General features: G+C 39.6%; 2 protein-coding genes and 1 long non-coding RNA gene across 6 annotated transcripts; 1 reads left to right on the top strand and 2 right to left on the bottom strand.

Moving 5' to 3' along the window:
* Window positions 1-3385: 3385 nt before the first annotated feature.
* LOC134419867 (uncharacterized) lies at window positions 3386-23709 on the bottom strand. Of its 2 annotated transcripts, XR_010028180.1 has the most exons (4): window positions 23586-23703; window positions 18123-18295; window positions 5939-6021; window positions 3386-4615 (listed from the first exon to the last, which is right to left on the bottom strand). It is a non-coding gene; the product is annotated as an uncharacterized LOC134419867 (long non-coding RNA). The 2 variants fall into 2 exon arrangements; XR_010028181.1 differs by lacking the exon at window positions 18123-18295 and having other exon boundaries at window positions 23586-23709.
* A 4221-nt stretch (window positions 23710-27930) lies between these two features.
* IFTAP (intraflagellar transport associated protein) lies at window positions 27931-67103 on the bottom strand. Of its 3 annotated transcripts, none has more exons than XM_063158806.1 (8): window positions 67012-67103; window positions 62860-63020; window positions 55843-55998; window positions 43994-44151; window positions 42383-42454; window positions 41404-41458; window positions 35078-35208; window positions 27931-28567 (listed from the first exon to the last, which is right to left on the bottom strand). In XM_063158806.1, exons 3-8 carry the CDS (start codon window positions 55949-55951, stop codon window positions 28406-28408), a joined length of 687 nt encoding a protein of 228 aa, XP_063014876.1. In that variant the 5' UTR covers window positions 55952-55998; window positions 62860-63020; window positions 67012-67103; the 3' UTR covers window positions 27931-28405. The 3 variants fall into 3 exon arrangements, with proteins under 3 accessions (XP_063014876.1, XP_063014875.1, XP_063014874.1); XM_063158805.1 differs by having other exon boundaries at window positions 62871-63020; XM_063158804.1 differs by lacking the exons at window positions 62860-63020; window positions 67012-67103 and adding an exon at window positions 65868-66146 and having other exon boundaries at window positions 35078-35205.
* Window positions 67104-67472: 369 nt separating this feature from the next.
* Window positions 67473-69500, top strand: RAG2 (recombination activating 2). Its single transcript, XM_063159477.1, has one exon. It carries the CDS (start codon window positions 67473-67475, stop codon window positions 69078-69080), a length of 1608 nt encoding a protein of 535 aa, XP_063015547.1. The 3' UTR covers window positions 69081-69500.
* The last annotated feature ends 2589 nt before the right edge of the window (window positions 69501-72089 follow it).

Here is a 72089-nt window from a genome sequence, read left to right as displayed (position 1 = left end):
TCAGATTTGCTATACTAGATAGATAGATAGATAGATAGATAGATAGATAGATAGATAGATAGATAGATAGATAGATAGATAGATAGATGATAGAATAAAGCCCACCTCTATTCTCTAATAAGAGTGGTCCAGGAGCTGTTTGATAAATGTGCGGTTTGTCTATGCAGGATGACAAATCTCCCAGGAACAGATGCTGCTCTTCTATGCATTGTATAAAAAGTTGGTTTATCTGCTTAATAATGTATCTAGATTTAACCTTTCCTTTGCAACAGACAAAATTAAACAGAGTAAATCTGTCCTGGGATATGAGCCTATTAGTAATCCCAATCTCCTAACTGCTGGTAAAATACAATTGTGTTCCTTGACACATCCAGCTCCATTTGCACTATGGAAAGCTAATGCATCAACTTGGCAATAAAAATGCATGGCCTTCTGAACTGGATGTATTGGATGAGTGAATTCTGCTGGTTCTATGCAGGGTCTCCATGCACTGCTCACATGCCCCTGCTTTTTGCAAGGGTGGGAAATAAAAATTGCCCCATGTTCAGTAGCTCATTTTGCAGGACTCACAAGGAGTAATTAACTCAAGTGAATGTATCATTTTAGAGACACCTTCCTATGCAAAAATCCATTGTTTGCTGGTTGTTTTTTTGTTGGGTTGTTTTGTTTAGTCTTTTGTAGGGCTTTCTTCCTTTTAAGGTGACATCCAGGATTCAGTCTGTTAAAATAACACTGTGATAGGTATGGGACAAAGTGGTGTTATATCTCATAATATTTCTAACTGCATCTGCATCAGTAGGTTTGTACTGCTTCTGTGGCAGAACTCCCCAGCCAGGCACTCCCCAGAGAGTCACAAGAGCTCAATTTTGAGTACCATGAGTACCAGGAATAGTGTCTTTGCTTCCAGGGAGATGTTCTGTACTTCATTCCTTTTTTAAAGGGCTGCCTTTTACTTTGATTGCTTATTTGAGATTTGCCCTGCCAATTATTTTCTTTTGTTTCCCTGATATTGCTTACCCAGGCAATATTTTTTATCCCTTACCAGAGTTACATCTTTCACTTGCTTTTCCTAATAAGATGTGTTAAATTAAGCTGTATTAATAATCAGATGAAAAACTAAACTTATAATTAAAAATTATTCTCTTCTGCTCCCCAACTCTATTTTTCTCCTATCTGTTAAAGAACTATTTGGTTTCTAGACTTCATAGGTACTTCCAGTCACAGCCAAGATTTGTTGATGGCAAGTGCTGAGCCCAGTTATACCTCTTCTCTCCATTTATTGTCTCACCTTCTTTGCTCATAATATTCAAGCACTTCCTCAGCACATTTACAGATTGCAATTTACAGTATGGGGAGGGAAGTAAAGTTACACCATGACATCCACAATGTCTAGATAGCCTCTACAGGTCAATTCAGGTTGCCCAGCTTCATCTCTCATACTACCACTTTTGGGAAAGGCAACATTTATAGAAAGCCATGAGGGTTTTGTGTTGACATAGCTCCTACCTTTGAATGCTTCATCACCAGGATGTAAACACAGAAGAATGCTTCATTTTCTGCCTTCCCAGGCCATTAATCATTGTCACAACCAGTTGCTCATGTTGAGGGGTCATTCCCAATCCTCCCCTCAGATCATCCACAAACCAGACTTAGCCACCACATTAGGACTGTTCCTTGTGCCATGCAGGGACTTTATTATCTGAAGCAAAGCCTGGGTTTATTATGTGGAAATAAATTATAAACTCAGGCACTAACTGCACAAGGTTATACAAGGGGGGCTTATTTATGAAGAAGAGTCTCTAACATTAGGTTTGAAAGCATGAAACTTACCTGCTCAAAAGGTCTAACAGATCTAATGATTTTCCACTGCAAATTTCCTTCCTTCCTTCCTTCCTTCCTTCCTTCCTTCCTTCCTTCCTTCCTTCCTTCCTTCCTTCCTTCCTTCCTTCCTTCCTTCCTTCCTTCCTTCCTTCCTTCCTTCCTTCCTTCCTTCCTTCCTTCCTTCCTTCCTTCCTTCCTTCCTTCCTTCCTTCCTTCCTTCCTTCCTTCCTTCCTTCCTTCCTTCCTTCCTTCCTTCCTTCCTTCCTTCCTTCCTTCCTTCCTTCCTTCCTTCCTTCCTTCCTTCCTTCCTTCCTTCCTTCCTTCCTTCCTTCCTTCCCTCCTTCCTTCCTTCCCTCCTTCCTTCCTCCCTCCCTCCCTCCCTCCCTCCCTCCCTCCCTCCCTCTCTCTCTCTCTCTCTCCCTTAATATCTTCACCACAGCTGCCCTTTCCCTGAGCATTGCCATTAAGTACAGAATAAGCTGTTTTTCCCAGCAGGAAGAGAGCAGATGCCTTTAGAGAAGTAGGTTGGAGGTTCCCTTTCAGAGCAGGTCTGCAGGCTGGCAGGGCCTTTGCCAGTTTGGCTGTACCTCAGCACACACCCCAGTGCAAAGATGGTGCCAGCACAAAGGCTGCCGTGCTCCTCACACGGTGTCATTCCTGCAGAGCCAGATCACAGAGGAATGGGCAGTGGGATTTCACTGCCCATCTGCTTTTTGGCTTCACTTTGGCTTCCAAGGCAGCACAGGGGTTTACACTCTTCAGCCCACACAAGAGCTTCACTCCCATTTCTCAAGTCTACTTAACAGGTGCTAGGGTGGCACATTCATGGAATCATTTTGATCATAGAATCATTTAAGAGCATCAAGTCCATCATTTAAGAGCATCAAGTCCAACCATTTATGCAGCTTTGCCAAGTCCACCTCTAAACTACGTCCTTAAGTGTCCCATCTACATGTTTTTTCAATATCCTCAGTGATGATGACTGAGCACTTCCTCAGAAGCCTGTTCTGAGGCCCGATCACCCTTTAAGCAAAAGAATTTTTCCTAATAGCTATTCTAAACCTCTCCTCATGCAACTTGAAGTAATTTCCTCTTGCTCTACCACTTACTATTTGAGAAAAGAGACTGGCCCACACACAGCTACCGCCTCCTTTCAGATAGCTGTAAAGCGATAAGGTCATCTCTGAGCCTCCTTTTCTCCAAGCTAAAAAACCTCAGCTCCCTCAGCTGCTCCTCCTATGTTTTTTTCTCATTGGGAGTTGGGGAGCTTAACATTTAGCCATGGAGATTAGATCGGTTGATTAAAGCATGCTGCTAAAAACAAGTGGGTTTTGGGTTTGATCCCCATATGGGCCATTCACCGAAGAGTTGGACTTGATGATCATTTCAGGTCCCTTCAAACTCAGAGTATTCTGTGATAACAGAGAAAAGTCTGTGGAAATGGTTAATCAGTCCCAATCCTGTCAGTGAGCTGAGTGTGAATCAGAGGGACTATACAGAACTTATTTTCATACACTTACTTTGGACCACAATGGCCTTGGCAGGACAGTGACATGGGCAGGAGTGCAAAATATAATTTATCAGCTGGAAACTGGATGACAAAGCCACAAAATCCCACAAGTTTGGTTTTTGTGCACATTTTGTTTCCACTCTAACCCTACCCATCAGTGACATTTCCCAGTGACACTTTTTGCTGAAGCCCTCCATCTGCTCTACCCACCCACCAGCTCTGTCACAGCCTTCACACCCATCTGTCCTCACATCACTGTGCCTTTCATTGGACTATGTCAAATGTAACTATTTTCCAGAAAGGATAAGGATTGAATTTCAGTCATCCCAATTCAGCTTTGTGCCCAGTTACTAAAAGTCCCATTTTTGTGAATGTTCCCTTTTAAGTTAGAGCTTGATCTGAGATAATGACTGAAAAAATAGCTGACAAGTCTCCTTTATCCTGTTTTTTCCTCCCCTTGCTCTGCCCTCTTCTCTTCTCTTCTCTTCTCTTCTCTTCTCTTCTCTTCTCTTCTCTTCTCTTCTCTTCTCTTCTCTTCTCTTCTCTTCTCTTCTCTTCTCTTCTCTTCTCTTCTCTTCTCTTCTCTTCCACAGAGTACAATGACAAACCTGGGTTACACAGCATACCTTTGTAAGTACCTAAATTTTTCCTAGAAGGCTGTTACTATTGCTGAATAATCTGAGAAACAAACCACCTCTGATTAGTAAAAACAATAGCACATCTTTCACTCAACTGTGATTAATGCATAAAACCCAGTGTTTTCTAAAAGGACAGATTGGCACTCAGTTGATGTGTGTCGTACTGTGTGTGCAGCCCATGCACCATGCTCCAGTCCAGGCTTTTCTTTTTGAAATAAGCTTTACTCCAAATAGTCTGTGAGTGAGAAATGGGCTCCTCAACAAAGGCTGCCAGCACTGCATCCAAAGAGTGTCTGATAAACAGTGTTGCTTATGACCCGTGGGCAGAGAGGGACCTTCTGAAATTGAACAAAGGCAGGTGCAGGTCCTGCTCCTGGGGAGGAACAACCCCCTGCAGCAGCACAGGCTGGGGGCTGAGCTCTTGGAAAGCAGCTCTGTGGAGAAGGACCTGGGGGTCCTGGTGGAACACAAGCTGTCCATGAGCAGCAGTGGCCAAGAAGGCCAATGGGATCCTGGGGTGCATTTGGAGCAGCATTGCCAGCAGGCCGAGGGAAGCGATCCTGCTCCTCTGCTCAGCCCTGGTGAGGCACATCTGGAATTCTGTGTCCAGTTCTGGGCTCCTCAGGACAAGAGAGACTTGGACCTCCTGCATGCAGTGGAGGAAAACAAAGATGATTAAAGAACTGGGGCATCTCACCAATAGTTTTCCGAGTACAATTTTACTGGTTTCCATTTCTGTTCATGATTTACACATCCATCTGTTTTACCATATATGCCATTGCACAAGAGACATGATATAAAAATTTCTAAGGTCTTGATTATTTAGCCAGAAGTTTTTTAGTAATTGTGATACACCGTGGAACATCACAGCATTCAAAAGTCATGTCACAAGGAGTTCCTTTGCACCCTTACATGAAAGAACATTGTACCATAAAATATTATAAAACATGTAAGAAGCCAGATGTCCTGACACCCACCTGACCTAAACTCTGTATCCTTATTTATGACTGCCTGATTTCTTTTTGAGGCAGAAAGATTTTTCAATGGTTTCTGTAAGATTTGAAAAGAGAGAGAAATATAAAGATATACATTGGACTGAAATCATAGATCTTCTGCAGGCTGTGAACCCTTTTTGAAAATAGGAGAACCTCCATATTTGTGTTTTAGTGTCCTTGAAAGAGGGCAGATTTTTTAGCTAGTTGCAGAGCTGGCTTCAGTCCAAAAAGAAGAAAGAATCCTGTGGCAAATGAGTGGTGAATTAACACGGTTTACCACCTGCTTGTGGGGGATACACAAAAAATATCTTTCCCAGGGGACCTTCTGAGACTAAGATTTCTCCCCTCTGGCTCTGACTTTCTTTCTCCAATTTGGAGATTGTAGGGAAGGTCACCCCCTTCCTATACACCTTATGCCTCATCCATATGGAAAACCTAGTTCCCCCTATTATCTCTACTGTCTTTCAAAAACATAACTCCCAGCATCCCCTATGTTTTCCTGCATAGTTTTTTGTTTGGAGGGAAGAAGGATGATGAAAGGAAGAGCAGGGACATTTCACATACAGCCCAGTTATTTATGCAGAGCCCTATCCACAGTGGGGTATCTGCTGGCACCTTTTATCATGTCAGCAGAACCATTGGTAGTCTAAGAGAAAGGAAGAAAAAACAAGGGCAGTAAAACTAGGAAATGTCATTCATAAAATTTCCTTTTCACGTGGATGCTGCTTTATAGGATATTTCAATCCTCTCAAAATCAATCTGAGAACTATTCAAAATAATAAAGGAATATGGCTCAATTCCTGGCTATGAGATAAATGACGTGAAAGAAAAGTTCTGAATCTAAGTGGAAGGAACAGAGACAGTATTGGTACCCTGGATATATTTGAACAGAAACAAAAAGGATTGAGGTATACAGTTATCTCTCATAGACTGATTTTATAGAAGTTGAAGGGATCAAGTAATAAAATATTTACCTGAAGCAGTTTTCCTTTTTCTTTGCAGACAAAAGAGAGATAATTGAAATAAAGTTCTCTTCCATTATTTTTCACTATCATTCCTGAAGAAACAGAAGGAATGGGTAGATAACTACATACCAAAATTCACATAAACTACAAACTGTGGAATAAATACTATGCAGGTCTCGAGAGCAAAGATGCAATTGCAGATGATGATCCACTTTATAATTGATATAGTTAAGCATAATAAGATCAAAAACTTAAACATCAGAAAATTAGCAGAACTAGTTTAGTTATATCATTTATTGGTCAGTTAAATTTGGAAAAATCACAATGCATTTACTGAGTAGAGGATAAAAGAAACTAGTATTTTTCCTCATTGTTAGTGTCACCTCTATGAATGACATCTAATTTCACAAATCATGTAAGAAGCAAATGGATATCAAAAGCAAAAAGTATAACTATATAACCAAACCCAGAGGCTGTTCCAAAATTTGCCAAGTAGAAATGCCTAATGGATCTTTAAATTGCACCTGTAGAGCTCTGCCTTGACTCATTAATGCAGATACAGATCTCATACATAGCTGGGTCCATTAGCATGTCCCTGTAGCTCATTATGAAGAGCAGCTATTTGATCCGCATGGCTCTCTTCCCCCTAACTCACCTGTGTGCTGGGGAGAGCTAAGAAAACATCCCCTGAGGATGAATATATAAGGCTTTGGGGTGTTTATAACCCAAACTCCTTTGAGTGTTTATAACTCCTCCCTTTGAGTCCTTCTGCCCATTTGAGCCTCCTTTCTCCTCCTTCTGCCCTGCCTGCAGCCCAGTGTCACCTTCAGTGCTCCACACAAGGCAGCAGGCCCCAGCTGCTCCACCAGCACTGCCTCCCGAGGCAGGAGCACTGCATCCCCAGCCGAGCACAGCCTCTTCTGGGAGAGCCCCGGGGCCAAACCTGAAGGAAAAGCCCAGCAAGTGTAAGGATGCAGCATAATTAAAAATGGCAGGAGTCAGTGTACCATGTTTGTTTGACAAAATTGAACAAACAGAACATCAATAGGCATAAATTAATAAAGGATATGTCATGGATTTTCATCCATAAGTACATATGGCTCAGGTCCCTTTATATATCATGCCCAGATTCCTCAAAGAGCCTTCTGCATCCTAAATATATACAATAACATCTGAAAGGAGTTTAAAGACAGGCTAAGAGTCACTCCAAGGAGAAGGATGCAAACAGAAATAATGAGGTAAACAGGCTCAACTCAAAGTTTAAAAGTAGGTATTTTTGAATGTTCTTCTTTATAGAACTATCTGGCAGCATGGGTATCATGAAGCTACTGTGAGGAAAAGAAATGAACCATCAAATCTCTCCAGACTGCCAGAAGCAAACAACACTTAGCACTATTGTCAGTACAGTTTCTCCCTTGTGGCTTGAACAATGCTTGAAAATTATGATTAGATACAATTGAAACAGTCAGTGTACACAATAATAGGCATGAGAGAAGGCATTGTTAGGAAAAAGCCAATTAATGAATTTTCTAAGTGAGGTAGCCTACAAAAGGTGGCCTTCAGAGTGCATTTAAGAGGAATATGACCTTTTTCTCTAATATGAACAAAAACTTTTGACATATATTTTGAGATATATTAACTTAGTGACAGCTGTGAATGCAGGATATATAGAATTCTTTAATTGGTGAGGAGAGAAAAACAATTCATAAATTACTTTGACTGAAGGGACTTCCTTGAATCTTGAGTCCAAAAAGGGGTTGGTTATAAACTTCAGACACAGTGTTTGCCATTAGCCAAGGTGACTTTGGTCCTTCCACATGCAAGCCAATTTAGCAGCCACTGTTGTTCCTTACTAATGTCCTCTAAGTCCCCAAAGCAAAGACAGAACAGAAGACATGGCTTTGTTTTCATGTGGTTTTCAATGCATGCTAGAGATATGTGCTATGATAAGATAAAAAAGGAACTGGAAAGTCTTCTATTTTTCCTTACCATATTAACCAAGAAATTATCTGGGAAAATTACACATAAGCTAATTTAAAAGTATACCACACATATATTTAGTGACTAAGAAATACATCATTTTAGTTAATGGCTCCAAGGCATGTTTTGCTAAAAATATAGAATTTCCAGTGTATAATACAGTCCTATTCCAGATATAGCACTTACTTTTCTGCTAGTTACATGGAAAATACTTCCTGTTGTCATAAGTTCTAGCTATTGTCAGTTGAAATAAGGAATTAGGATAGAAAACATTTCTATTTCTTGCCATCTTTTTTTTAAATTATGCATACAAAATTTTAAAACTGTATTGTTTCCTGAAACATGAACAAATGCTGTCTAAGTGATTAGGGAGATTTAATACTTTTATTTTTTCATATGCAAGTTAAGAACATCTTAATTTTATCACAGCCATTGTGGTAGTCTTTTCCAAAAGGGGTTTTTGAGAATATTATCTGACAAGACAGCCTGTATTTGAATGGCTAAGTATGAGATTTCACTCTAAATAGAAACTGTGGAGATAAAACTATAAGCAAAGACCCTGTGAGGAATCCTTTCTTGACTTCTCATCACTTCTTCCAGTTACTGTGTGATGATTTCTGTTCCAAATTCAAACGGAGAGAAGTTAAGTCAAACAAGACTGCATTATATTTTTCCTTGCCCCTAAAATCACAGTATGTTTTCAGTGAGTTATTTTAGACTCATATGAACTTTCAACACTTTCAGAACAATGTAGTGAGCATTTCAGTGTAGCAGGCAGCATATGTTCTGTCTCACAGAATGGCAGCTACCTCTGCAGACTGCCAAGTCCCATAAATTTAATGGTGCAGCCTACAGAAGGCAGGATCCTAATGGTTATATATATACATCGACAGAAATTCATGGTGCCAGAAAGGCCCATTCAATCATCTAGTTGGACTTCCTATATATTGAGGGGCTCTTAAATTTCGCAGTGTAGCCCACTGTGTAGGAATAAATACACAGCTAGTCATCTTCATCACCCATGGCAGCTCGGATTGAGCTCCCAGCCTGCAGAGCCTGCAGTGTGCACGGGGCAGGGCTGCCACAGCTCCTAGGACAGAGGGAAGGGGTCAACCACAATGGGTGCTTTCCTCTAAACCCGAGCCTTCCAGCCACTTTCTGTCACACCTTTGCTGCTCCCACATAAAGTCTGCACCTTGTGGGCCTGCAGCCACGAGAATATACAGACAGACTGGCTCCTCTGCAGCCCAACAAGATGTAGCACTTGAAGGCAGAAGACTTGGGGTGAAAACAGTCAGGTGCTATAGGAAGAGAAAGTAAGATGGCAGGTTCACATTTCTGATGGTGGAATTTTTTGGGATTTTGATGGCCTCCACTGAGCCTAAAGTTACCACTGGTGTCTGCACAGGCTGAAATTCGTGTGTGCCAATCACAGCAAACAGTAAGGCAAGTGGTGTCAACACAGAACACTTCACAGAAAACTTGAAGGTCAACACCTTTACAGTGTAAATTCTAGTGTGGGCACAGAAAACCCACCAGGTTTAGAGTGTAATCAAGAAGCCTACAGTCTTTTGAAGATGACTTGGGGATGGACCACAGATAAGTATTGAAAAAATTTGTGCTCATGGTTTTATGTGTGTGTGTGAGGAGAAAAGGATGCCTTTCCCAAAGATCACAACATGCAGCAATTCATTAGGCATGCACAGACTCAAAGACACTGAGTTCCTTTACCTTTTCTACTAATTCATATTGCAGAAATGGGATTTAGCACGATGAGACATGGACACTTGATTTAAAATGTGATAGAAACTCACTTTGTAATACTATACTTTGATGTGTGACACCTCTAACATAGGAACAGACTAAGATTTGCTGAACTCAGCCTCCCATGCTGTTTTTGATTGTAGGCATAACTGGCCTGTTCTGATTTATACAACTGTCCCTACCAAGACAAGTACATGTACACCTGACTCAGAGACGAGCTATGAATGCATAGGGGTTCCTATATTAAATACATTTGCTATATGCTGTTTTCTGTCACTACAATGCCTTTTTCTTCATATTTTGCATTCATTTCCCTCTTTCATTAAGCTTGCTTTCCAGATAGTTGGTTAAGTTAATGTATTTGCACTTGACTCATGCATTAATCTCTGCAAACTACACGACATTTTGCATACTGCACACCTTGTCATAAATTATTGCTTGTAGTATGTATAACTCTATTTCCAGCCACCATATATAAAGGTAAACCAATGCCTCAGCCACTGCTGCCTCACAAAATAACGTTGACAGAAGGAAGCCATTCACAAACAGAGGAATAATGAAGATTTCTTTTCAATCTAATGGGCATTAGGGAAAATATTTTAAAGTTCAGCAAGTAGTTGGAATTTTAATATATAAGTTTACTAACCCAAGTCCTAGAGCTGGCCACGATTTCTAAGAAGGATAAGAAAATGTCACTGTGCTATGAGATAAGGAGTCACTTAATCTTCCCTGTCTTATTCCTTCCTTTGTTCAGTTTTCTTTTATTAACACAAGAACAACAGGTTTCTATAGGTTTTGAATTATTCTTATTTATCTCTCTTTGCTGAAGTTCAGTTCTGTAGTTGAAAAACTAACTAGCTGGGGGTTCACACAGTGTCTGTCACTCCTTGCAAACCGCAGCAGCAATATGAAACAAAATGAGGAGTTTTTAATATATGCAGTGAGGAAAGTTAGATAGAATTTCCCTACCCTTCAAACTGGAGGCACAGCACACCACTCCCTGGATACAGATTACCCCAGCCTCACTGATCCTCCCTCTGGAGTTGTGGGATCTCAGTCTGTCCTCATCAGGAAGACAAATTTTCTAGAATCACACCATGTTCCAGTAGAAAAATTAAATTACTCAAAAAAAGGTATTTTCTGGCTAATATGAAACCCTTCCATCATCAAGCAAACAAGAAAATTTAATTAATCCTGACACTCCTTCATTCAGGCATACAGTGGTTAAAGGCAAGAGTTGCAAGCAAAGCTATAAAGTCTTCCAGACAGCAACAAAAGCCTTTTCTTCTCATCATAGCTGCAATAAGATCTGAAACATTCTTAAGGTTCAAATGGCTCTTCTCCTGTCTGATTTCTTGCGTACTACACTTGCACCACTGTCTGAAGGTTGCTGTTTCTCTTTCCCATTTTTTTTGAACTCACACAAAAATGTAGCATGAATATAGGTCTCGTAGAAATCTGCAGCTGTGAGCCCAGAGATGCCCAGGTGAAAGATGCTCAAAGGAAGTTATAAGAGTTTGCTGGGAGGGGTGCTCAGAGCTTTCACTGCGGATTCAAGTTGTAGTAACAGTAACAAAAACCTGTTCAACACATCAGGCAGTAAAAGGCCGTGGGAGAGCTGCAGTTTGAATGAGAGTTTGTGTGTTCACATCCACTGTATATTTTCGAGCCTTTTTTTTTTAACATGAGGAACATATCTGCAAAGCAGGTGTAGTAAGACTGATGCAGTATAGAGTGACACTGCTAAGCTTGATACTCCAGCAATGAAAATCTAGTCCAAACAATAAGGAGGAGCCAGTCTTTCCTAGGGGCAGAAGACTTCTTGCCAAGTTGGAGAATGCTACCTACCTGCTGTGACCTCCTTGATGTCTGCTCTATATTTTCCTGCATTCTGTGTGATACATTGATCTGCCACGCTGCCAAGGTGTGGGATAAATTTGGCACGCCCTTGCTCCTCACCAGTACTGATGCAGTGGCTGTTCTTACACTCGCTTTCCTGAAGGAATGCCTGTCCTCAGCAAAGATCTACTTCCTCCCTTTCTTGGTTCAGCTTTGGAATACAATCAAAACTTTGTTTGATTCTGTGGATTCTCCCACATAAATTTCTTTTTATTTCAGAAGTCAATTATATCCGTTAATCATAAAGAATCTGGCAATATTATGTGATGTATGTGTGGGGCAATATATAAATGTCAAATCTTGTTGCTGCAGGTTAGAAAGGAAATGCTGTTAATGAAATATGTTTTAGGAACTGAAAAGACCAGAGCATTTCTAGGCTGGAGTTTACCAGCAACTTAAGTACTCCTGTGCCTGAAATTCAGGTGACACATAGGCTTAAATCAGAGTTATGCCATTTGCAATTATTTTCAAGCAAATACATATGCCTTCAGAGATAACATTTAAAGAAAACAAATACTTAGACAATAGACTACTCTTTCTGTTTTTCAAATACTTGGAATGGCAAAAATCTTCTATTGCAAAGACACCAACAAGGCATTAATAAATTAAATTAAGAAATTAAGCGGGTTTATAAATTAAGAGGTTTTATATTATCATGGAAAAAAAATACATTATTTCTTTGTTATTGTTGAAGATGTTTTTTGTTAAGGAAGTCTACATTTTAAAGGGATTGGATAGAAGGCTTGACTTCAAGTTGGGCTGAATTTCTGTTATGTTGATAATGTCAAAGTCCCCATTTTTGACAGAAGTCTGGTGAACACCCAGGAGAGCTGATTACTGGCAAATCCCTCCTCATGTGAATTTCCTTTCCCTCTATATTTCTGAATTTCATCTAACTGATGATTATTCTATTTTCAAGGGAAAACATTGTCCTCTGAGTGGTGTTCTGGCCCTTTTCTACATTTAAAGCATTTCCCGGCATTGCCACCAGTAAATGTCACTATCAGACACCTTCTTTTGTATTAGATATTAATTAAAGAAAAAAATGGGATCATCATGTGGTAGGCAAGGAATCTGGCAGGGAGATCGAAAACACTGGTTTTTTAGCCCACAAAGTAAAACCTAATATTTTTTTCAGTAGCAACAACAATGTTGAACACGAGGGCAAAAGCATGATTGCTCCTGGAACTGAGAATCTCAAAACAACGGCTTCTGGAGAAGAAACAAACCCCCAGTGATTGCAGTAAAGTGAACCAGATACACTTAATCCCAGAACAGCAAGAAACAAAACAGACTGAGTCACAAGCTGAGCAGTAAGGATTTTTAATAAATTTTCAATTTGGAAAATATTATATGACTGCAAACAGAAAGATAATACCTTTATGGAAGGAGTAAAATTACCACATGCTGCAGCTGCTTCACTACTCTGACCTCAATAGCACACTAGAACAGATTTTTGAAGTAAGGAGGGGGAAATGAGGTCTGCATTTTCTTTAATATGAACTTATTTTCAAGATAATAGGTTAATATGACTGGACAAAGCATCTGTCATAGAACAGCATGGAAAATGTGGAAATATACTTTAAGCATCTTGCAGGTCTCCTGTACTGCTGCAGAAGCCCAGACCACCCAAAACAAGTAGCTTCCACTGAGAAGTAATAAAACATGAAAAGGAACTTCCCCAAAGACAATGAGATCTCAAATGGTGTTTGCTACAAAACAGATTGCCCAGTGATTGCAGGGTAGTAGAGAAGAATAAAGTGAGATAATCAGGATAGCAGAGCCATTGTCCCCACTAACCATTTTCTAGCCTGTGTCACTGCCTATGAGGACAAACTGGGTTTAGTTCCTGGGCAGGCTGGACAATTGTATTTCCATGGTCCTGTCTAAACTACTCTGTGTTTTTGCTTCTAGAGGAGCTTATATCACATCTGAAACCCACACAATTAATCCCTTCTAGGGTGCACTTCATGGAAGCAGGACTTATTTCAACATGTAAATACGATGTTCACACTTTTTCCACGTGTTGCTCCCACAGAAGAGAAAATATATGATGTACTATGGACTTCATTGCTTGTTACCATCAAACCTTGACTAAGTAAAATATTGGGGTTTACTCTCCTATCGGGGTAGGAGAATAAAGGTTTACCATCTCTGAACTAGTGATGAGCATTAAATATCACAATCTCTGTAACTTTCTAACCCTCAGTCAGTACCCCACAGCATCTGCCTTTACTATCTATAGCTACTGCATTTCTCTTCAGCATCTTTCCCTTGCTGAAATACTTCTGGCTGCTCAGTGGAAATAAATCTGCACACCAATGAAGCCTTGCTGAGACTCCCAGGGACTTAAGGCCTTGACTGCAAAAATAACACTTGTACTGGCTTTTAAAAAAGATTGGCAGAAGATGATGCAGAAGATCACCATGCCATTAATGCAAAGTGGCAAAAGCACAAATTTTTTAGAGCAACTGGCAAATGCTTGGGCTTTTAGCACTTGTTTGAGACTAGCAGATATTTTACTTATATGTGAGAAAACAAGCAAAAGCCAGCAAGACTTTTTAAAGGATGTTAATATCCTTCTTCCTAAATTACAAATGTTTAGCTTAGCTATTTCTCTGCACTTCGCAGATGACAATTTTTACAGAGGGATTTATCATTTTCCTACTAGTAGTGTTTGAATTTGTTTCTGGCATTTTCAAACTCGATTTAAAACCAAAGCAGAAAGATGAAGGTAAACTAAATCTCTGAGGGAAACAGGGTGGTGCATTTCTTTGCCCTGTAACTGCAGGCAGCTGGGCCAAGGGCTCCTGATGATATTTCACTGCATTGTTAATCTCCAGCAGTGTGGGCTAAAAAGCAAAGAGCACAGAAAATCACACAAAGTAGTACAACCCCGACACACTATTGACCGGTGTTGGCAAGTGGGGACCTGGCAGAGGCTGAATAGGGAGAAATTAAATGAAATAAGATAGGCACAGGCTATGGGAGCTATCATAGCATTTCTGAGTCAGGGAGCATGGCGAGTCACAAGAATCTTCACCAGCAACACAAAGAGGGAGGGTAATAGGATTGAAAGATTAGGAACTGTGTCAGTCTGGCCCAGGGAGTCAGTGGCACAGGCAGCAGGTCTGGTTTGAGTGCACAGTTTGAATTGGGACCTCTACAGTTCCTGCTGAATCATTCAAGGACAACACATTTTGAGAAAATTCATTACCATGGATATTTCTTCTTATTTATTTCTCTTTCTAAGAAACACTGACAGTAGAAATAATAATCAGAACATATGGGCTATGTTACACATTTGAAAAATAGTTGTATGGCACTTTAGTTTCCTCTCTCTATACGTTTCTGAAGGTTTCCAACTCGGTTTTTGGATGCAGGGAGAAGCAAGTCATACCAAAATCCTGATTAGCTGTTGTTGGCCAATTTCCATTCTAATTTTTCCACTACCACTTAAGCTATCCCTCTTGTGAATAAATAAACACACTGAATTGTAAGACTCTTGATCTTCATCCTGGAAATGTACACCTAAAAAAGTTCTTAGACACTGAAAAAATGCACCATTCATTTCTCTGCTATTGCTGCATCAATTACCTCAACATATTTTCAGTGGTTTAGGTGGTTTTTATTTACAATAACATTAACAGCAACATGATACAAATACTTGTTTTACTCTAAATATTTTGGTTTTGCTGGTCTTTGTGAATATGTGTTCCTCACAAAAATCAACCTGTACCAACCAGTTTGAATGCACTTGTCTCCTAAGAATTGAATCTAAGCAGTTGATTGAACGTGGCTTACTTGGAGTGCTTGCTCCCACACTTGGATATTTGCTTTTTTAAATTTTAGTTTATGGTTTTGCCTGATAGAATTAGGAGAAGGGAACAAAGCACAATGTTGCCTGTTAGCTCAAATAACCTGTATTTTCCTTCTTGCTCTATGAGAAGGCATCTTGGCATTCTGCAGCTTTGTTTTTCCTCTTGGCCTCTCCCACTCAGAGAGCAAGAAAGCAGTGTGGAAATGGTCTGGGGATACCTGCTGACTTCATTGCTGCTGCCATCAAGATCTAGAGTTAAATCCAGACCCTTTAAGGAGAATTAGAATAACCAGGCAGTGGCTGATACCATGTCTACATCTAAAAAGCCGAAACAACAGAAGCAGAAAAAAACGGATTCATCTTGTGTTGGTGGGATGGAAATCAGATTAGCCACGACAGACACAGTGAAAGATTTGTCTGCCAGGGCATAGAGATCATTAAAAGCAGAGGAACACCAGGGAAGGCTGTGGCTTGGGAACTGAGTTGCTAGAGCTGCAGCAGCTCACCAAAAGCAGGACAAATGTGAAAGACAACAGCCCCAGGGACTGAAATACTCGGCAGTGTTGCCTTTGTAATGCAAGTACGCTCCTACTCCGTCTGCCTCTGAAGGGCCCTCCTGTCAGGCTGAACAGAGAAGAAAGCCAGAGGTACATGAATCCTTGGCTGCTCTGCTGCAGTGATCACTGAAGAGTTCAGCCAAACCACACAGGCTCTCGGGGGTTTGTGCTAAGAGCCATCCACGGCCACCGAACCCAGGAACTCACATGTGCCTGGGATTTCTCCAGCTAAGGAAAAGTTTCCTTCCTCTTCTTTGAAGACATTTAGGAAATCTTATATTTAGGCTAGAGATGTTTTTGAAAGAGAGAGTTCAAGGCTAGCTTGTTTAAATAGCAAAGCCTTCTTTTGAAAGCGAGAAACCTTCAGTTTCCGATTTCTGTGCGTGCCTGATGGGCAGAGGGTTTTATTATCCTAAGTGCTCCTCTAAGGCAGGTGTACTTGGTTTATGGAACAAAACTAAATTGTCTTATCTTTTTCCAATATCAGCTACATTATTTCTGCAAAACTTAAACTCTGTATCTCTGTGCCTAGGATGCATGCAAATAATACAAAAGCGGTAAAAAAAAAGGAAGAAAAATTATTTTTTCTATACCTTACTCTTTATTTTACCAGAAAACACAATCAGTGCTACCATGTATGAGTATGATATTCCCTGGGTAAAGCAGCACTCTACTGCATCTATCTATTTATTACACAGTAAATGAATATGGGTTGGGTAAGTGCCACATGAGAGCTGCTCAGGAGCAGTGCAACATTGCCACCATGTGCTCTGCACCGAGAACTGGTTTTATGGAGTCAATAGAGTTACCCTCCTTTCTGAGTCAGAGAAAAAGCAAAAAAAAAAAAAAAATTAAGGGTAAGTAATTTCTCCTCAACAAAAATTTTTGTTTTACTGTGGGCTTAGGCACTAGGAAACTATGTCTGGAGCATTGGCCATCAGCCACCAGTCTCTCTACAGAGTCAGCCAGCAGGCAGCACACCTGGGAGTCTCCTTTTGGTCTGTTGTTCTCGTGGGGCACAAGAATTGCATTAGGAATTAATGATCCCAGGCTTAAGTGGAAAATTCAAGGACTGAAATAGATCAGGAGGGAGTGTTTTTTTCTAAAAATAACATAGTTCTTTAACATTTTTGCTGAAACTGCCAAGCAGCATCTTTCCTAGAGTAATCCAATGAAAATCACATTCTAGTTACACTGGGAATGATTAGCCATACATGATTGCCTTTCAGGATCACTGACATTTTCAATCACCTTTGACACAACCTTATTCTTGTTCAAGTTGTTCTTGTCACCTTTGACACAACCTTGTTGAGGGACTAGGTCTTGAGTAAGTGTGATGCTGATCTCAGCACTAATAGAATTCACAAACAATCTATGCCTGAATCTTTGCTAGAATGTCTTTTTATTCCTCTTGATGAAAAAGGCTTAACATTAAACATAGAACCTTATTGCAATCAAGCTACAGTAGAGTGAAGGTATGTTATGTTTTTGGTATTTTTCACTTGGGAGAACTGGAGGAGTACATAAATGTATAATGTCTGTGATGGTGGGAAAGGCAAATTTAAATAACAAAGAAGAAACAAGATGTTTTTGTTTCATAATCTCAGCTGATGGGGAGGTGGAGGGCTACATTGAACCATTCATGCCACAGTTGGAAAAGGTCAATATGTGTTTGTATCAGCAGTGTGGATACATTTACTGACTACACACAGTCAATTAAGCTTGACCACCACGTTCAAGGTCGCTGACGCCACAGTCCTCAGCTGCTCCAGAGGATGGGCAGCAAACCTGCTGGAACCAGGAAGGGACAGGTACTGAGCTGGCCCTTTCACCCTGTGGGAGACTCTGAGGACACCCTCAGTGAGCAACAAGCAAATTTGAAATGTATCCTCCAGGAAGTGAATTTTTACTGAATTAACTGGCACAAATTGCACCTCTCTACCTAATGCCAGGCATGTCAGGCAGCCATAGTGGTTCCTGGCTTTGCCATTCTGGTCAACACTAAATATTTTTATTGGTACACAAGACTAGAAAGTGCATCTGACAGCATTCCTTGCTTAATATTGTTTTCCAGCCCAATTCTGTCATAATTCAAAATGTTAATTATGAAATCTAAGACTTCTAATTAACTTAAATCTCCAAATAATGAAGAACATTCTAAATCAGAACTTACCAGTTCCGTGGTACAGTGCTCACAGCCACAATTTTGCACCTCTGAAATTAATTTCTAGTAGAGATTCTCCTTCACACTGCTGCTGGAAGTCTTCGTATCTTGTCTCAAGTCTTTCCATAACCACAGTTACTAGCTTCCTTTTATAAACAAATCCCTCATCAGCTGGCCCTTCTCTAAGAACACAGAAAGATCAGAGAGCATGCAATGACAGTACTGTTCCTCTTTTGTGCAGCTTTATATTTTTCATTGTTTATGGCCTTGAGACATCAGAAAAATCTGTGATAATATTTTATCTGAGTTTAGACAGTTATGAGTTAATTCATGAGACAGTCTCTGGTGATGGAGTCTTTCGTTTATTACTCAGCTCTTGGATGTTTGATTCTACAGCTCAGCAGAAAAGACCTAGCCCACCTCAGCATGAAAAGCAGGATGCAGGCAAATACATTTCCAGCAGATAAGATCCATCAGGGAAAGTGATGTGACCCTGCTGTACTAGTCCAGCAAGACAAGAACATGTCCAATATCAAACAGACATATTAAAAAGATTCCTAATATTATTTTCTTTCAACAATATAATGTAACATCATTACAAGAACATGCACAATTTGCAAAAAAAACCCATGTTTGTTGTTTCATGTCATATTTAGAACATTTAAATTAAAATTGTCACTTAAAAATCCTATTCTCAGCACATACAACAAATGTAATTTTTTTCAGCTTGAGGCAAAAATTGGTTGCAGAAGCAGCTAGTGCAGCAATCACTCTAGATGCTACTACAAATTTGCTATCAATTGTTCTTAGCTGCACATGATTTTGAGGATTATGTCAGTACATGGCTAACAGACAATCATTTCCACTCCTCATTTCAGAGAAGACAAATAGATAGAAAATAAGACAGAAAATACATCTAAAGCATTCCTAAAGTGGAAGCTGTCTTAGGGCTTGAGGGTTTGGGTTCAGCTTCCAGTGTGGGTACAGGCTCTGAACTTTCCCTGACTCTTCACTGAAATGGATTTTTGTTTACTCCATTCAGCCTCTCTCCTGTATAAAAGGGCCTAATAACTTTTTAGTCACATGCTCTGCGATGAATGGATAATTGCGTCAACCCAGCAAGAGCATGACTCACTAAGTGAGCAATATCCATTTTCAACAGGGAAAAAATATCAGTGTAGATCCACTTAATTGTTCCATGATACAATTTAGCACTGCTATAGCATGTATTAAATTAATTAAAAGACTTTCCTTCCCGTCAAAGGTATAATCAAGGCAATTTTCTTCCAAACATAATCAGAAAACTATGCAAGGAAAGCTTTGCAATATGAGCTATTTTTTCATGTGGAAATTTAATTGATTTTCTATAATTTTTCCCCTTTGGGATTCAAATGAAGCTTTACAGAAGTTGTTGCTCTTTTACATGTAATTGGTCCACTTGAACTTTTAGAGCTTACCTGAAACTAGGCCAGCAAAGTACTTCTTTTCTCCCCTTCTTCTGAGACATTGTATCAACAATCATTAAAAAAAAATGCCTAGAGGTCACAGAAAACTCCAGAGTGCTTAAAACAATTAACATTTATAACAGAGAAATTTTACTGTGAGGTAGCAATCAGTTTCCTCTCCTGTTGAATACATCAGCAAACATCTTTCTGAATCTTAATAATAGAGGGGTGGCTTGAAGAAACACACATTTTTTGTTTCCAAAACACTTGGCACCAGAGGAAAAATTCTATCTGGAAAGGAAAGGTTGGGGAAGGTGAACTGAAAAACAAAATTGAACACTGTTACACCAACAAATAGTAATCAATCCAGATGCTGGTATTCTCCTCTAGTCATTCCTTCAGGGAAGGCAGGGTGAAGCAGGATTACATGGAAGCTTTTTGAAAAAGAAAATAAATGAAAACTCCATGCTCCTCTGGGGAGTGTCTTGGTAAGCTGCAGCTCCCAGAGAATTGGCAGCATTATACAAGAGCCCAACTGAGAAAGACAGGGAGTGTCCATGTGTTTGCTGTGTTGATTCTGATAGAGCTACTGTGGAATGGGAGTACTAAGAGGAATTTGTAACGGCCTAAAGACAATTTTGAAGCTGACGGACCTGAATTTTGCTCTTAATTATTCCAACCAGCAGCACCTCCCTGATTTGGGCAGAACAAATGCTTCACACAAATACCAGCTTAGCCCAATATGCATCTATTCAAATTTACAGATGGTCAGCCAAAGGGTTTCAACAGCTTCTTCAGATCTCAATATGGAGAAGATTCCCTTTTCCTACTGAAAAATATAGCAATGCCATGGCTGGTTCTCTGTACCCTATATTATACTGATTGCTGTATAGTAGCAGCTGAGGCCAATAAAGGCAAGGAGAGAAAACAGTAAAAGAAGAATGCCCTGCAAATATAGATTGGACAGACCTTTTGGATTCTGAAAAAAAAAACCAAACTTCACTTATTCCAAAGTAAGATCAAATGTGATATCATTTACTTCAGCAAAGAGCTCAAGGCTGAGCCATGCAGTCATGAACTAAAGATTACATATAGACACAGGTTTTCACGAAGCCCTGATGGGGTTGTGATCCAGCATTCCATTTCCAAATTCTAATCTAAGTTACCTTTTTAAGAACATAAATAAAAAGGCCATCTCCTATCTTACTGTGCAATTGTAATGCAGTGAGACCGTTCAAAAAAAGCAGAATATTTAAATAATATATCATTGCTCGTTTTTGCAAATGCTGGCAGTGATGCTTCACAAATGGGCTGCCAGCCTGTGTACAAATCAAGAGTTGGTAGAGATGCTCCGGAACTAAAACAATCAGACTGAACCTGCTTCACTAAATTGAACCATCCTTTTTCCATTACAGGAGTTGGAACTCAAGACAAAACAACCTTAACAAGCAAGATTCTTCAAACCTCAACCATTCATTCTCATGTAACTTAATCTTAGAGGAAAAATATTACTGAAATCCAGCTCCTGTCTGATGCACCACTGTGTCCCTATAGCACATTCTCCAATGTTTATTTCCAGATTTCTTTTAATCGACCTTAGCAAAACAGCTCCAGCAACTTCTCTTTGTGGTACTTGCAGAGTCTAGTGAATCTGAATTTCAGCATGATGTTTTTCCTAAATTTAACATTATTTAATTTTATTTCATTCTTAATTTCATCGCTTCAGAACACTCGAAGTCATGATTTTTTAGTATCATCTTTGAAGGATGTCCTTGATCTCTTGACTCTCAAGCAGTGAGTCAAAAGTATCAAAAAAATATACATTTCAAAAATTAAATTTTGGGAAGTATGGGATTACAAGCAAAGCCAGATAAACACTCATTAGCACACTAGTGAGCAGAGCCCAATCCTGTCAGCTGGGAAATGGTATCAGTTGGCAGCACCTTGTAAAACACACCCTGTAATGTATGCAACCCTATTTCTCTTGAATCAGTTGCCAGCTGAATTGGGTTAGCCTGCTTTCCAGCACCTTCATACCAGGGGGCTTGGGGGTGCAGTGGGGAGGGTGTTATTCAGCTGGCTTTTGACGACCAAGCTTCTCACACACACATTGCAAAAGAATCAAAAGCAAAACATCAAGCATCGCATTCGGAGCACAAGCAACGTTTGGCTGCTCAGCCAACCCCTCTTCCCACTGCATCTCTTCTCCCTGCTGTCAGCAGGAGGATATCCACTGGGCCACTGGGGGTTTGTACAGTTCACATCACTAATGTTCATGAATGGGGAATAAATCCGTGGGATTCAGGCAATGTGTCACAACGCGAAGCAAAGAGCCTCAAACGGATCACAATTTTGTTGTGGGAAATGTTGTTCAGCCATTGAAAGCTGTCAGTATTTTTGGCAGTCTGGATTTTGAAATATATTAGTTAACAGAATCCTTGGTGAGCAGAGGAGACAAAGTGTAAGCAGCTGATTTAAACAAAGGCAATTTGGAATTAAACTTTCATCCAATAAGTAGGCTGACCATTATTTGTATTTTCCTGATTGTTTTGACAGCTTTGCAAATTCCAAGCATGAGCATGAAATGCTAACCATGCTTTGATGTTTCCTGGCCCACACACCAGCCTTCCATCTTTTTTACTTTAAAATTTTATCCAGCAGGAAAGTAGCTCATTGGATTAATGTAGTGTCAACTTCTGGAAAGCTAGTAGCAAAACTGACATAGAAAAGACAAAATCAAATATAAGGAAAAGAGGATGAAAAATGCACTCCAGCATTTTTCTCTCAAACACCAAATGTACAGTCTGCAGCAAATCTGAATGGCAGAATCAAGACTTTAGGTAATCAGTAGAATTTTTCCTCTTGCTAAGTTATTCTGAGGAGCATAAGCAAGATCATAAATGACACTTGCTTCTTTCTAAGAAATAGGCACATCATATTGCACCCTTCAAGTTCTTATACACCTGGACATAAAAGCAGATGGATTCAAGAAAACAGAGCTTACTTGCTACAAGTTCACACCTGCTCTTCAGAAACTGCCACAAGAATCCTCAACCACAACAGCCACAGAAGAACAAACTTTGTTGTAAGATATGATAGAATGAGGCTAAAGCCTTAATTTATGGTGCCAGCTCTGCCACAAAATATACTGAAGAATCTCACACAAATTTTAATCTCATTTTAATGGCTCAAGAGATAAGTGTTGTATATCCACATGAATTACAAAATGTTTACACTAATTTTTCAGTTGGGCATTGAAAGGCTTTCAAGAATTGCATGAAGTTAACAGAATATTTTAGTATTGTTCACTCTCCAGAAAAATAACATTTTTCATTTAATTCTACTATCTTTAGAGTCCTTTTATCCACGATCTTCATACAGAGTGCATTATGCCAATTTTCACATTTCGTTGGTTCTTTTTATATAGGCAGGTCTCTCACTGCTTTGGGTTTTTTAGTCCAAATCAGTACTATGTGGTTGCTAGAGAAATGTTTGATTAGTGATTTTTAAAGTTAAGCATCTATTTCCCCAAAGTCTGGGAATATTCAGATCAAAGAGAGCTTTGAATATATAGTTTCTACAATCTGAAATTCAGTGTGAAGTTAGATTCAGGAATGTTGTTCAGATCTATCTTTCCTCATTCTTTTGGAATGTTTATGTGGAGAGATGTACTGAACAAGATACCACAGAGTACATAAAATTTTAGATCATAAATCAGGAGAATTTTATTATCTGTCCTTTTTGGAAGTGCTGTAAATGAGACAAATATTTCTGCATTTTCATAAGGCATTAAAATTGATTTTCATTTTAACTGTGGGGCAACTGCAATTGCAAATAAAGCAGCTTGTCTATAAAAATGACAGTACCTTTTAGCACTTGCTGTTCTTCTTAGAAACTTGTCACAGCCAAGCCCTAAAACCATTTTCAGTCCTATTTGCGGTATTTCACAGCCCATACACCTGCAACGCTGGCTTACAGTGCCTTGCCAGCAAAACACAAGGTGCCACACCAGCAATCACAAACTCACCAAACTCGCCGTTTTTGAGATGATCTACAACTCAGCGCCACGGCAGAGAAAGCTGCGCGCCGTGTTTTCCCCAGGGATGAGCAGGCTCGGAGCACCTGGGGTGGGTGCGTGTGCCGGGACGGGCGGAGGCGGGCGGCTCCCAGCCGGGGCCCGGGACAGCCGCGGCCTGGGCCCAGCTGCGCCAACCGACGGCCGCCACAAGAAAGCGCCGCGCGGTGGGAATGCCATTCGCGGCCGCCGGCAGCGCCGGCCCTGCGGGCAAGGAGCCCCGCACCGAGGCCAGCAGAACCCTGAGCACGGCTCAGCCCCGCTCGGGCGCTCGGAAAGGCAGGGGCTGAGCGGCAGCCCGGCTGCCTGCTCAGCACGGCCCAGAAAGGGAACGGAGCGCAAGGAATCCCTGAGCCAAGCCTCGTCCTCAGGAGCTGCAGCAACACACATCTCACACATCTGAGCAGGGGAGAACAGCCACGCTTGGCTGAAGTGTCCCGGAGTGAGCAGGGAGCCCCAGCACAAGGCTGTGCTTCAGCTGCTTCGGTCGGTGTGACCGACCTGTCTCACAGTCTCCCGTGAACACTCAGACCCTGCTGGGACCGAGATACTGCTGAGACTCCTAAGGCAAGTTCAAGGTAGAGGACAACAGGATATAAATCAGCCTGCTATCCAAGCAGACACTTTTGCACCAAATGTGTGTTTACCCACACTATGATGTAAATGAAGTTGCTGAGCAACCAGGAATTTGGTCCTATTTTTACTTCTGCATTTAGAGTAGCATCACTAACTCAGAGTCTACCTTTATACGAATGTGTATGTTTTCACAAAAGACATCAGATATTTCAAAAGCAATTCCAAAGTCCACTTCCAATCCTTGTCAATATGCAGAGGGGAAAAAAAACCACGTTAATGGAGATCAGAATCTTTAGTAGTTAGGTGTGCAAACAAGTTTCATGATTTGCACAGGACTTCAAAATATATGAGATATTTTTGTTAAATCAAAAAGCAATGTTCTAAGCACCCACAACTACAGAAACTTCAAAAGAACCTGTGTAGTATTTGAACAGTTACAAGATATGTTTTTTACATTTCATTTGCATTGGCTCTTCATTTAAATCTTTTTAATGATAATGGGTCTTATACATAACTATATATTCAGTGCAGTTAAATCAGGAATTGATTTGGCTCCATATTCTTTCAGCTAAGACTGTAAATACCAGACTCCTGTCTGCTCTGTATGAATACAAATGGCTTCAGTGGAGTTCTGCCAGTTTATAGCAGCAGAAAATGAAGGCCAGAGGATCAGTCTTTTCCATAAGTGCAAGGATTTGTTCTCACGCCATCTTCTTCATAAGGTTCTGAATTATCTGGTGGGTACTCTCCATACCAAAATTATTTTCCTTCAGTGGCATTGTGTGATGCAAGTGTATGCCAGGATACCTCTGGGCATTAATAGAAATATACCCATAACTGTCTGAGTCAGATTTGCCTGCATATCTTTTCATTTCTTTAGTCTTCATCTCATTCTTCCAAAACCATTACCTCAACAGATAATTACTGTTCCCTTCACAGTCATGAGAAGTGAACATTAACCCTGAACATTAGCAATATCCAAACTTTCACCTCAGTCAGCCAAGGAAACAACCCTTCCATTTCCATCCCCAGAGGAAGAACTATTTTACACCTCAGAAAACTCAAAGAGTTCCTAAAACAAATGGTCCCTCCCCATAACTGAGGATCCATGGAGACTGTGGAGAGAAACACTCAGCATCCTTCTGGCAACACCAAAGGCAGTCACAGTTTCAACACAGATAAGCTCACTGACTGATAAGGATGCACATCTCTGCTGCACTTTGGACATCAATGAAATCATTAATACAAAGGGACTGGGGAGATGCATCACACAGCCTTCATCTCCCATGGGTTCACTCAATGTCAGAGATTTGCAGTTCAAAATCATTGTCAGTGTGATAGGGAGAAAGCTGTTCCCTACTGCCGCAACCCCTAAGTCAATCCCAAGTAGCACTCCCAATTTCCTGCTTCATGTGAGCGTTTTACCTTTAATTCTTTGGGAAAACAGGAAAAATGTTTAGAAAAGGCCATAAATAGAAAAGATTAATGTCCCTTGCCAACCCCTGCTGAAAATATTAAATATTAAACAGAATACAAGCTACCAAGAGGAAAAAATATATATTATTCAGACTTCAAACCACCTCACAAACACTAAAACAATTCCAGGTAACTAACTCCATGAGCAAGTATAAAATTTAACATGCACATAAAGTATGTTCTTAAAAATGACAACCTGGTAATGGCTAAGAGGAAAATATGCCTCCTCTGTGAAAGGTAATCAAATGAAAGGTACAAGCCAAAAACAACCACAGGGGCAGGCCAATAAAATGTCATGTACAGAAAATAGCCTATATTGCCTAATCTTCACTGTGATATTCATGCCTGTTAACAAAGAGTAAAAATCTAACTCCTGAGTGGTGTAAATGTAAGTGAATTATTCCCATTTCTCTGTGTAAGATGAATGTCACTAAAGAGTTCCAATTTTGTTGGGTATTCGGCAGCAAAGTGTTTCTTTATATCAAAGGAAACCATATAACGACTATACTGAATGACACTTATGGAGCATAGAAGGCACCCTGAACATTTGGTAAGAATCATCTGCTTATGAGAGAAGGAACTGAATGGCTGGATGTATCCCTAATGTACAGTGAAAAATTGATAATGAAATGAATAGAAAAGGCACTTAAGAGATTCCAGAGCTGATGTGGCCTGAAGAAAATTATAAACCCCTCGACAAGTTTTCTCATCAACTCTACAGCCAATAGGATTCCCACAGGACTGATCTCTAGTTTGTGTGACTCGTGCCTTTCTAAAAAAACCACACGCAAGAAGCACCTAATTCACCGTTCCACAAAGCCACAAATGCTCACCCTTAGGGCTGATTCTCTGCCTGCAGGACAGCACACCCTGTACAGAGAGGTCTCTCAGACAGAAGGCTCCTTACTTTATCTTTCCTATACATACATATGTTAATGAGGTTGTCTCCCTTATTTTTCTGTTGAGGCTCTCAAAGGCTGACCTTGCTATCACTATGCAGCACTTCTCCGTTTCTTTCTCCCAGATTTGTTATGGAGCTCTTCCAGAACTTACTTCTTATCCTTCTGATTTATACACATTATCTGTATCCTTCAGAAGAAGATGAATTAATAATCAGATCTGTTCAGAAATGTTTAACTTTAGGATTTCAGTGGAAAACTCCAGTTGGATCTAAACCATTTAATTTAAAATACCTTGGGTCCAACAAAACCGTTTATTGAATTAAAATAAATTCACATATAAAAAAGCTTCAGAAAACCCAGCAGAATTGCTACACAGCCAATTACATTTTAAAAAACATTTTAACTACAGCACAGGCATTTTTTTGAGTGTGGGTGTTAAAAAAAATTCTCATTACTTTCTACAAGCAAGGTCCTGTACAAACCAGTTTTTCTATAGGACATACTTGTAATTTTGTATCAGTCTCCTTAAATATCTTCTGTGAGAGCTCTTTCTTTTCTGGTGGTTTGGTTTTGGTTTTTTTTTTTTTTCGAATCTCACTCTTAAATTATATCCCCTAATCAAGGTAAATGCCATTCCTCAAAACCAATGCTACTCAGATTTCAGTGGAGCATAATTATGGCTTACAAAATCACTAATCCTGAAAATCTCCTTTGGAACATCAGAAGACCTTTCTTTGCTTTTATAAATTACTGACAATGAAGCAGCCAACCAGCCACAGAAAATTCATCCACAACCTTTACACAAACCTATGGTTTGGTGCCCTGTCAGTCTGCTCAGGCAGATAAATTAGCATTTATCATGCTAATCACCCACTGCAGAAATAACAGAGAGAGGTCAAGGACAAAATGTTGGTCAGCAAGGTTTAGTGAATGCAGTTATACCAGAAAATGACCAAAAATACAATGCAGCATTGTGATGTTAAACCAAACCTCAATGGCAAAGCTTCTGCAGTTACTGAAAACAAAAGATTCTGAACTCTTCAGAGAAGGTGTATGTACTACCGTGTGTCAGAGGTGCATTCTCTTCTCTCCCACCCATATACTGACTTTTACTCAACTCCAGCTTGCTGTATTTCAGTGATGCAGAGTGTAAGCTATAAGCTGTTATTTGGAATCATCTCCTGTGAAAAAATCTAAAATCTGACAGCCTTTCAATGCCAATTCCTTTAATGGATGAGATTGCTATTTTTGCCTGTGTGGAAGGTGGAAGGGGGGGGTGGTTTGAGCAGTTACTGTTTTAATTTTAGGAGTTGTACCACATCAATTTTGATCAACACAAGAAGTTTGTTGGAAACAGGAATATTTATTTTTTGCAGAATTGAAGTAACTCAAAAGACAGAGAAAAAAAATATTCCCAGATTTATTCACTCATATATCTCTATACATTTAAAGAGCTCATAGACTGATTTGTCAGCTATTAAAAAGCTCTTAATTGCCTTACTGAAAGAACGAGGTAAAAGGCAGCTTTAGGACCAGCTTTGTACTACTCAGGAACCAAATCAGTACCAGATATAAGCACGAGTAGCCACGATGTTATTCTGAATTCCACCAGCTTGCTTTGCTCCTGTGGAGAAGTCACTCCAGCACACCTACCCTGAGCCAGTGCAGGATCCAAGGCACCTTGACAGAATAATGACAAATCTCAGGGATGCCACTCACTGGCCACGCAGATAAGAACACTACATAAGGGTACAACAAGGAGCTACATTCATCCCATGAAAAGGTCATTCCAACAGCCCTGCACACAACACCTTTGACTCAGTCTTCAGCTGGTGCTGATTTGACATGTGTACCACTTTTCTGTTCAAACAACTCTGTAAGGGCCTTCAGCTCAGCTTCAGAGAACTTAGGGGTCAGTGCCACATTGTCATAATCAAATTCTTCATCAAGGGAGAATGGCTGAACATCATCACCCAGTAGCTGTAATGAGGAAAAACAGATACATAAATAATATTGCTGAAGGTGATAATAAGGAAGCTCAAAAATAAACTTCTAATTAATATTTAATTAAACTATTTTTTTCTGACTCTAACACTCTCGGCTGATTAAGCTCTTTTTAAGTAAAAGAATAAATTCAATTATTCAATTTGACCTAATTTAAGCCATTTAATGTGCCCCATTTGTACTGTACTGTATCTGAATGAATATCATTAACTAATTTTGCTCAAGGCAAGGAATCTAAAAACCTCCCTTGCACACATCTATTATATTCCTGCCACTTGCAGCAGCAAGGCTGGGGGGGATATGGACATGTTATATGCAGCTATGTTAAATTTCAAAGACAAATTCCATATTGTCAAAATTTGGGTTAGTATTACATAAAGCCACAGCATACATGCATCTGATACTAATGTAACATGCTTCCCAGAACTCAGTTTCAGTGAAGGAAAGGCCAGCAATGAGCAAAATGACACCTAATCAATTTTCATACTCCAATAATTTTTCCACCATCTCAGAGATATGTGAGCTTGCATTTCTTGCATGATGAACATAAGAATCTTACTGCATTTGCCAATAAGTGCTTTGTTGACATACTGTATTGTATTTCTGCATTGCTTCTCGTTGAAATATCTTAGAATAAACACTCTGCCTATAAAATAAAACAATGAAAACAACTATGGCAGGCTCCATGCTGATAAGAAACTGCAGGGGGCCATGACAAGAAAGGTTTATGCTAAGCAGTTACATAAAATGAATTCCAGGGCAACACAGGAGACACATCTTCAGTATTAAAACTATGTAGGAATGCTCCCTATCCCTTGAGAAGTTAATATAAATTGTCTAGAAATATATTTCAAAGATTTAAGTACTTCAGCACCAAATAAGCAAAATATTTAAAAACATGCTTATTTTTTCAAGCTTTTGACAAGTCCTCAATGAATCCCGTGACTACTGATATATATGAAATTAAGAATACACATGTACTTGCTGAAAAGCAGGAAGAACACTCAGCATCCCATGATCACTGCTCAGTTTAGAAGGCATAATCCTGCACAATTTGATGTGACATTTTGGTAAGAAGAAGCATTGACACAGTTAATGCCATCTAATAAGTCAGAGAATTGGTAGCTGGATTCCTCTCTGGTGGCCGAGTACTTGACAGACATGGGAGAAAGCATCTGGGTAGTATCTATATTCTTTCTTAATAAACTGTAATTTGCATGAATAATCAGGAAATAGTTTTTCTGGGGTTATATAACTCTATTAATCATCTCTACTGCTCAGTTTTCTAGGGATCTGGCTTACATGCTGGAGCTGCCAAATAATCCTGGATACAGATGAGTAGACCATGGGCATTTATAAATGGGGAGAACTTTGTAGATAGAGTTGGTCTAGAAAGCATTATTCATTCTGCACACAAAGATTATCTTGCTTATGTCCATAGACTACTTCAGCTGAACCATCAGTAACCTTTATAAATTGCCCACTTGAAAGATGTTAACAGGACACAAAGCCTGCACACAAACTCTCATTCCCATTAGAGATAAAGCCAACTCCTTGACCTCCTCAGCATATTCATGTTCATTTCCATCTTTTTCACAACCAAAGCCTTGTAGAATTCCTCGTGAGTAAGATTACCAGGAACTGTGTAACAAATGGTAGCAGCAAACAGGGTTCTACTACCTCTTTCATTTGCAGAAATCCAAAGCACTCTTCTAAAATACAATTCAAGGCATGAATATTTTTCAGTTATTTTGGTTGTAACAATATTTTTTACAACCTTGTGCTAGTTTTGGCTGGAGTAGAATTAATTTCCTTCACAGCGACTGGTATAGAGCTGTGTTTTGGATTTGTGCTGAGCACAGGGTTGATAATGCAGAGATGTTTTTGTTATTGCTGAGCAGGGCTCACACAGAGCCAAGGCATTTTCTGCTTTCCATGCTGCCATGGTAGGGAGGGAGCTGGGGGTGCAGGGGAGGAGACACAGCTGGCACAGGTGACCCCAGCTGACCAAAGGGGCATTCCACACCACATGCGTGTGGAATCATCAGTGCATAAAGTGGGAGGAAGAAGGAGAAAGGGGGAGTTTGGAGGGATGTCCTTTGTCTTCCCAAGTGACTGTCACACGTGGTGGGGCCCTGCTCTCCTGGAGGCGGCTGAGCACCACCCGTAGGAAGCAATGAATTAACTCCTTTGCTTGTGTGTGAGACTTTTACTTTCCCCATTAAACTGTCTTTATCTCAACCCATGAGTTATTCAGTTTACCCTTGTGATTCACTCCCAGCCCTGCTGGTGGAGAGCGAGTGGCTGTGGGGCTTGGTGTCTGCCAGGGTTAAACCACGACACACATCTAAGGTAACTGAGCTAAGAAGAGTTCAAACTACAGTAAGCCTTTATAGGGATTTTACAAAAGCAAATCTATTTTCCCCTGCCAAAAGAAAGTACACACATCCACTCTGACCTTGTCTTGGCATTCATGTCATTCCAGGAACATTTTATGCAGACACAGCATAATACTGGAAAAACTTTTGTTTACTAAACTTGACCCCACAATGGTAACTGAAATAAGATGCCAAAATAAAACATACCCCACTTCACTCTGTTAACAATTTCTCTGTTACCCACTTATTGCACATTTGAAAAGTTTATTCACACTGCATATTTATCAGTGTGCTTCATCTCTCAAATGAATACTCAAATTAGGGATTCCTTTTTATCTTCTTCTTCCGTGAAGCCATTGACTTCAAACTTCGATGAAGACAAGCAATCTAAAACTTATAAACTGCAAACTGCAATTTTGTTCTGTGTCAAAAGGAAGACATTTTACGATAGAACACTGAATTCTCTGAGCTGATCAAGTTATTACCTTGTTATTTTTGCCTAAGGAACTGAGAGAAATATGTGAATTTCAGGTGTCTAATTTAACATCTAATTGAAATCTTTTTGAGAGCTCTCTGGGAATAGACTCCTGCTCTATTAGAAAACTGCCAGTTTGCTTAAGATTGCTTCTGTGATTTACTCTCTGAAGAAAAAAATCACTTTCATTTACAGTTCCTGCATATCCAAATTAAAGGAAGGAAAGAATGTAATATTCCTATTAACTGAAATATTTTGCTAGAGGTTGTTTTACCAAGTAATATTGTAAATAAAATACCTTGAAGTTGACATTTTCAGAAGTCTATTAATAATTGGCAACTCAGTTCTTTTATTAATCTGTGAGGAGTTAAACTTAGCAGAACATCTTGTCTCCGTCCTTCTAAAACTTGTATTTCTATGTAATTACGGCACTCTATGATTCACTTGTTCAAATTATGTAAAGCTTGCACGTACACTCACCAGTGATTTCATTGCATGCTCAAGGGAAAACTTACTAGTTCACAACATTAAATAAATAAAAAAAAGAAGTGGGGGGAAGGCATATGTGCTATGATCTCATATAAACTTAGTACAGCCTGGAGTACCTGGGAGAAAAAAAGCTTGTTTGAGCTTGGGGCACTGGACTAGAAGTCAATAAATCTTGGCCAATTTTCCACTTCTGCTTCATCATTCTGGACAAGTCATTCAATCTCTGTGTCTTTACTGGCCTCTGAGAAGATATAACTCTTCCATCTTCTTTGACTTAGTCAATCCTGTCTTTAAGTTCTTCCGTGCTCCTGTTGCATTTATGCATAGCACGCAGCAGAAACAAACCTCAGCTGAGGCCGAGCAGTAAAACTTTAACCAATGGAACTCAGTGGAAGTTGTATTTTAGGGGATAAAAGCTGCCATGCCACAGATTAAGATGAAATGACAGACATGCTAAGTACTTTTTTGAATGCTCAAACTACAGACAAATAAAGAAGAATAGAAGGGCAGACTTCTTCTTTCTTAATCCCAGCCTTACAAAAATTAGGTTTCTAAACTAAGGTAGTCAATCAGCCAAAAATAGCCCAGGCCAAGCTTGTGGATGGAAATATATTACATTTTGCAACAAATTCCTACAGCAAGGGGGATTAATCACTTTCTGCAGTTGCTTATTTCTGCCTCTTGGTGACTGGAGGACTAAAACTACATTTAAAACTCAAGTTAGGTGAGATGAATCCCACTTTGAATGCATAATTGTAGCAAGTGGATGAAAACTATGCAACTGCACTCATGTGTACCCAGAAAAGGAAATAAGAATTAATTAAGACACAAGGAAGCAGGAATTAAGACATAAAAATACATAAAGATATTAATAAAAATCCATATCTTATATGGAAAAATATATTAAGTAGAAATAAAGGAGAAAATAAATTTCTGGGTATGGGAGGGAAATGTTCTGTGATGATGTACTTCAAAGACATAATGAATGCTGGTTCAATTTGCAGTGGCCTGTGGGAGGTCATGTATGCTCCACTGTTGATACTGAAATCCTGAAATACATTTATGTCTAAAGGGAGGAAAGAAAGATGAAGCAACACTGGTGGACCATACAAATAATTTGCTATGTCATTCACTAAGCCACTTCCTAACACCTTTTGACAGAAAAACATTTTCAGGGAGACAAGATGTTCTTTAACAATTATCCAAGTTATAAACTGGGTCTTAGCTGAGCTTCTTTTTTTAAACTTTCCCTAGCAATATGTTGAGAGACACACAATTTGCCCTAAAGTGCCTCACAAGTGTTTCCATAGCATAGACATTTCTCATCCTGTTATTTTTCATACAGAATGGTCTTCCATTCTCTAAGAAAACCAATTAGGCAGCCACATTATGTTGCCCTTCCCTAACAGATTTGTTTTGATGGACAGAGAACAGTCTCATTTTAAAGCAGAGATGTCTGCAGGGAAAATCTTTTTCTCTTTCTAAACTAGTCCTGCCATAAGCAATGCAAGACTTAATTTTCAAGGCAATGACAATTTGAAGCACTGAGGGACTTTAAAATGGACCTGTTCAGTCTTGACGGTTCTAAAAATCAGGCCACAGTTATATTATCTAAATGAAGGCAAAAATATGTTTATAATTTAGGGGAAAGGCTGCCTTCATTTTAAGTAGCCTGGCACCAACCAAATGGTTGTGGAAATTGTCTTTCTTCTTGAAAAATGCAGCAACTCATAGCCAATGTAATAATACTCAGTTTCTTTCATAACCCAAATTTCCCTCAAATGGAAATGAATTTTGCATGCAGTCGGATCTTTATCTATTTTTCATGAACTATAGTTTAAAGAATCATATGCAGTCCTTTATGAACACTGCAGGCTGCTACAACCCTCCATCTTCTCTACAGAAGTTATGAAATAAGAAAGTTATAAAGCCTCATTCTAGTTTTTTGGGTGTTATTTTGTGTCCAATGGATATATCTAAAGGCAAAACCTTGAATTATGTCAATCCTTAGGGAAAAGAGTGAGTATTTTTATTCACAGAATGGTAGGTATTAAAGCTTGAAAGGTCATTTTAGAACGTCTACTTTTTCCCAAAGCAGACTTGCTCCTTATAGTAAAGAGTTTATTGCAAGGAACTAAACACAACTGAGCCCAGGAAAGAAGGCACCATATGCAGTGCTGTAACACCAAACCTTCATTGGTCATGCATCATTTATAAACTTGATTTAAGCCTCATGGGAGCATCAATAACCATATGAAGCTATCAAAACTGGCCCACTTTAGCTGGAAGCTAACTTCAGCTTCTATTGCAATGATCAGGCAGGGGAAAAGAGCAATGAGGAATTCTCTGCAAGAGAAACACCCCCAAAGTTAATGCTCACGCTGACTGTTTGGATCGGAAGCTTAATGACTTAAAATAAGCCTGTGAGCAATCCACACCTTCTGTTGCAGTTTGAGAAGAACTGAATTTCTGAAGGAAGACAGCAATTCTAAATTAGTCTGCACTGACTGTGTCTGACTAAAAGGCTCAGAGGCCATAAAGCAAACCTCTCCACACCAGACCCTGACAATGCAGTTTCTCAGCAGCATCTTGCTACTACTCAGTTCCAAGGGACCAGATCTTAACTCTGACCACAATATATTCTAAAATCTTTTTTTTTCTTTTAAGTGTCATGTTCAAGGGATCATTTCCTACCTCCCTGCTACAAAAACTGGCTCCTATATTAAGCCAATGAGTATGCCATAAGATCATGAGATCACTGGAAAATTAAATGGTCCATCATTCTACATAAGCAAGGGTAGCTAAAAGGCTTAAAGGGCAAAGGCTTACTTGAATATTCTGTGAGCTACACAAATTAAATATTAAAAAGCCCACATACCACTTGAAGTATTGAAGTGCACATTTTGAAAATGTAAGATTATATAGCAGCAGTGTGCAAGATAAAATAGTGTTTATTTCAATTCTTAACATATTTAAGAATTCATTATTCATTTAAAAATTAATAATATGCCTTTTTAACTCACTGCAGTTTCACATACTACATCTACATCCCTCTGTTCTTGTGGAAATAACAGTAGAAGCCAACAGGAAAAATAAAAATACCCCAAACCCCGAAAGTCTGAATGAATACATCTGACCTCATACCTCTTGGGCTTTGCTGTCTGATGGCTGGGGAACTGACCAGGCTCTGAACTTTGGCTGAACAGGTTTATCAAAGAAGGGTGTACAGCAACTCACTGTCTCTTCCACCTCTCCAGGAAGAACTAATGACCCTGCTGAATAAAAAGGAGTCAACATTAACCTTCCACTCTATGCATAAATTAGCAAAATCCTGCTAGAATCCTTTAGTGCTCAGACATGGGCAGTAGCTTGTTAGTCAGAGTGTGATGCAGTTATTGTTGTGTAAGCTATCATTAAAACAGAGCCACGCAGTCCTGAGCTAAAATCTAGGTAGTAATACTGAACTAAGGAAAAATCAAACTTGTCTGAAAACAGATAGGTAGCTCTTCTTTCCTAAGGGTGCTGAATTAAAATCTGGATGCAGATGCTCTTAAACTCAGAGAGCACCTGGTATTACACTCCTTTCTTTCAGAACAAAGATGAAGGTCCTCAGCAGAGACATCTGCAGCAGAAGTTATAAAACACATTGTCTGCCACTGATGAGCTGAGCAGGGTCATTCATTTCTCTTTAGCTAGAGATTCACCAGCTGTACATTGGGCATAAAGAATCATTGTAAAGCATCTTAGTATGCTTCTCACAGAACATTAAGTAAAAATATCTAGTAGAACTACTAATATTCCCCACTGCAGTGCCAGATGACTCTCTTGTCTAAGGGTATTTCACAGATGTTTGTTTCTCCCTGAGCTTTCCAAAAAGAGGTACTTGAGAGGACTTCCCCCTATCTGGGATGGAGTGACATGTAACCTTTCCATACAGGCAGGATTTGTTCCACAGTTCACAAATGAACAGCTTTTCTGAATCACTTTTCTTTTGCAAATTTTAGCAAAACATTCATACCAGGACCAGTGGGTTTGCATTCTGTGACAGATCAGAAGGATATGCCTTAGGTTTAGAAATATCTTCTAACATGAATCAATCTCAGCTCTGCCACAGCACAGATGTGTCCATCATGTCTCAGTAATGTTTTTATGAAAGAACTTAAGGGGACCATATGTCTTGCAATTTAGTCAAAGGATTATGTAAATCTACCTACTATTTTTTCAGCTGATACACAAGTTTCTTTACAGTTATATACTACATTTACATTTATCTTGTAATCTCAGAATAAATTTTCAAAGCACTGCTTAAATGTTACTTAATGGAAGAAACAAGAGAGTACATAGATCCAGGGTGAAACGGATGAGTGTCTACTTATCTCTACCTGCACAATTTTACCACAGTAGTGCAGTTCCAGACCTCTCATTCCCCTGTGAACCTGCATTTGGAAATAAAGATTTCCTAGGTCTCCATAAAAAATCCATGATCAAATTCTTCATTTAGTTTTCTTGTGGGAATAGTGTACTATCTAAAAGCCAGCAGGGCTTCAAATTGGAAAGTAGAACGTTCTTTTAGAAAGAGTTGCATTAATTCCCTTGGGTATTTCATTTCTGAATTTTCATCTCTTGTTCTGTGACAAGTAAGTTTGTTTTCACCCTATTCATTCAGTTGCTTATGTCTATCTCCAGCCATGTAAGTGCTTTCAGTCCTTGTTCTCAGCATAGCATCTGTTCTGATCCTGCACCGGTTATATGAGAAAACTTCCTGAAAAGGACAGCACAGTCCACAGGTATCTAGGCTATGTCTACACATGCTCTGCAGCTGCTTTTATCATCATTTGGGTCAAAAGTATTTATAGGACAGAAGGAAGATGTGAATGCTCATTTAAAGACAATGGCATCTTCCACTATTGTTTCAAACTTGCAACCTAGCTCTATACCCTTACTAAAGTAAGGGAAGTCTGGACACCAGGAGGTTTTTATCACCTACTGATATAAACACTGATTATTTCTGCACTAAGAGCTTCTCCCCCTCAACAGACCAATCTGCAGAGAGAAGATGAGGAGGAAGCACTGTTATGCAACAGCCTGGCAATGGCTCAGAAAGATAACTCTTAAGAATTGGGACAACAGAAGGAAATTTATTTTTGCTTTTAGCAAGAAGTGCTTGTCATACTCAGAATGTCAATTCCACCTTTTAAGGCTTGTTAGTAATGCAAACAATGTTTCAATTTCCCTTCAATCACCCTGTAAGAATGTAATCAACCTTTGTTTGCCAGTAGACATGCCAGAAATGAGCTTTGTCTCTCTCTATCCTGGCTGTGTGACAGCATATGAAATTCTAATTGGTAAACGCTGCTTTCCCTGATAATGTTTAATAAAGAAACCCCTTCAGAGAGGAAAAATTAGAGAGTTTTGACAGTCATCCTTCTCAGTGGGAGCACCCAAAGGAACTCCAGGCCATTGTAAGTTCTAGCCAGTACCTCACAGCTTGTTTAAACTGCTGCTACAGCACTACTGGATGATGATCCTAATTAAGCTGCTAATTATGTTCTCTGTGGAGGTGATTAATTAGCAACAGGAAAGCCTTGGATACTGCCAACAGCACCATATATAGAGATAGCTGAACAGGCAGTGATACCAAAAAAACTGAGAAGACATTTTGAAATGCACGTCTCATACCATGAAGAATCAACTCCCTGGATGATATGGCTGACAATTTTACTGAAGTCCAGAATACTTTAATAACAGCACATTTGGAAAGTGAACAATAATACTCTTTAGTCCCTCCCTACTACATCCCAGAAAGTGATTACTAAATCTGTCAACACTGCTCAATTGGGAGTTTTTTGCTCATTCTGTATCATAGACATCAATTGTGAGTATAGAAAAAAATAATCTACTGGCACAAGTCTGCTTTTAACTTCCAAGAGTGAGGAAGTTCAAAGTTTTGTCTATAACTTTACTGTAGCCAAATGATGCCCATCTATATATACACTGACAGCTATATATACACTGACACAGGTTTTACCACTTTCAGACACTACATTTCACAAAAATGCTGTTGATGGGGAGTTGAGAAGAGAGTGATAACAAAAAAAGCTTAAAAGCTAAATTTTGCAGTCTCCTCTAATTCTCATGCTTCAGGCTGTTAGTCCCAAAGAGCTGCCTAGTGTGAAATCATCTCAAGGCAGTGTTAAATGGATTGCAGAGACTGGAGAAGAAAAACAAGAAAGGGATTCACCAGCTGGGGGGGAGCCCCATACTTTAAAAAATCCACCTCATTTAACTCTGAATCCTCTTTCTCAACATGATTTTTCTGGATGTAAGGATAGGCTCAAAACACAAATGGAGAGGCACAGATTATGAAAAATAACAGATGTTGATATAATTTGCCAAAAAAAAATTGAAATAATCAATAGTTATGCTTGGCCTCAGCTTCAAAGTAACGGAGTCAATCAGGTTCTCCTCAGCCTCTGCAGTGTTACAGACAACTGGGACGTTGAAAAGACAAGTTTGCAGCACTTCAGTGCTCCAAGCTGGATTAGGATGAGACAATTACATCCTTGCCTATGAAGCCTCACCCACAGATTTAATTAGTCCTGTTTTAATTTTCTCTTGCATTTAAACAATAGCACTCAAAATCTCCAGATATTCTTTAACATGTTTGGTACTTTATTCAAATATTAGCTATTATTACCAAGATATGCCCCAAACTCTGCATCTAGAAGTTTGTAAGCAGTCCTGGAAGGTCCTGTTGCCAAAACATAGGCAGCATCCATCCATCCCTGGAGAGAGCCTGATCATCTCTATTGTTGCCTTAAGCTCCTTACAGTTAGAGATTAAATTCAGGGAGAAAGAGTGATTACAGTACACCGTGCCCATGCTGTCTCTACACAATGCAGTAAGGCTGTGGTTTAGGGCGCAATTTCACTTTGCCAATCATGGTTTATGGTGCCAAAGTCCCACAATGCCAAGCATTGCCTCTGTTTCAAGCTTTCAGCCCAGTGCTGTCAAACAAAAGCAACTACAATGAATTTGCATGCTGGCCAAATCTGTGGGCTGCTTTTCCTACTCCAAAGAAGAAGTCCCATTCATTCACACCTTAAAGGACACTGAACTTTGCCAGATAAATTGGTAAAAAAACCAAAAAAAAACCAAAAAAAAAAAACTTCACTAGAATGACTCTTCCAGGACATCCGCCAAACAGCACTGGTTACATGGAATGTTTTAACACCTATTTTCTATCGTGCTTCTCATACAGTCAACTTTAAGCCAGTTGCCCTTAAATGTGAATATTTACTGTATTAATGTACAGTTGCTAACTCAGCTAACTGATCTGCCTTTTAAAGCTAAGTGAAACACAGAAATATTGAACTCCTGCCAATAACAAGGAGAGATAAAGGCTTGTTGCAATTACTAGCAAGGTATGGTATTTTTTACTGGGTAAAATAAGCTATGATATTTTTAAGCTTGTTTTGAAAATATGAAGTCTTTAATCAATCATTTGTTCTGATATAAGGTGGCAGCATTTAAAAAGGTCAACAACAGAATGTCTAATTTGTGCAACAATTTACCTCATTTATAAACTAACTGTAATTCTACAGAATTAATCATTCATTAAGGTATTCACTAGTGATATTATTCTAGATTATCTTATCATTACAAGCAATAGAAGGGACATAATTTTATACTTTAAATTGCATTTTGTTGCTATGGTTTCTACAGGACTAAGATTTTACCTGTCTTACTATGAAGCTATTGAGTGGATTTTGATGTGTAAGACAGCTATCAAACCATAAGTGTTATTTTCTGCACTTAGGAGTCAAGGAGAAATTTTTTAGCCTGACTCAACAACTATCTTCAAAGACCAGGGTTCCCCAGGTATAAATTTGGATGTTGTTCACTTTCCTTGCAGCATTTAGAAGGAACAATTAATTTCTGACTAGGCAGAGTTTCAATGCTGTAAAATACAATCTAAAAACCTAACATTAGTGAGCATTGTTGATACAGTCTCAATCTTCACTGAGGCAATCTGCCTGAAATGAAATGTGTTTTACCAGGGTTTTCCATATGTATGTGATAAACATTTACCCTTGGACACACACAAATACACAGAAATGACCCAAAAGATGGAGAGAGACAAGGTTTGTAACAGTACTGAATGCACTAAGTTTCAGCAGAGCTGTTCTTCCTCACTGTTCTGCTTGGTATTTTAGCATTGGGCTTAATTCTCATCAACTGCTTTGTGGCCTGTTTGAAACAACGAATATCTAACAATACTTTAATGAACTGGCTACAGGCATTTCTCTTTTCATTATACCACAAGTGAAATGTGGGTTTGTGCTTCCACCAGTAAACTCTGGGGCCTTTTTAATAGATAATGCCAGAATTTAAGACATAAACATAGAACAATGCTCTACAAAGGGAAAATGGGCACATATGAACATTGCACTCAAAAAAAATCTTTGACATTTGTACCTGATCTGGGACTGCTGTTTTACTCCCTCTTTTCTGAAAGGTTGGAGAAAGAATATTTGCTGTGAACCTGACTTACATTGGTTTATTATTTTCTTGTGAGATACTGGAAGTCTCTAAGCCCTCAGACTTCACAGGAATTCAGGACACACAGAAAGGAAAGACTAATCAAAACTTCACTGTAAGAGTGGAGAGATCAATCAAGTGGCAATAGCTAAGAAACCAAGCATCAAAGCCCTGCAGCTTCTGTCTGTGACCTCAGGCAAATCCCTTAATCTGTGTGGCCTGGTTTCCTTGTACAGTCACAGGTATAGATGAGGAAAATGAATTTAAACAATAAAAGGTTGTCACTTCTGTCTGTAAAGACCAAAGAAGGACCTATGATAGACAACTAATTATAGACATTAGCATTCCATTTACTTTTTGGAGGTGGGAGAGTTAAAATTGATATAAACATACAGAAGAGTTCAACGCAACTCAAAATGCTCCTAATTGGAATTTTTAAAGAAGTTCACTGTGAATTCAGAATTAGTCTAATCTATTTTAAGCCCAGGATGATATTGTTTTAATAGGTAGGGACAGCATTTTCATTAAATATTTCCACTTTACAGCACTGTCTCTTAGCACCCACATTACTTTACAAAAAAAAACTTTTGTAATGACTGTAATTTCAATACACAATAGAAATGCATGAATATGGAGAGATTTTGCTAACAAGAAGCGCTCTGCACTTCTAGAAAAGCTTGGAAAAAAAAATAAACTGCACCAGGACAAAGTACAATAAATATTCCTCTTAATTTATTATTTCATTACCTCTTAGAGTGGGGAAATTCGTACCTCAGTTTGGGGAACTGGGGCAATGTGGGGAATTTTCTAGCAATAGAAGAACTGAGGAAGATCATCTCTTTTAGGGGAGAAGCAGTTCTTTAATCAATGTTCACACACTTGCATTCGAAGACAGAAAACAATGGTGAATACGAAGGGGCGAAACCTACCACTGCAGGTCTCTTCATCTGTGTCTACATCTTCCAAGTGTAAGTACTTGTCCACCTGCCATGAAAACCCAAATCGGAAAACAGATAAAAATGTATCAATTTTATTCCTTAGAGTACAATCTAGAGCAAAGCAAAAATGCATTAAATTGTCTACTTCATCTTCTCCATTTTCCCCTGTGTTTTTCCAAGAAAGCATATGAGTTTTCTTTGAAATGTGTAACCCAAAGGAAGTAGTTTTAGGTATAGTCAAAGATTTACTGCCAAAATTGCCACATAAGTGATGGAAAGGAAGCTCAATCTGTACAGTAAGTTTCTCAGGAACTTAGTGGGAAGATGGAGAAGTAAAATATTATCGTAGGAAAATGATGCATGATAAGTTACTATGCAATTTTGCAAGCTCATTTCATATGACACAAAAAGAATACATGCTGTAGGCAAACTAGAGCTTGATCCTTCTGTTTAGACACTAATGGTAAATTGATTAGGAAAAAAAAAAACCCTAAGAATTATTACATTTCTAGTATTTCACCTGGGGCTTTACTCTACTGTTTTCTCAGGCTAATGTCCCTTGAACAATCTAAACTATTTAAAACATACCCAAAGACAAGACATTTCTCATTTCAGGTACCACTCTGAACAGATGCACAGGGTGAGAATGAAAGGTTTTTGCCAGCCTATCTGCAAAGAGTATTACCATGGAGGATTGACTACATGCCCTGGATTTTCTTCTGTGTTTCCATTAAGTAATTAAAGATGCTCTCAGATAATTTTTTTTTTCAACCTGGTTTGAAAAGTCTCAAGACTTACATAACCTTTACACTTTAAAAGTACATACTCACTAAGATCAGAAAAAAATATGGTCTCATTCTTCTTTCCCACAGATGGGAAATACATCAGCAAATTGCAAGTAATTTTTAAATTAATACATGAAAAATCAGTCATGTTCTGCTCATAATCCCCATTTTGAAGAAAACCTCACCTTCACTTTTTCAGACAGACTGAGATCATTTCCAACAGAGACACCAGCTGTTGAGCACTCACTCATCACTGCCTGTAGAGAGATAGGCAGAAATACTTACATGCATGAAACAGAATCAAAATCACAAAGCTCCTACTGATTTATACACAGTTTACAGAATCACAGAATAGGTAAGGTTGGAAGGCACCACTGCAGGTCACCTTGAACAAGAAGGCTCCCCTAGAACACATTACTCAGCTTTAAAGATGTTGTATATAAAAACTTTTAAGAAGTGAATGGAATGCTCCTGAAACTAGAACAGGTACAGGTAATTCTCTGGAAACCTACATGGGACCAGACTGAATCAAATGGAACAACAGTGCAAGCAATTCATAGCATGCCTAAAAAGCAGCATTTAGAACAGTAGCACTGTTTTCAATAGCACTGTTTTCCCCATTTTCCTTTCCCAGGGCAGGCTCAAAGGTTACAGCAGTCAACTTAATGTACTACAGCCTCTTCCTGCTACTACATTGCATTTTTTCTGCTGCATTCTACTATTTTTGTATTTGTTTCTTAAACAGCTAATGTGACAAAAATGTGCAGGCATGTCTGAACCTTTTTCTTTTTTAGAAACAAAAACATACGTAAAGGTTTATGGAAGTTCCATTGCATAAAGGATAACGTAAGTTGTACACTGCTTTATGTGGCAGAAAGACAATTCAATGTGGCTAAAGTAAGAGACACAGGGACAAATTATACCAATGAGGAACCAATACTTCTTATGAAAAAAATCGCAAAAAAATATTGTCATTATTATTACACAATCAACTGACAGAACATCATTGTTTTAAAAGCCCTGCTTGATTCTACTTCAAAGACATGTCCTAGCAAGGAGGAAAGTGGCAGCTTCTGCTATGAGGCCTGGCAGGCCCATCATTTGAAAGCACTTTAGTGTGTTACTCAACAGACACAAAAGGACCTGCTACTTCTTTTTTAATAAAATTTAATGAAGGGCAATTTTGAGATTTTTACAGACTAGATCACAGCCTAATTATTTGTTATTCAGGCAGGAAGGCAGAAGTTCTTAACAAATTGACTCCGATTCCCATCTCCCTTCCTTCCAGATGATGTCTGTTGTTTTCTTGTCCCTACACATTAAATCCCTAATCCCTTATGTTTCAGAAGATCAAAAATGCCCCTGGCCTGCCTACTGTTTACTTCAGGCAGTAACATAGTTTCAGGAACACAGAACTGTGTACTTCCTAAAATCTACAAGAAACAAAATGAATCTGGCCATGCTGGTGGCATCCATACTCTCAGGATTTTTTTTTTTTTCCTTTTTGCCAGCCTCTACCACAAGCTGCAGTCTCCAGTGAAAGCATTACTTAGCTCATTGCAGGGTACCTTATTTGTTAGTCAGATTATGGCAGCTCTTCAGCTGGGCAAATGCCACTGCCAAACACGATCTCTGCAGGTGCCTCTCTAAGCATTTAGCACTTATGTAGTATTTTAAATATTTGCCTCACATAGGATAAATGCCACTAGCCTCTAACATTTGGACAGTGTATCTCTCCATATTTTCATCTGTTTAAATGTGGTGCTTGTCCACATGGACAAATGTTAACTCATTACCTCATTCTCATTTGGCATCCGTGGTGGAAATGACACCCACATTTCTTTGCTTCTTTCGGGTGAGCCATCCTGTTTATTTCTGTTTGGTAATTCAGAAGTAGAACATTTTTTTCTTAAGGAGTCCACTTTACTTTCCTGAATTGTCTTATCCTCTTTCTCTGCAAGCAGAATCACACCAGATCAGATAACACAATGCATTATCCAAGAAAAAGAAAAGTATGTGTTTAATTACATTTAATAGTGACTTTTTTACACATTCATTTTTCCTCTCATGAAAGCTTCCATGTATTTAAAATATAAAATAAAACTTCAGCATAAAACCTTACCAGACTTTATCATAAAACTGAATATGCAGTTTGAACTTCAATTGCAGAGAGTCCTACCTATTCCTCAATACTGAAGAATTCATTATCACAAAAGGTTATGCAAGATACAGAAAACTTCATAAAATCAACAAAGAATACAAATACCCCAAAAAGCAAGACAGTAAGGTTACACCTTACTGCATCTAGAAGCTGACTGCTATGTGCATGGAAGTATGAATTTCCAAACCCACACTGAATAGCTGGGGTTTTTTCCTTCAACCTGGCAAAAAATAAAGTAATCATAGCCAAAATAAAAATGCAGCACTTTTTATTTTAAAAGTACCATTATCAAATAAGGAGCAGTTATAGGTCAATCAATTAAAATGAACTTCACACCACATGTTCCTAATGAAAAATAAATGCTCATTTAATTAAGCTTTTTGGGTTTAGTTTGAAAAATTTACTTTGCAACAATAAGAAACACTGCACTGCATTTCTAAAGCATAATTATGTATTATAAGCATTGAAGTAACTCTTGTGGAGAGTTTTAATGATGCCTTTGGGGTTGCTACGTTGAGCCATACAGCAAAGAATTATTAATCCCCTGGGACAGCTCTGTGCTGCAGTTACTGTGACATGCACTAAGGGCTGGCAGCCTGGGCATAACCTGAAGTCCACACTTACAAGAGTCAGGGTTCATACAAAGCAAACCACACCACAGCAAGCTAGTAAACAGGTTTCAATGTTTACTGAAATAACAGATGGATCCCGTGAATAATTCCTAAATCCCAGGTCTCTGTAACATCTTGCTTCTCCCTGCTTCTTTTGCAAGAACTTTCCTAAAACAGTATTTGGATACAGCAGTACATACGAGCCATCATGTTTTCCAACACATTCTCTTTTTAAGCCTTGGAAATGAAGCAGTATTAGACATGAAACTGCATTTTAAACTCTTGACTGGTAAAATGGTAACCCACTATTTGAAGATAATTTTACTCTCACCTTACTTTACAGCAAGAACTAGATGGCTAGCTCAAAAAACTTCCTTCTTTTTTTACTTTAGCAGTAAAACAGGACAGGCTTCCTGTTTTATCCTAAGAACTTGCCAGTTTTATCTTAAAGACTGACAAGCCACAAAAGAATATTAATGTATTTTGGGGCAAATGTGTACTGGCAAATAATGCAGCTGAACATCTGCAGACCAGCAGAGTACCAGCAGGGCCCGAGGAGCAACCCAGGGTCCTCCCTCTGCACATCAGGAGCACTTCTGTATGAGACGTGATAAAAAGATTCTGGAAGCCATACACTTTTCTCACCAGACCAACAGAGAGACAAAAGAAATCATCACTGGAAAGATCAGAAGCATAATTCATAGAGCCAACAGACTCCGAGTAAACATGACATTCCTGCACTAGCCCATGCTTTTCTTGCATACCACTGTGGTCATTCTTCTGGGCTATAAATCGGATCATCCTTCTCAAAAATATAGGTTCTGAGTTCTCCAGAGAAAATAATACCACTTTTACCATCAAAAGTCCTATGACACATAGGGCAGTTATAATTAGGCACGCATATGAGCTGACAAATTTATTTTTATCAGGTTATATATTTTCTGGACACCTGAGCTATTGTCACAGCTAAAAAGCTAGAAAGATTAAATGAGCTAGTAAGAAATCAAGTGCATTCAGAGTATTTATGTGCCATTTACCAACCCCAGCCTAGAGCTTAGAAGCACTATCCCTTTTCCTAAGAGATCAGTCATAAACTTTTGACAGAAACCTTTTCCTGGTTAAGACCATTGCAAAGTTATTGGGTAAGAGAATATTAAACAATACATTTGATGAAACATTCAGCACTGCAATGTGATACTACATCCATGACTGCTTGTGAAGAAAAATTCAGAATAAAAATGTCTAAGCAAGCCAAAGCAGCTGTTAAATGCAATTCTGTGGACAGAGAATCTACTATGCAACCATGTGCATAATGAGGCCATGCCATATAAATTAAAGGGGGACAGGTGATTTAAACATTATGTTGCCAGCCTGGAGCACAGTCTCTCAGGACCAGTAAAAGCCAACTTCAGCTGCCCAAAGCAACTCCTGACACCTACAGCCTCCCAGTGCATGCACCACATAACTGGCCCCTCTGAAGCACTAAGTGTGATGAACTTTAAAAAAATTATTTAAAAAAACACACAGAAGTTGTTTTGAAGTTAAAAAAACTACAATCTGAAGACAAGCATCACAGGTGTATTTCTTTGATAGTGTTCTGCATTTCAACCATTTCTATCCTTACTTTTTGAAGAGAAGGGGAAGAAGGAAGGATGGCATTCAAGCCAGCAAGAGGATCACTGCCTTTCCCCTGACTAAGTGATAATTGACTCATTATTCACAGTCACAGCTCTCAACCTGCCAAGATCCTGTTGCAGAACACTGGCCTTCACAATATGTGATAAAAATCAAAAATAAGGGATACAAACACAACAAAATGTAGCAGAGGAAGAAAGTTGAAATTATATAAAGATTCACATATTTATTCTGCAGACAGATTCTCTCACTTTTTAGTAATTTCACTGTCAGTACCTTAAAAATGAAATAACAAGCCAACTTAGATCTCTAGAAAAGTACATCTCAGTCTCTCAAGAGCTGTATCCATCATAATTGTGTGTCACTATGAGTATGGTGCAGACTTCAGAAACATGTTTCAATCAAAAAGGATATCCAACTTGATACATTTTTTTCTCTCTTGCTATCTATCCTCTATATTGCCTACAATTCTCTTTGTCTTCCAATTTGGACAGGAATTTTTTGAGAATGTCTAGTGATTACCCACATATTTCAAAGAATAATGGAGTCACTTATCACAAAACCAGAGAAGAGAGCTACCTGTATTATCAGGAAAAACTTACTGTCAGTGAAATCTCTCAGATGACAGAGTAGCCCCAGAAGAATGATAAAATTCTCATGGTCTGAAGCATTTCAAAGCCAGACCAGGCAGAACAATCAATAACACACCACAGAATACACTGGACAAAACAATTCAAACTAACAGGTACTTCCCACTTTTTTCAATTGGATTAATTCATTTCAAAAACAAAAACTTGTTGAGATTTAAAAACAGGCCCCTTCAGCTATAAAACAGCAACAACAACAACAACAACAAAAAATACTCATACAGCAAAGCTACTATTTTAGTTCCAATTTACTTTTTTGTCCTCAAATCCTGGACTGAGGGCCAGCAGAAGGCCTATGAATTCCTTAAATCTCTTCTAAGTTATGCTTTGATGGAAAACCTGGAATTCAAATATTACAGTGACTTTCTGCAGGACTCCTGAACAAAAAACCAAAAAAAACAATTTTACTCACAGTACTATAATAACTGTCTTGAGCAGAGATAAGAAATACAAATGTCATGTTCATTCACTTTCTCCATTCTTCAAACACACCATCAGCAAACATTTTGAAACAAGAAAAAAAGGCTGTCACCGAAATGTTTCCACAAAACACCATTTTGACATGTTCACAAGGTGGTAACACACTCTAGAACTACCTGTATTTAACTATTTGTAACTATGTAAACCATTGTGCAGCACTGCATTCGTTTACCCTAAATTACAAGCTGTAAGAGGAAAATAAGAAATTTCAAGGATAAAAATCCAGTTTGCTGAGAAGATAACTTTAGAACTCTTTCTTAACTTTTGTTAACTCAATCAAAGCAGCTCCCACATTTTCTGCAGTAACCCTATAACACAGTAACCATACCAAAATCTGTAGCCTTCCTGTGTTTGTATATTGTCCTGCTGGGAACAGAACATAATGTTTTAAAGTTACTTAGCCTAAAAAAGCCATTCTGATTCATGTTAACCAGATACCTTTCTGTTTCCATGTAATTTTATGTATAAATTGCTGTATATCAATGCACTTTGACTGACTTTTCAACAGAAGAATTATCCCATATTGTATGCAGCTGGAGGATTTCAGTACTTGAGTCCTACATGCCTGTCTAAAATTAAGAGCAATTCAGGTGCAATTCAGGCACCTAAACATCATCATGTAGTGTTCCTTTAGGAGCCTAAGGGCTTAGCCTCCTGATGCCACCCAAAAAGGCAATGGATATTTTACAGATATTGTGTCACATCTGCCCACACTCAGCATCTGCAGTGTCTATCCCATTACTATCTGAGCTCATGTAAGGTCCATTCCAATCTCACTCTATCAAAATCTGCACTAATTTCAATGGCAGTGATCTCACAGTAGTACTGAGCAAGCAAAACTCCTTTACAGCAAAGACCTTGCCTAAAACATTTACCTCAGTGTGCAAATTAATATTTGTAACACAAAAATTCAGCTGGTGCAGCCTTTTCCCCTAACGTCTTTGATCTTATCCTGATTAAATGACAAACAGTCAGCATAAAGTATTGTCTAGACTTTTTTTCTTCCTCCTTCAGAAAAGGTCAGGTTTTACTATAATCAGTAATATGGGCTTTATTTTTTAATTTCAATTTACCCATTTCTTAAGGAAATTCCACTGTATTATTTCCTCAGCTAGGATAATACCTATTCCATGGACTGGGACAAGTAATTTCAGTGGGACTAACTCTAACCTAAAAGGGTAAACTCTTCAGTCCTGATAGTTACTTTTGACTGCCATTTTTAGATACTTATTGTAATATGTTGAAAAGTAAGTCACGAAAGGACTTTTTTACGTGTTCCTTCAGGGGAAAGATGAATGACTGCTACTATCAAGTATATTTTCAGCTGCTCTCACAGACCTGCTCTAGCTTAATGTACAGCAATACTTCTCTAAAACCAACTGAGCTCCTAATTTTCAAAAATTTAGCTGTTTTTTTATTGTATCAGTATCTCTCCCTTTATACTTAATGGAACATATGTGTTCTGGTTTTATGTAGTGTTTATCTGTATCAATATATATGTCTCTGTTGTGCTTTTGATAGTCTCAGTGTTAGAAAAAGGGCAGTATTTCCTGTTTATTCCTCATTCACCCCATCTGATCATTTAAAAATTCATATGATTCTTTCACAGCTCAGCAGTGTTGTTGCTGGATACCTTCTCCATTTGAATACTAATGCTGTCAGTTAAATAACAAGGCAAATGTGCCCTACAGCATTTCAGTAGCTTGTACAAGCAAAATCCTATTTGTTTCAAGAGATGTACAAGAATTCCCGACTTCTTTAGTTTGGGTTATACTAAGCCATACTTTGAACCTTTGAAGTTTATTTCTTAAATACTTGGGCTTTTTGGTTGGTTTTTTTTTTTTTTTTTTACAGTCAAAGAAACTGCAAATTTGTTTAAAGATCTCCTCAGCACAAGGAAACTACATTAAATACATATGTTGGGAGCGCTTTAAAAGAACAGTGATGTACTTTTAAAGAATGTACTTTTAAAAGAATGTGATGTACTAATAAATCAGGGCAGGATCAATCTTGAAGTCTTTCAGTGTGCTTGCATCCTGGAAGAATTCAGCACTAATAGGCGAATAGGTAAGCGCTGAAAGAAACAAGCAAATTGTATATAATTAAAAGCATCTGACATTTTTACACAAAGTATTCATTTCTTAACAAATAATATAAAAAAAGATGACAGCAGGTGGGAACAAAATAAAATGTCAGAAGGCCTAAGAGTTTGGAAAATGCTGGAATTTGGATATTATTATCACAACAATAAGGCATCCCTAAAAGGCCTGACTTATTTCTTTAAGGGAAAAGCCTACTTTCTTGAAATTAGGCACTTCTATTTAATTTCATACTGAACACTGAAAAGTACCCAATTCTACAAAAAGTTCAGCACTAAATTGGAAGTGAGGTCACTCGACTTCTGATTGTCCTGTTGAGTCACTCATACACAGCTCTGATCTCTGACATTATTTGCTTTGTGTCATTTCCACATGTTTCCACATAGGCTTCCTCAGCTCACTGCAATACATGAAACTAAGCCAACAGCTGCATTTACTGCACTTTGGTGCCTTTCTAGAGAAGGTGATGAGGTACAGCAGAATTCACTCTGTGTTACTGCTTTTCATATTATCAGAATTCAATCACTGCCAATATGCCACTACAGGACAGAACCTCTACCAAAGCATCAACAGCAAAATTACTAAATATTTCCCTTTCTGTGTTCTAAAAAATCTCAGTTATGCAACAGAATGAAATTTTTTTTTTTTAATCTGAAATACTCTTCAGAAATTCTTTAGTAATAAAGGCACCACAGAAAACAAAGAATTGCTATTAGGGCAGCACTACTGCTCAAGAGCTGTTCAAGTTCCCAGGAGTCTGAGTGCCCCTGAACTTATCTGGTGCTGCCACTGAGTTACTGTGCAAATGCACAAGTCACCTCCCTTCTTTCAGCCTATTTTTTTCTGTCCATACAATTGAGATGAAGTATCTTTCAGAGCAAATACCAGGACAACAAATATTCATAAAACAGACCAGTTATTATTATTTCAAAAATAATCTATTACATTTGCATTTCCATGTCTAGTATTTTTTCTACATTTAGAGGCTCTGTATTGTATTTGGTTTTATACTATATTGAATAAAGGCTGCACAGAGATAGCTACTGAATTTATGATCAATAGAAAACTGCAAATTTTGTCTCCCAGCCAATTCTATCAAATGATCCAGCACAACACATCACTAAAAAGCTCTGAATTGACACTGTTTCCCTATTTCATGCCCTGTTTAAGTTCCCTGGGGATGACAGATTAATTTAATTCGTTTTACTGAACTGTCTAGTTGCTTTTATTGGCAAATCTACTCATAGGTTGAAATTTCTCTTGGGATTAGCATTGTCCTACTGGTCCATTTTTAAAATAAAAGTGCATTCACTGTCACTTCTCATATAGTTCTCTGCTATGCTTTCTGGTGTGAAGACTGACATTTGTAAAGTGCCCCCACTGACACTTACATGGGAAGTTTAAAGCTGTTGTTTTTCCTAAATGTGGTTAATGTAAAAAGGAAGCAGACAGCCACAGTCAAATGGACTGTGAACTGAATATCTTGCCCAGCTTTCACAGGGGAATTAAATTAATCTGAGCACAACACAGAATATGGCCCTGGCATGCCACCTGTAAGCACAGAAGTGATCAGTAACTTCCAAACTTCCTCCACTTGACAGTTTGTTCAGCACAGAAGCATCAAAACAACAGCACCAGGGCTAAGAAGTTTCAATCCAAGCTGTGGCTTGCTTAGATGGGTCTAATCAAGTTCCCTGGGCTTCAACACACAGGCAGTGGGAAGTGTATGAAATACAGCACAATTATCAGCAGGAATGAAATTAATTTAATCCTAGTGGTCAAATGCCCAGAACCATGGAAAAAATGCAAATCTTAACTTGGATTTGGGTAAGAATTTTGTTCATGGCAGCATTTTCCTATCCAGCTGGATGACCCCTAATCCTGTGTTTTTAGAAGTGGGAGAGGAGTTAATTTAAAATCTATATGAAAATGTTGAAGCTTGGACCATTTGGGGTTTTTTTTTTGTATTTTTTGTACAAGGTCAAATGAGATATTTTATGCTCCGGTGAATTTCCCATTCTTCCTCTGAGTTTTAAAATATGAGCAGATGCTGCCTTCTGATTGTGAGCATCAAAGCTTTGCACCAGATTTCAAACACTCTCCCTAAGATTTGAAAGAGGCTTTTCTCCTCTGTGGCAATTTTTTCAAAAGTGGAGTTGGATGGATTTCCATGAGACTTTGCCCAAAGTTTTTCTAGAACGTGTGTAGCTTTGAACACACCACTCATTGACCACATCTGCAGAAATCTGTATCATCCACTCCTTTTGTAAATTCAGCTCTTCTGAGGCTCCTGCAACTGCAAAGCTTTACAGTGAGTATGAAATATTTCATCTTCCTGGACTCGTGCTCTAATTTACTAAATTACATTCCCATGGGTTCACCAGCACTTTTGCCCATATATTCATCTTGTTAATATTATCCCTGTGACAAAAAACACACTTTGGATGCTCTAAATAGGAAAAATAAAGTGACTTAACTAGAATCTTGACCTAGCCCTCAAATGCCCATCCATTACAGAACCAATAAAAAAGGTTTTTAAAAAAATCTACTTATGGAGGAAGTACTCTATAATTTTAAAATTTTATTTATTTAAGCTATATAGGTCATGTTCTGTTGGAGCAGTATGTTTTATAGGCTGAGGTCAGGGTTTCAAAAATATATTTACATATGTTTATCCATTTTCCATCAGATTTGAAGATGTGGATAAATAGTCTTACCATAGGATTTATTTGTCAATTAGTCTATAAACTTTTTTTTTTTCTCACTGCACCAAACACATTTTAAAAAACAGGGCCACTGGGATTTTTAGGAATACTAAAATCTGGAAGATTAAACTTCCATATCAAACATGTAGTTTTATGATCCAGCTAAGTTATAACATATCTCTGTGCTAGTTAAACCAAACACACATCATGAAACCAATTACACAGAATTTAGAAAGACTCCAGATCTTGTTCTATGTGAACTAAGAGAGTATCTTTCCAAATAGCAGAAGGAAGAAGAGAAGTAATCAAAGGTAATATCTTACATTCAGATACAATAAAAAGACAACATTCTAAAAATGTGATTTTCTTGATTAGGATATAAGCAATTCTCAAAAAGCCAAATTGAAGTCAGGAATGTAAAAGTTCATTAATCCTGTTTCCCACATTTATAAGAATGAAACTATACTCAAAGCAGAAGGTCCTAATGTGTTCACAGGGAGTCACTCCAGGCTATTTATAGCCTCAAAAGTTCTTTTTAGCTAGGCTAGAACAGCCAAGGATGTTTGGGTCCTTCTACTCAAGGTATATTCTTTACAGCTTCACTCTGTGTAAATTTAACATATGAATGAAAATTTAAAAATCACTAGGGCATCAGATTCTTATGAGATGCTTTCAAGAATAACATAGAAACTTCAGCTGAAAATATCCTTGCAATGCCAACCGCATACCTAGGATAAATTCATGCACAAGTGAAAATCACCTTCTGTAAATATGTTACTCTGTGAAATCAATGGGATCCAATTAGTTTTGTGTGTTTTCTGTTTCCAACGTTATGACAGACAAAAATCTATCAGATGACAATGTATGTTTTATGCTTTAAGTAGAATTTTTGCAGGTCACTAGTTTATAATGCAAACCAGCATGTTGGGTACTTTTAAAGGAAAATGAAAGTGGGAGGAAAACAAGTTGAGCTGTTCAGTTCATACCATCGTAAGAACCTGCATTTCTAAGCATTTGATTCAGGTAAAGCTCTACCTTTTATATGATTTTAGTGGCAAATGCCTACAGTGACAGTGCAAGTGACTGAAACACACGCTGAGGCTTTTTGCAAGTAGCATCATGATATGCAGCATGCTTCTATGATAGGAGTTATCCCCAGTGTATCAATCATACATAAGAAGACCAGAACCGGATTTTCAATCCTCTTATCTCATCCCCCAGTGTCTCCTTTCTCTTCTATATTTTATAGGTAGGAGAGACAGAAAGTTGCCACAAGATTATTCCTGTGGTAGCTTCAGCTCCCCCACTGGTTTCCTGCTTAATGCTTGTGACTGGCACTTAGTTCTGCCTGAAGGATAAGGACAGGACAGACTTCTGAGTACCAATCAATGGGGCATGCCACATACTGTAATTGAAAAATACAGTGCTTCTGCAATAGTATGAGGACATCACTTCAAGTGCAAAGCAGTGGTAAAGAAAACTGTGAGTAACATGTAGCTTGCACTTATTTTTATGGCACCTGTCTGAACATGGTTAAAAAATGTGAACCTGAGCTACAGAATTGGAATTCTGTATCTCAGCAATGCTCAGACCAAGGTTAAGCTCCACTTTTTATTTCACCTGCAGAGCATGAGATCTTTTCAGCCTAATCATGAATCTGATGTCCTCTGCTGCACCTTCATGCAAGTTACCTGTTAGCTTGGCACAGGATGGGCCGGCTTGGAAGGTCACGTGGTAGGTCAGTAGGTCCAACCAGGTGACCAGCAGGTCACCTGGTCCAACCTCCCTTCCAAAGCAGGGTCATCCCAGAGCACCTTGCACAGGATTGTATCCAGAGATATCTTGAGAAGGTCCACTGAGGGAGACTCCACACCCTCTCTGGGCATCTCTTCCAGTGCTCAGTCACCTGCAAAGCAAAAATGTTCTTCCACATGTTCAGGTGGAACTTCTGTGCATCAGTTTCTGCCCATTGCCTCTTTTCCTATTGCTTGGTGCCACTGAGAAAGGCCTGGCTCCATCCTCTGACACCCTCCTGTCACACACCTACAGACATTGATAAGGTCCCCTCTCATTCATCTCTTCTCGAGGCTGAACAGGCCAGACTGCCTCAGCCTTTCCTCCTAACTGAGATGCTCCAGCTCCTCAATAATCTCTGTAGCTCTCTGCTGGACCTGCTTCAGGAGGTCCAAGTCTCTCTTGTCCCGAGGAGCCCAGAACTGGACACAGAATTCCAGATGTGCCTCACCAGGGCTGAGCAGAGGAGCAGGATCGTTTCCCTCGGCCTGCTGGCAATGCTGCTCCAAATGCACCCCAGGATCCCATTGGCCTTCTTGGCCACTGCTGCTCATGGACAGCTTGTGTTCCACCAGGACCCCCAGGTCCTTCTCCACAGAGCTGCTTTCCAAGAGCTCAGCCCCCAGCCTGTGCTGCTGCAGGGGGTTGTTCCTCCCCAGGAGCAGGACCTGCACCTGCCTTTGTTCAGTTTCAGAAGGTCCCTCTCTGCCCTTCTCTCCAGCCTGTCCAGGCCCTTCTGAAGGGTTGCACAGCTCTCTGGGGTATGGGCCACTGCTCCTGGCTTTGTGTCTGCAGGAACTTGCTGAGGAGGCCTCTGCCCCTTCCTCCAAGTCATTGATGAATTAGGTAAACCAGACTGGGCCCAGCATTGAACCCTGGGGGACACCACCAGTGACAGGGCCCCAACCAGACCCTGTGAGCTGAACATGACCCTCAGGGATTTGCCACTCAGCCAGTTCTCAACCCACCTCACGGTCCATTAATCCAGCTCACATTCCTGAGTTTGCCTACAAGGATGTTGTGAAGGACAGTGTTGAAAGCCTTGCTGAAATCAATTTAGACAATATCCACATCCCTCCAGGTAACTGTTCCATCACAGAATGCACAGCACAGTCATCTAGTGTCAGTAAAGCTCTAAAAGTACCCAAATTGCACACTCCTAATCTCAGGCCATCTCACATTATTAAGTACTTTCCTTAGGCTCTTCTTTTATGGAGACTTCTCAAGCAAAACAATGTAAGATGTACTTAGGAAACATCTATCCTTCCAGACAGTGCATGTTCCCCTCTCCTCCCCAAAGCAAGCATAAATGGCTAACCACCTGTAGAGACACAGCAGCCTGGGAAACAATATGTAGAAAGTTGTTCTTAGGGTTCCCACTGCTGAGAGCAAAAACAAAAGCATCACAAGGATTTGCCTAAAGTCACAAAGCAGGTGAGTAAATAGCACTGCTTGTCTTTTTATCTTTCCTTCTGTCTGTGGTATCTAACAGGAGATTTGGGAAATTACATACCTTTCAAAAGATATGTGAATGTATTTAGAAACTCCTCATATGACTGCTCATGGCTATTAATAAATTGATCAAGGATGCTGCTCTTTAACAGTTGTTCTCCCATGATCATCCACACCTTGAGAGTCCAGTAGGTATATCTGGTTTTGTAGGCTGCTCCTGCAATAGAAAGACAAGAGCTATATATACCTGGAGGCAGACAACAAATCAACAGAAAACTCCCTAGTACACATAGATGGGCACTAGAAAGTATACTTTTTTCTTCTCTCCTTGTGTAGTTCTATCTTGTCAGTGGAACTTTACTCAAAATTTCTCCCAAAATTCACATGGACATAGAAATTTTAAGTATAAAAGGAGAAAATGTGATCATGTATGCTTGAAATTTATGACCTTGTGTAACATGGGCCAGAGAAGAGCCAGCTCTTCTTGGTTGTTCACTCCCTTAAGTTGTTCAGTCTTTCAAACGCTGCCTTCTTTGCAGAAACAGTGACACAAACAGCATGTTGTATTTAACAACCAGGACACAGCTGTACATTCGAATTTTGGACTGAGCCCATCACCTTCAGGTGCACCGCTCACTGTACCATCAAAGCCACAAACTCAGATTTTGGACCACACGTTAAATGACAATGACACACCATCTGTGTGTGTGTGTGTATGCTGAGGCAGGACACAGGACAGGGAGAGCATGCTGGAGCCAGACAGCCATGCAGGAACGTGAGGATCACTCTTCAGAAGGGAACAAATGCTGAGAGCTGAAGGAAGGGAGCTCCACTCTCCAGTCACACAGCAACAGCTTTGCAGCCCACCTTCATCACTCAACCAGACTCTGCGGGTCCTGAACAGCTCTTGGTAAAGCATGCTGAAGTTAACCTTGCTCCTAACTCAAAAAATCTGTGTAAATGCATTTTAACAGCTGCATGACGCTAAACACTCACCATATCACTCATTTTTCATACACATAGGTCCACACTAATAGAACCAGTTTGCACATATAAACCTGATCAAGAAACGCATTATACACAAAATGCTTGATTTACATGTGCTCCTCTGTCTCCTCTCCTGATTTACCACAACACTAAGAGGTGGATTTTGGGAAAGAAAGCTTAATTCTTTAGTAAAACTTCAATAATACTAAGGAAAGGCTGCCAACCTGATATTGAAGTTAAATAAGATTGAAAAATAATTGTTTGGAGACCAGAAAGAAAATAAAGCATGACTTTTATCATAAAGCTCTAATTTTGTTGCATTGCCTGCTTCCAAGGAAGACTAATGTTCTGAAGATATCAAAATATATGCACACACACACGACCTAAAGTTTAAGTTTTCTAATGTTTTACAAAATCCAACCATTATTAATCTCTCTGTGGACTGACAAAGCAGAATATAACTCAGCAGACTCTCAAAGTTGTTTATGTCTATTACAGGGCTTTGAGAGGCAAGCAGTGCCTTCTATTCCTCATTATGGTTATTAAAATCATTACCTGAAATAGTGCTGTGATTTGTAAGGCTATTGTAAAAGAAAAAATGTATATATCTAATCAATAAAAAGTTAATAACTTTGTTCTTCTTTTAAGTCTGGTGTCTAGGATCTCCAGCTCCCTTACAAACACTAACAAAATAAACTTAAAAACATTCCCATAAGGAAGAGAAAACAAATAGTATTCCCAATAACAGATTAAAAAAACGAGTCACCAGGAATATAAATGATTTAAAAACAAGTTGGTGGAGGGCTGACAGCCAAGCTTACATTAATTCACTCTCAAATGCTCCAGGAAACTAGAAAATTAATATGCATTTTGGGGGCATAATCATATCCTTAACCACCTGCATGGCAGCTTTCTCTGTGAAAGCCATGCTCTGCAGCCACCAGATCATCAGCCTGAGATTCAGCACCCAGACCAGTTGGTACCAAAAATCATGTATTTCAATTCTTACTCTGCTGTGCAGCTTCTACTTCCTACAGAATGTGGGAAACTTCACTTCAGATATTCCCTTGCACAGCTGTTATTGAGGTCTACAGAATCATCTCCTCACAGAGAGCAAAAACCAGCCAGGTCCTAATGAAAGCCTAGGTTCTGTCAGAAAAAAACAGCCACTTTCCCAGACAGCAGAGGAGAGACTGGCAGCCAGAACTACCTGTTCCCTGCTTGCAATCATTTTCCAGAACTGCTGGTGCTGTAGCATGGCCCTAAATAACAGCAAGTGCAGATGATGGTATGAGGGGAATATCTACTATCCCTGAAACTGAACATGTACTTAGGATGGACGGTACAAGAAGGGTGTTCAAAAATTTATCTCAACCCATCAAGGCTTTGGTAGTTTTTTCATTTTCATTCCACTTTGTTTTCTGCTGCTTCCCACCTGCTTTATTCCAGAGTCTCTCTTAAATGATCACCACACTGTGTCAGCCACAGAAAACTTTTGTGAGGTGAAAAGCTGAAACCAGGCTGACCAGAAGGCTCTCCTTTGCTAAGGCGCCAACCAGTAGTTTCTACAAAATTAAAAGGCTTCAGCAAACACCCAGTTCACAGCCTCAAGGCAATGACTCCTTTAAACTATCCTGAAAAAATGAAAAAATACACAGTAATGGATTGGAATCCTCCACAATTTAAAAAGTTGATACAATGACACTTCAAGGAATGAAATTACTGCATTGTTCTGGTAAAGAATAGATACTACTAAAATCAAAAACTTATCTTCTTTTTTCCCCAAAGGAATCAAACTAACTTGGAAGTGTCAAGGAAAGTAAAGCAAGGGTATCTGATCCTTTCCTTGTGCTGGCTTTGGACACTTTTAGAATCAAATATCAGTAAGTGATGCATTCAAGCAGCAACTATGCTTTCTTCTTTTTGCATTTCACTCTTGCTCATCCATCCAAATTACTTTAATGAGGTTTCTTGAGGCGATCACTCATTAAGCCTTGCTGATCATTAGCAGATTGTGCAAAATCAATTTTATTTCTCAAAACACAGTCTTCTTCCAAGCAGTTTAAGACAAATCAGAAATCTCTGCATTGAATCAAAGAGGCAGGTCAAGTGAGTATTAGCATGATTTCAATTATACCGTGATTAATTCTATTAACACAAAATGTGCTGGAATATAAACTTCCTGGTTTATGTTGCATTTTTAAGTGTTTTATGTTTGTTTAAAATACAATAGAGGCAATAAAAGAAAAATCAAGATTATGAATTTTTTAAGGAAAGAGCAGTAAAGCTAATTGTCTCTGCAAACATAATAAAATCTTATGAAATGTAATTTTTCAGGGAAAAAGAACCAACTTCACTAGCACTTCTGGCATAGGTTCAAGTCAGATTTTCACAATATGGATTTGCCCTCCTAGAAGTCATTCTCAATTTCAAAAAAAGGCTGATTAATAAATGGGGTTTTTTAATAGTTCACCCATAGATTCAGAAAAAACATCCACTAAGTACATCTGTTATCAGGATTTTATAATTATGTCTACAAAAATCAGATTGAATATAAATACACTATTTTTAAATCTTATACTCTTTTGCCACTGGAAAATGCCGTATCTTTTTTCCCTACAGAGCTATCACAGTAACTGCACTTTTAACAAAATTGTTGCAGCAATGAAGAATGAGGTGGCAGCATTGCAAAAAGAATGAGATTTTAGCAGACAAGTGCACTCAGAATCAATTTAAGTCTATCTAAGTTCTGGCTGCTCCCAAAAAGGCCACCACCACCTCCATTTCCTCTTCGCCTCTTGGTCTACCACTCCAGTCCATCTCTTGGGCAGACAAAATAAACCTCCAATCCAAAATAAACCACCAATACAAAACCTGGGAGTAAACAGAGCAAATGCATATAATACTCTGTTTCAAAGATATATTCTCTGCTCTGCCTTTCAGCTGTACGATCACGATTGCCTATACGAGGGGACAGCGTGAGCAAGGGAAGGATGCAGGACTGCCCCTTTGGCAGCCAGTCATAGCTGGTTATGCAACCCAGAAAGCACAGCCTCCTCAGGAACACCCTCACAAATGGCCCAGAAAGCTGTGCCCCCTCCATGCTGCAAAAGCAGCTGCCAGCAGGGCGCTCCTACACCCACGGCGCCGAGCTGGAGCCTGCAGCGCACATCATCAGCCCCCACGGTGCAAAGAGGCAGGCAAAGCTGGAACTCAAGCCTGTCCTTAACAAATGCTTGCTGTTAGCTATGTACCGTGGTTGCTGCCTTAACAAACATCCCAGGATGGTGCTTTAAAAGTAGGCCAGGTGAAAGGTGTGATTCTGGGAATTCCTGCTTGAGAAAGACATAAAACATTTTGAGTCAAGCAGTTACCCATTTTCCTGCAGGCAGAAAACTGCCTCCTTCTTGTCTAGACATCTGCAAACCTACATTTGCAGAAGAAAGCCCTCCCTGCTCTACTGTCCTGCCCTACTTTTCTCCCTCCTCCTCCCTGCTACCACCACCTGTGGGGAGGCAGAGCTCCAGGAGCAAACACAGAGGCACCAAGTTCTGGCCACAAGCAGGTGCAGGTCAACCCAGCTGGAGGAAAAAACTGAAAGTTACGAAGGACAAAAACTTTGAGATGAAGTTCCTTCCAACACCTCTCAATTCAATGTGATCTACACAGCTAATCCTGTTAAAATCAACTGGATGTTTGCCATTGCCTTCAGCAGGAGGCCTTAAGGGCACACACTTAATGCATCAGCAATTTGTGGGGATGGGAGCTGCATCTGCTTGCCTGAGTGCATTACTGAGCCTGAGAGCTGACCCCTAGATGGACAAAAACATGTGCCTCTCATGCCCAGCTCATATGAGCTTTTAAAGGATATATCCGTGGGCTTTAATTGCAAGCAAGCATATTGATCCTTTTGGATTTCAGTGCTATTATGCCAGTGCCATACCTGAGCAGAATTTTTTTAATGAATTTCCAATGGCTTCAAGAGTACTGCTCCCTTTAAAGATAACCTGGAAGGCCATGGCAAGGGTAACACTTCAACCAGATTGCAGCAGCCACTGCCCCCTGGAATGTGATTGTTGAGGATCTGACAGTCAAAGCACAGCTGGATTCAATCACATATTTTAGATAAGCCCTCCAAATAAAGCCCTCTCCCTCACAAGTTAAATACTGTTTACTGTCAGTTTTAGATGAGACAGAAAATTGAAGACTGTAGGATGCTGGACTCCCTGTGCCCTTTTTTTACAGGTTTCAGCCTGTGGGTCCTGGCTAAGTATCCAGCACATTTGCATTCTGGCTGGCAAACCCTACACAAATGAGTAAGGCAGCTTTCCCTTTCCCTGCTGAGCTGGAGTGCATTACTGCAACCCACAGGAAGCCAGCTACATTTCAGCTCAGAGATGACTGTGTTTTACTGGCAGAAAATATGCTGAAAAGCCTGGAAATATCTCAATGCAATTTGGAATGATTTGGGATGAAGAAGACACAAACAACATATTATTTTAAGAAATTAATTGTAGAAGAAGAAAATCAAGTGAAATAAAGCATTTCCACAACAGTGAGCAATCTGCTGAAAATATAATAGCTCTGTCTATGTTATTAAAATAGAAATTGTGAAGGAAAAGTCTATTTATTCCTTTTCACATGGGTTCTCTGCCAGTTAAATTCAGGATGGAAGTCTTCTTGCTAAGACCAGGACAGTTTTCAACATAATTTGCCTACCATGTAGATACATTAATCTGAAGCTATTTGCTGCAGCTTCTCCAAAGCACTTTGTCACCGACAGTCAGAGACCAGCTTGGACAGTCCATGTCCTCATCCAAAAATGACATGCTGTTGTTACCAAAAAAATTTAATTTCTCCATCTTCTCAACCACAGTAACTGGAAAAAGAATTTCTAAAGATAAGGCATGTCAACTGGTAGAAAAAGTATAAAATTAATGTAGAATATTAAAGTGACACAACTGGGGACTAGATTTTTCACTTAAATATTTGTTGGGTTTTGGGTTTTGTTTTTTTTTTTTTTTTTCTGGTAAATCTTTGACCACAGACCCAAACAAGGGTCAAAATACATCAAACACTTAGATAAAAAGCTGTTGAGTATTATCTAGGCCCTACTGAAAATACAAACAAATGTGATCTGAAAGCCCTCAACTTTGGGGAAAGTTCTTCAGCATTCAACTCTGCACTACAGTTTCCTTTTATCTTTGTTTCAGAAGAAAAGGCCCATATGGATGCTACAGGGCACAGTGCCTTAGCACTGCCTTAGCACTCCTATTTCAGATGAAAAACATTACCACATCCTATCTGCATTACAGTTATTCAGTGTCTCAAGACAATTTTCGCAAACATTTGGTGTGTTTGCTTTGCTCTACTAATCAAATTCCATTTCAAGTTCCTTCTATTTCTATTCTCACAGCAGTTTCAAATGGGAGTTGAGATATTTCTAAAATACTGTGCAGCAGATGTTGTAACTCAGGAGTGGGTGAAGTAGGGCCAGGAAAACAAAAGCAGGGAGCTATGAAGAGTAAATTGTTTTCCAGGTTTTTCTGTTTATTTGTTGTGCTGTGTTATGCAAGTGGCTTATCCTCTGTGCCCCAGCACTGCTAGCTGTTGAAAGGATATGTTCCCAATGGACTTCCCAGCCTCTCATTATTTATTTGGTGTTGGAGAAAAGCACTGTGAAACTGATGAAAAATGCCACAGAAGGGTGCAAAGTTTTATTAGTCTTTCAAGGTCTGATCAGAAGGCCACCGAAGGAGAAAAAAAGACATTTCTAATTACTCTAGTGGACTTTGAGCTGGACTTTTTAGTCAGCCTTCACTCAGTGAACTGCATGCATTTGTCATTTCCTTTGCTCTGTTTCAATGTCATCGCCTGCTTGCAGCAGAGCACTCCTGGGGAAAGTAGTATGCCAACCAGCAAGAACTGTTTTCTTTTACTACCTATTGAAATTATTTTTTAACTCAACATTTATTTTAAATTACATTTTAAAATAGCACTGAAAAATTCTGAAGATGATCACAAGGTTGACAGGTGTAACAGAGTAAAAAAACTCAACCCTAAACAAGCGTATGCTGCAGATATTTACAACCTAAGAGGCACCTGCTGTCACTCTGAGCTTCTTCCACAGCAAAGAGTTAAAGCTTCTGGAGACTGGTGGGTTTCTTGTTGTGCCATCTGAAGACAGGAGAGGAAAGGAAACAACCCAGTCACAGCCAGTTAGCCACAGTAGATCGAGTTCTCAGAGCACATCTGCAAATTAAGCAGATAGAATCCCCTCCATCAGGCTGTCTCTCCATGCCACGAGCCCCCTGGGCTATCACAGAAGATTCCTCACACTGCTCACATTTGAATCCCAATTACACAGAAAGATTACGGAGGACGCAAAAAACTGCTATCAGCCAGGTACGTCTGAATTGCTGCTTTGCTCGAAGCAAACTTGGTTGATACACTTAGAAAATGTTTTGAGAAATACTATATAAAAAATTTCCTTCCTTAAGCTTCTTTATAGAGGACTTCCAACTTCTGTGTGTGTCTGGATATGATTTTGATTGTGGACAATTTGGAAACAGCACTTGTTTTTCAGGGGTACGCTTTTCCATTTTGGAAATGAAAAAACAGATCTATCAAAGGGAAAAAACCACAACACTGCAAAATCAATTTAATTCTATACTAGGTACCTGTGTTCTCATCAAAATAACTGCAAACTAATTAATGGTCAGCAATGGGTGTTTACCAGCTAAGACTCCATTATATCCTGCATTTCATTCTCTCAGCGTCCAATCAGTACAGCTCAAACATCTTATTTTTGTATAAATGAAAAAAGGTTCTTTGTGTTTGCTACAGTTCATAAGATCAACTCATTAGTCATTCATTATTTTGCAGCATTCAAATTACTGTGAAATTACTATAAATAATACTTTCAATGCTGAAAAATATGAGATGTCACACTAAACAGCAGCACTGATTAGTCATTGTTCTCCTGATTAGAATGTTTTTGTTGCCTAACTAACAGGTAACAGGCAAAGCCCATAGGTGAACAAACCATTTCTGGGTAGGGTCAAAGAGGACAGTAACTAATAAACACAGTCTGTGAGTGACTCAGTGCCTAAACACTGTTATCTAGAGACATTTCATAAACCCTAGATTTACTAGGATCTAGGACACAGAACAATGGCAGACTTGCTTCCATAGGAGAAGTATGAAGACAAGGAAGACTATCCAAAGGTATACGAAATGTCAGCTGCTGTTTAGGTCACTCATGCTACCCCCTTGCCTCTAAAAGATGTTCCTCCTGTACTTCTCTGTGACCACCTAATAGGGTTTATGAAATGGTACATCGCCCAAAATTGTAACTATGTCCATCTATTTCCATAGTAAGCACATTTCAAACTACATTAGCTACTGTTTTAAAAAAACACCTTCTGTCTTCATCTGATTCTTCTATAAATGTATTTCCCAATGCATCCATCAACATCTGAATTCCTTACGATCTCTTCTTGCCATATAAACAACTCTTATTGGAAAAGTCTGCTCAAAATACTGTTTGATTTTAAAATAAACAGGGAGAATATTAGTTTTTCTCTTTCTGTTCACTTAGTTTCTAGCTTGGGTGTCTACTGCTTCCCAAAGAGGGGGCTTATAAAAGTAATGCTGAGATTCTCATTTATTTGTATAATCCTTACAGCTTAACCTTCTATAAAAACACCAAATATGACGAAGTATGACTCAAGTCATCATAACTGGCAATTGTTTATTAACTCCCCCTCCTTTCTTATTTGTCTTTACTCGTTGTAGTGTCTCTCTCTCAGTATCTTGTGTTGTACCACAACAAAGGCATTTGTCTGTTTATCTCTGCACCAGCTGTAATGCTAATCCAACTTCAGTTTTGAGCATAAAGCCACAAAAAAGCACTTTAAACTCTTTGTTTATAAGGTTAGATCTTTTGGGGTCCCCAAAGCTGTTCAGGGTTAGATGAGCCATGGCCCAAAGGAATCAGTGGTATTGGAAGGTTAGAGTTGGAGGTCAGCATAGCCAGAGAGCAACCACACTGTATTGACACACCGTAATTAGCAGGAAAATACATGGAAAGCCAAAGCAATTCCAGGCAGTGTCTAAGAGCTACTTCTGTCCAAAAATCTCAGATAAACCTTCCTTCCATTACATACTGAACTGTTTGCTCATGTAAAGTTCAAGAAATATGAGAGAAAAGGAAATGTGTTTAAGTGTTCTTAACCAGTATGTTCTGTATGTCTATCAATCAAATAATTTTCACTGATCTTTTCCCCACTCTGTATCTGCAGACTCTTTAGACAGAGAACTCTTCAGAAGTGAGTACTGCTCAATATCTGGGAAATAGTTTGTGACATTGTGGACACTAACAATTGCCCTATATGGAGATTCTTAAAAGTATATGTAAAAATTTAATATGTGTACCAATATGTCAATTAAATTGTTGGCCACTTTTGATACTCTCGTTAGACTTCAAATATAAACCAGCAGTCAAATGTAGAACAGGAGAGGTAGAAGATAAAGAAGTCTAATTTTCTCATATAGAACAGAAATTTTCTTATGGCATCTTCGGTATGGAAGACATTTTACTTTTCTAAAGATCCTGTAAAACCAAAGAAGCTAAGTAACCAGGCAGCATGGAAGAAGAGACAAATGACATCTAATCAAGTAAACCTAGCTTAGTGCAAGCTCCTCTGATGATGCCATTTTTGAATGCTTGTAAGAAACAAGCAGCAGATTCCTGTTTAGCATATCACCTGAAGGTAAATAAATTCATAAGTCTTTCTTTATGCATAATAAGGACACAACCTGCTGTGTATACCCACATGCTCAGAAAAGAGTTCACTAATTTAATTAACTTATAACCGAACCTCACCCACAGTGCAGTACTTCTGAAAAGAAATCTAAATGCAGAAAAATCTAGCACCTTCAGGGCAGAGGCATTAGGCTATACAGTGAACAGAACTCAACCACAATCTCTGGATGATTCCACAAGGCAAGACAGCCATTCCATTGATTGTTTTTCAAACAGACACAGGAATGGCTGTGCCTACCCTGTCTGTGTGCTCTGGCCTGAAAACACCTCACCTTTGAAAAACATTCCATGGCAGGTCCCTATTTTAGCACAGCAGTTCCCACACCAGGGAATGAAGGCAGGCAGTGCAGCAATATGGTACAACATGGCAATTGATGCAGTGTCATCAGTTCCTGTGTTTTTACAGCAACTCTTCTTCTACACAACGTTGTTCAGATCCCCCCAGGTTTTGATGTCATGTAACTAGAAGATATCAATCCTTCCTTAAAAAAGAAAGCCTATGTGTCCTGTTTTTGTTGTCACAGAAAAATGAAAAGCAGCAAGGAAAATACAAATCCTTAAACTTTCAAAAAAAAAAGAGGAATTACATTTTTAAATGTAAGATTTAGTGGGGTTTTTTTCTAATATTTTGCTCACATCTGTAAATTCTGGGGATTTGGCAAAGGCTGGGACAGAGAACTTGAATATAAACTTGAATACTAAAGAGCAGCAGTCTGCTGCCACCAAAGGCACTGCCAATGAATCAGCCAGTTATTTCCCTCCCTGGTGTCTGTGCTCTCCAAAGCTCTTTCACAGTCAATATCCAGGCTGATTACATAAACTCCTTTCAGTCTTCAAACAAACAGGTTTATGAGAGGAAGACACACGCCTTGAAGCCCACTCATGAAAGCCTGAGCACAGCGCACGGATGACAGGCAGAGGATTCGCGCCCCACGAAGCCCCAAGCGGGACCCGCAAGCCCGAGACCCCGACCGGGCTGCTCAGCACAAGCTGAGATTCACCTCGGCCCTGCCGCCCCAGCCAGCCCTGCACGGCTGCACACACAGCGGGCACCTCCCCTTATAAATGCAATCAACAAATCCTGACGTTTCCCTCGTAAACAAAACATGCAGTCTGAAGTTTCCGCGCACGCCGCTCCTCCAGCCCGCTGGCTGCGGGGCCTGGGGCAGGCTCCCGGCCCGGAGCCTCCTGCCGCCCCGGGCGAGCCCGAGCCCCGCCGGACGAGGCTCCCGCACTCGGGGGCCCGGGGCTGCGGCAGCTGGGAGGCTCCAGCCCGGCATCCCCGGCCGCCTCGGGGCGACAGACGGCCAGGAAATCCCGGCTTGCGACATCTCCGGCGCCGCTCCCTCCGCCCCGGGCGTGCCCGGGCCGAGCCCCGCCGGCAGCACACCGGCCCGGCCCCGCGGCCGCACTCACCGCCCCCGCTCGCTGAGCCCGCCGGTCCCGATTCCCCACGGCCGCGACAAGGAAGCGGCGGCCGGGCCGGGCCGGGCCGGGCACCCGGCGGGAACTACCGGCCCGGGCACCGAGCGGGAACTACCGGCCCCAGCAGCCCGCGGGCCCGCGTTCCCCTGGGAGCGGCCGTGCCCGCCCCGGGAAGCCGCTCCAGTGCGGCGCCGTGTGCAGGCTCCGTGTGCCGACGGCCCGTGTTGAGCGCAAAATCCCCAAAATTCCGCGGAAATGGTGCACGCCTCGTGCTTGACTCATGTTTTGAGACGCAGAAAAGCGTGTCTGTGTGGGTTTCAGAAGGGAACTGCAGCGCGACTTCCATAGGATTTATTCAAGCTGTGTTAAATAATTGTGATAGGATCTAATCACAGTAATTGTGATAGGATCTAATTGATCTGTTTTGTTTCTTTTATTTTCTCAGCCACAATATGGCCCAGACAACAGACAGAATGTCCCTGCAGATGGTATCCACCGTCAGTAACTCATCCTTGCTTCAGCCAGGCTTCTCTCTCCTGAATTTTGAGGGGCATGTTTTCTTTTTTGGTCAGAAAGGATGGCCAAAGAGATCCTGCCCCACTGGTGTTTTCCTTCTCGATATAAAGCAGAATGAGCTCAAAATGAAACCTGTCTTCTTCTCCAAAGACTCATGTTACCTTCCCCCTCTCCGCTACCCTGCTCTTTGCTCGCTCAGAAGCGATGCAAGGGCTGATGAGTACCAGTACATCATCCATGGTGGTAAAACACCTAACAATGATCTTTCTGATAAGATTTACTTTATAAGTTTGGTTAGCAAAACTAGCAAGAAAATGACATTCCAATGCATTGAGAAGGACCTGGGTGGAGATGTACCTGAAGCTAGATATGGGCATACAATTAACGTAGTTCACAGCCGGGGGAAGAGCATGAGTGTTCTCTTTGGAGGGAGGTCATATACTCCTCTTGCACAGAGAACCACTGAAACATGGAACAGTGTAGTCGACTGTTTGCCATCTGTGTTTCTCATTGATTTTGAGTTTGGATGCTGTACATCATACATGCTTCCAGAGCTTCAAGATGGACTTTCTTTCCACGTTTCAATTGCCAAAGATGATACAATCTACATCTTGGGAGGCCACTCACTTCAAAATAACACCAGGCCCCCCAACTTGTACAAGCTAAAAATTGATCTGCCCCTGGGCAGCCCGGCTGTGACCTGCACCATCCTGCCAGGGGGGATATCAGTGTCAAGTGCTATAGTGACCCAGATCAGTGACACTGAATTTGTCCTTGTTGGTGGCTACCTCTCAGACAACCAGAAACGGCTGGCATGTAACACCATAGTTCTGGAAGATAATAAGATAGAGATTGTTGAAAGTGTGGGCCCAGAGTGGACACCAGATATTAAACACTGCAGAATGTGGTTTGGCTGTGATATGGGTGAAGGGTCTGTTTTGCTGGGCATTCCAGGGGCCAACAAACAAATAATCCCAGATGCAAACTACTTCTACATTTTGAGATGCAAAGGAGCAGAAGAGGACAAGGAAGAAGAAGTGATGACACAAACTTGCAGTCAGACATCAAGTGAAGACCCTGGAGACTCCACTCCATTTGAAGATTCGGAGGAGTTCTGTTTTAGTGCTGAAGCCAATAGCTTTGATGCTGACGATGCTGATACTTACAATGAAGATGATGAAGAAGATGAGTCAGAAACAGGCTACTGGATCACCTGCTGTGCCAGTTGCAATATTGACATCAACACCTGGGTCCCTTTCTATTCAACAGAGCTCAACAAGCCTGCAATGATCCTGTGCTCCAGTGGGGCTGGCCACTGGGTCCACGCACAGTGTATGAATCTCTCAGAGACGATGCTTCTACGTCTCTCAGAAGCAAATGTCAAGTATTTCTGCAACAAGCACATTGACCTTAATAAAGGGCTACAAACTCCCCAAAAGGTGGCGTGCCTGAAAAAGCCACCCATGAAACCATTGCGCAAAAAGAAACCCATGAAGTTATCAACATCAGCGAAAAAGTCCTTCCTTCGGAGACTCTTTGAATAGATTTACACTGCTGATTTGTATTCACCTGGGAGGAAATGAAATCACAGGCAAAGGCAACAATGGTTGAAGCAATGTGGGTTATTGGAGCTTGAAGAGATCTTATTTCAGTTATCTCAATGTTTTTGTTACATTTCAAAGCACATGAGATTTTTTCTGTCTCTTATGTGTATTTTTGTAAAACCCAGACAGGGACCCCCATCTTGGAGAGCACTGTGCAAACACACAGCCAGACACTGGTAAACTGTGTGCTGAATTTTGTGCTATAACTGAATTTTATGCTATAACTTACTCCCCAGTAAGTTTAATGGAATTGCTGGTAGGGTAGGACATTGTCCCATGTAGTCAGTGCTGTTACCATCTGTCCCTTAAGAACATTATATTGCCCATTTAAATTTTTTATCTTAGTCAGTAGTTCTAGAAATATTTGACCTAATTTATAGCTGCATTACTCTAGTTTTATGTTGGTGTAATGAAATAAAATGAGACTAATTATTCTGGTTTTAAACAAAAGTAGTGGTTTTAAGTCCCTTGTGTCAGAAATAATGAAATATTCAGATACTGAGGGTCAGTTTTCTTCAGGGACTTCCATTGTGGAAGGCTTACATATGGAGCATTTAATTCTGGATAATTAATTTTTTATTTTGAGAGTTATGGAATGATTATATGTCAGTTTTGGCTACTGTTGAGGAATATCATCCAACAGTAAAAACTAAATTGCTTTTTTTAAACTACTGTGTTCATCAACTGCTCTTTATGTTTGTATTTTTTAAAATTTAGTAAGATAATAAAGTTTATAATGAAAATTACTGTGTTTTTTTTCATGTATTCATGGGTAAATCAAATGCTGTAAATCCTAAAGTTTACAAAAGGACAGCAAATATGCTTGGGAGGTCCATATGAGGCCTGATGAGGAATCTAGCTTGACAGCCACCCCATGCTGTGAGCTCCCATTGACTTCAGAAAAAAATTCCTTCTGATGAGCAGGACTTTTATCCAGGACTCCAGGTCCTTCCCTGCCCATTTCTTTCTCAGCTTTCCCAGGGTGACTGTGTAGAGTGTGAAAGCTTAGAAGTGCAAACTGTAGCTCAGAGGGATTCATTGAGCCAGTGGAGCATTGTGAGGGTAGAAACAAATGCAGTTGGCTTCTCAAAACATGAGGAGAAGATTGGATTCAGATTGGAAAGGACAGTGTCAAGGTTGAATAGCCCAAGAGTTTACTAAGATTTTTGTGGATTCTTTTATTGGCTATTTGTGAAGCCTCATCATTCTTGGCGTTATTTTTTATTTTTGTTTCTGCTCTAAACAGCTTTTCAGAAAATCAATACCAGCAGCTCAACATTTGTGAGCCAACAATAATAGCTCAGTATTCACAGTCCAACTCTCATGCTGGATCTCTGAATAAAAAAGGAAAACAGGAGCAGCTGTCAGCTATTTGATCACTATGTGCAGACCCTGAGCAGCCACTCCTTTACAAAGCAGAGTGTGGAGCACAGAATTCCTGTCAACACAGACGTGTCTGCACAGTACTCCCCTTAAAACCTTAGCACCCCAAGTGAACAGCGAAGAAGAGTAAAGGGCAACTGTACAGTTTTCTTTTACAAACTTTTCATGTGCTGAGGGAGCTTAAAGTTTGGATTGAGCGTCTAAAGGGGAAGTATATCACCCTGACTGCCCTCTCTACAGCCTGTACATGGGTATAAATTCATGGATTTCAATGCCAGCTTCCCTTTTCCTTTGTTATGTTAGTTTATGTAAGCTCAGAGTATGTAGTGCTATATGTTTTTCCAAAGAGTAAGTTAATATCATGCAAAGTCCCTTCAAACTGATGAAATAGTCAATGTCCCCTTTTGAAGGTTAGTCATAGGTCTTAGAGAGCTGAATTGTCATTAAAATATATCTTCATCATGCACTTATTTACATCAACCAAAAAAATCCACACCTACATTAAAGCCACATCATCTCAACACCAACAAAAAGGGGCAATATACTCACACAAAAAAAACTCCCCCCTTGCCACTTTGCCATTTTGCAACAATAAAGGGATCCCTGCAATTACTGGGCTGCCCATAATTATTGAGTTCCCTGGCAATACCTAGTCTGAGTTTTTGCCTGTTACCTCTCTCAGTTACTGTCATTACCTCAAGTTCCTTGGACAGCACACTGTATGACAAATTTGTCTGCTAGTGCAGACAAATAAAAAAATGGAAATATTTTGTGATGGGAAAGCTCAATGCTGGCCTAGCAGAAGTGACATGTGGCCTGAGATAAAGCCTTGTGGCTCAGGCACTGGTGGCGTGGTTGCAGCATGCTGGGAGCAACTCTGAATTTCCAGAACTGACTCCTGCAGCTGCAGTGACTCCCTGAATCCCTGGGAGCACAAGCACACATTGTGGTTCCTTCCAGTTCTTACCTGAGCTGTTGTTCCTTACTTAACACTGTGGCTATGAAAAAAGCAATTCACAGTCAGACTTTATGTTATACCTCACTGGGCCCATAACATAAGTGTACCGTGTATTTGAGCTGGTTTTTTAAATGTATGGTTTATTTGAGTGGGAGGGGAAAATTGCTTGGTTAAAGCATGTCCCAGCTTCACAGTGAAAGGCTGTACCAGCAGCATTAAATCACATCTCAGAGACTGTAGCTACTGCAGGAGAAAGAAGTTGTAAGTAAAACAGAAAATATTTGAAAGGACTTGAACATAAAGAGATACACAAACTTCAGCCTGTGAAGAAGACACTTGACATAGCACTCAAGACTGCAGAAAGCACCTAATTTCCTGAGCCAGGTACTCCAAAAGCATTCATTGTCTTCAAAACCAGCTAATCAATACAAGATGTTTCTTGCTCAGGCAGGTTAGAATTAACAGATAAGATGAAGTAGATTTAAGTGCAGAAGTAAATCTCTATTGTATCTGCATCCAATTGACCTGTGTGTTTTGTAACTGCAGTAAGCAGCATCATGGTTCCCAGACACAATTTAGTAACACTGTATTGCTATTATCAGCTTCTA

The sequence above is a fragment of the Melospiza melodia genome, chromosome 6, assembly GCF_035770615.1.
Source record: "Melospiza melodia melodia isolate bMelMel2 chromosome 6, bMelMel2.pri, whole genome shotgun sequence".
In the NCBI taxonomy this organism is placed as follows: domain Eukaryota; kingdom Metazoa; phylum Chordata; class Aves; order Passeriformes; family Passerellidae; genus Melospiza; species Melospiza melodia.
This window is presented reverse-complemented; position numbering and strand designations above follow the sequence as displayed.

What these genes read in the sequence shown, in the direction of transcription:
- RAG2 (XM_063159477.1), top strand. Translation starts at nt 67,473, where the DNA reads ATGGCCCAGACAACAGACAGAATGTCCCTGCAGATGGTATCCACCGTC.
- IFTAP (XM_063158804.1), bottom strand. Translation starts at nt 65,961, where the DNA reads ATGTTGTACCATATTGCTGCACTGCCTGCCTTCATTCCCTGGTGTGGG. An exon ending in ATTCACATATCTTTTGAAAG is followed by an intron (nt 44,152 to 55,842) that starts GTATGTAATTTC and finishes TTCTGCTTGCAG; the next exon opens with AGAAAGAGGATAAGACAATT. An exon ending in GGATGCCAAATGAGAATGAG is followed by an intron (nt 42,455 to 43,993) that starts GTAATGAGTTAA and finishes ATCTCTCTACAG; the next exon opens with GCAGTGATGAGTGAGTGCTC.